At 43.6% G+C, this 63,811-nt stretch overlaps 1 protein-coding gene and 1 pseudogene across 2 annotated transcripts in view; one reads left to right on the top strand and one right to left on the bottom strand.

Annotated features, from left to right (window-relative positions):
- The window catches only part of LOC311118999 (prefoldin subunit 3-like), a 27,006-nt gene extending 19,455 nt beyond the window's left edge, over positions 1-7,551 (bottom strand). The window contains exons 1-2 of the mRNA XM_084193751.1: positions 7,311-7,551; positions 6,796-6,920 (exon numbers count right to left, since the gene is read on the bottom strand). Of these exons, the coding sequence (XP_084049877.1) occupies positions 6,796-6,920; positions 7,311-7,391 (206 nt within the window). The 5' untranslated portion in view covers positions 7,392-7,551. The remainder of the gene's footprint in view (positions 1-6,795; positions 6,921-7,310) is intronic.
- A 40,814-nt stretch (positions 7,552-48,365) lies between these two features.
- LOC311119003 (histone deacetylase 8-like) lies at positions 48,366-53,201 on the top strand (annotated as a pseudogene). Its single transcript has 7 exons — positions 48,366-48,470; positions 49,287-49,354; positions 50,841-50,953; positions 51,140-51,217; positions 51,485-51,578; positions 51,887-52,059; positions 53,108-53,201. The product of its transcript is annotated as a histone deacetylase 8-like (transcript).
- Positions 53,202-63,811: the final 10,610 nt, after the last annotated feature.

Consider the following 63,811-nt stretch of genomic DNA (forward strand, 5'->3'; position numbering starts at 1 on the left):
ACTAGATCAGGATATTTAAGCCTCCATATATCTACTAGTTCTAATGTATCCATGACATTCACGATTTCCTTCAGAGCATGTGGGCGATTGTTTGTGGTGTGATTTCCTTTACGGTCCATTGAGCTATTTAAAACAGTATTATAATCACCCACCATAATAATATTGTCTTGAATTGCTTGCAGGGTTGATAATTTATTATATATATTGTCAAAGAATTGAGGATCATCATTATTTGGTCCGTAAAGGTTAATGAGCCATATCTGTTTATGGTCCAATAACATATTTAAAATAATCCATCTACCTTGCTTATCTATTTGGACAATTTGCACATTCGGATCGAAATTACTATTAATTAATATCATCACCCCTTTTGAATTTCTTTGCCCATGGGAGAAGTATATCTCCCCCCCCCCCCATTCTTTTTTCCACGCAACTTCATCTCGAATTGTTGAATGAGTTTCCTGTATACAATAGATATTATATTCCTTCTCTTTGAGCCATGTAAATATTGTTCTTCTTTTGTTATTATCTGCTAAGCCATTACAACTGGCTATACTTATTTCACCATACACCATAATGAGATACAAGTTTCAAGTCTATTTATCATTATATATGTTTGTAAATTTACCAATAAAAAATACCGTAATGATTGAGTGTCCATATAGCTGTACCGTGATATTTGCATTGCTACGGAGTAACCCTTCAATTGTTCTCCACTAATTCCCCCGCTAAAGCCCCTCCCCATCCCAAGTTGAGCCATCATCCCAGTGATCAGCATCCCACCCACGTCCCTCCGGATCCCTAAGGCCCCGAGAGGCCAGGACCCCTAAGGCCCCGAGAGGCCAGGACCCATCCATCGAAAACAGCACACAGTGCCACCCACAAAACAGAAGCAGATTAACCGCCAAAAGCATTTCCAATGCTGTCACCTCATATATATATATATATATATCTATTTAAAATAAATGATGCATATCCTATTTTCCATCATTATCAATTAATATGCGTAATAATGTCGGCAGTTCACGCGTAGGATTTTAACATATAACCCGGATTGCCATTGTATTACATTTAATTCATTGACAAGCAATTATTATCCTAGCAAATAATTCCCGTGGTCCATCCCATACCCCCCCTCCATCCCCACCCCCCCACAACAGATGCCAGACAAGCACACACATACTCCAACACACTCAACCCCCCTCCTCCACAATCCACCATAAAATCTGATACTCAACGGCTGTTACATCCCAGAGCCCAACTCGAGAAATAACCTGCTTTACGAGTGCACATACAGTTAAAGCTGATTGAGAAAGCATTAAATAAATAATGTTGGTGTCGTGGCATGCAGCCAGCATATCTCTCTCTCTCTCTCTCTCTCTCTCTCTCTGGGGCTAGGCCTAAGCTTCTCTTCCTTTATTTAATATTAATATCATACAACGGACACCTAAGCCTGTACGCCTATGCATGCAATACCCTGAAGCATTTAGAGCTCAAATCTTCGACAGCTGAACCGCGTGGTGGACAATTGTTGTTTTAGGAAAGTAAAAACCAATACAATATGCTATTTTGTTTTAGGCCGTTTTTAAGGACCCGTAAATGTGGCTAATTTGGCCAATATCCCTTGTTTATTGATGCCGCTGGCTGAGTGGGTGGAGGCCCTTATTGGTTACGCACCCAATGCATATACAGTGGGGAGAACAAGTATTTGATACACTGCCGATTTTGCAGGTTTTCCTACTTACAAAGCATGTAGAGGTCTTTAATTTTTATCATAGGTACACTTCAACTGTGAGAGACGGAATCTAAAACAAAAAAACAGAAAATCACATGTATGATTTTTAAGTAATTAATTTGCATTTTATTGCATGACATAAGTATTTGATCACCTACCAACCAGTAATAATTCCGGCTCTCACAGACCTGTTCGTTTTTCTTTAAGAAGCCCTCCTGTTCTCCACTCATTACCTGTATTAACTGCACCTGTTTGAACTCGTTACCTGTATAAAAGACACCTGTCCACACACTCAATCAAACAGACTCCAACCTCTCCACAATGGCCAAGAACAGAGAGCTGTGTAAGGACATCAGGGATAAAATTGTAGACCTGCACAAGGCTGGGATGGGCTACAGGACAATAGGCAAGCAGCTTGGTGAGAAGGCAACAACTGTTGGCGCAATTATTAGAAAATGGAAGAAGTTCAAGATGACGGTCAATCACCCTCGATCTGGGGCTCCATGCAAGATCTCACCTTGTGGGGCATCAATGATCACGAGGAAGGTGAGGGATCAGCCCAGAACTACACGGCAGGACCTGGTCAATGACCTGAAGAGAGCTGGGACCACAGTCTCAAAGAAAACCATTAGTAACACACTACGCCATCATGGATTAAAATCATGCAGCGCACGCAAGGTCACCCTGCTCAAGCCAGCCCATGTCCAGGCCCGTCTGAAGTTTGCCAATGACCATCTGGATGATCCAGAGGAGGAATGGGAGAAGGTCATGTGGTCTGATGAGACAAAAACAGAGCTTTTTGGTCTAAACTCCACTCGCCGTGTTTGGAGGAAGAAGAAGGATGAGTACAACCCCAAGAACACCATCCCAACCGTGAAGCATGGAGGTGGAAACGTCATTCTTTGGGGATGCTTTTCTGCAAAGGGGACAGGACGACTGCACCGTATTGAGAGGAGGCTGGATGGGGCCATGTATCGCGAGATCTTGGCCAACAACCTCCTTCCCTCAGTAAGAGCATTGAAGATGGGTCGTGGCTGGGTCTTCTAGCATGACAATGACCCGAAACACACAGCCAGGGCAACTAAGGAGTGGCTCCGTAAGAAGCATCTCAAGTCCTGGAGTGGCCTAGCCAGTCTCCAGACCTGAGCCCAATAGAAAATCTTTGGAGGGAGCTGAAAGCCGTATTGCCCAGCGACAGCCCTGAAACCTGAAGGATCTGGAGAAGGTCTGTATGGAGGAGTGGGCCAAAATCCCTGCTGCAGTGTGTGCAAACCTGGTCAAGAGCTACAGGAAACATATGATCTCTGTAATTGCAAACAAAGGTTTCTGTACCAAATATTAAGTTCTGCTTTTCTGATGTATCAAATACTTAGGTCATGCAATAAAATGCAAATTAATTACTTAAAAATCTTAACAATGTGATTTTGTGGATTTTTGTTTTAGATTCTGTCTCTCACAGTTGAAGTGTACCTATGATGCTTTGTAAGTAGGAAAACCTGCGAAATCGGCAGTGTATCAAATACTTGTTCTCCCCACTGTAGGTGAGCGGTACATTTCTCAAAATGTCAGATAAATGTAATTTTGCGTTATATAGCGAATGTGCCCACTCAGGTCTTGACACATGCGCTCAAGCTCACAGATACAATGCTGGTAGGCTACCTACATAATGAGATTATTATGGATAAGAGCCATATTATTTGTATATATATATATATATATATATATATATAAAACAGTAGCCAAGCATCGATCATCGTGTCACCTGAATAAGACCCTTGATATGTATTGGAAAGGCGCATCAAGCTCATCACCTTGCACATTCACCACCCGGTGAAGTTCATCCTAATTTATTTAATCTGTAGCCTAATAAACTGCATGCTTTTCCCCGAGTCGTAGTGGGAGGACCACACAACTAATAATTGCGTGACTCCAACTTTCTTAATAATAATCATAATTAATTTCACCAACACAAAAAGATCCCACCGTGTCGAACAAACAAATTGTCTTGCGGCATTTATAAAATTGTAGCGGCATTTCCTGTTTCCGTCAGCCAGGTCGTGACCTTTTTCCCATGCGTCAGGTAATGGTTGGATGGAAACGTGGTTTATGAGAAACACAGGGTCAATTCATATCACCGTAGAAGAGAATCTAGTGGTGTGAACGTTTAAACGTTAAATTTTTTTAAACGAAATTGGGATCCTTAACATTAATACAAATACCTAACCGAAAAAAAAAAGTTTTTTAGTTCCCCGCCCCACAACATTTAAATCACAGTGCAGTCATCACAAAAAAGTATTTTCCATATTATAGCCTAACTAGACGATGGGTTATAATGGCCTGGGGAAAGTTGTGTAATTTAAATAAAACCCAGAGGAAGAGGTTAACTTTACGCTACTGTGGTGAATTTGCGAGGCATGCAAGACAAGACATTGCAATATACAGATTACCGAGACGTATGCGTACGGTTCGTTCTGCCTGCTCCCTCCTTTCTCTCCCCCTCGTGCTAGCTCGCCTGCTCTTTCTCTTCACTAATGATGCCAGTGTGTGTTCAGTCTTCGGTCTGTTGCCTGTAGAATATCCTAAGCTATTCATTGATGATAGGCCCTGCTTTACTGAAGTTGCGAAACATTGCAAACCAAGAAATTGTGAGATACAGCATTCCATTGCGAGATACAGCTTTTGATCACCGATAGATAGGCCTATTGCAAGGTTCTGTCTGTCTGTCAGGTGGCTGACCTGCCTACAGTGCATTCAGAAAGTATTCAGACCCCTTGAATTTTTCTACATTTTGTTACGTTACAGCCTTATTCTAAAATTGATTAAAAAAAAATTAAAAATCCCTGTCAATCTACACAATATCCCATAATGACAAAGCGAAAACAGGTTTAGACATTTTTGCAAATGTATTAAAAACAAAAAACAGATACCTTATTTATGCAAGTACTCAGACCCTTTGCTATGAGACTCGAAATTGAGCTCATGTGTATCTTGTTTCCATTGATCATACCTGAGATGTTTCTACAACTTGATTTGAGTCCACCTGTGGTAAATTAAATTGATTAGACATGATTTGGAAAGGCACACACCTGTCTATATAAGGTCCCACAGTTGACAGTGCATGTCAGAGCAAATTACATTTAATCCAGTTTGAAGGAATTGTCCGTAGAGCTCAGAGACAGGATTGTGTCGAGGCACATACCTGGGGAATGGTACTAGAACAATTCTGCATCATTGAAGGTACCCAAGAACACAGTGGCCTCCATCATTCTTAAATGGAAGAAGTTTGGAACCACCAAGACTCTTCCTAGAGCTGGCCACCCGGCCAAACTGAGCAATAGGGGGAGAAGGGCCTTGGTCAGGGAGGTGACCAAGAACCCGATGGTCACCCTGACAGAGCTCCAGAGTTCCTCTGTGGAGATGGGAGAACCTTCCAGAAGGAGAACCATCTCTGCAGCACTCCACCAATCAGGCCTTTATGGTAGAGTGGCCAGACGGAAGACACTCCTTAGTAAATGTGAGTGATTTCACCGGTAAAATGTGAAAATGTATTATAGAACGATGACAGTGAAGGCCTATTTTGACATTTGGTATGGCTAACTTGGTGTTTGAGGGTATTAAAAATATAACATTTTCTTTAGACAATTGGTGTGGGCATAGACAGACGTCGCAAATGGAGGATGCTTTTTATGCATAGGCCTACAATTATATTGAATAGGCTACATCTGTCTGTAAAAACTTCGAGAAATTATGACGTCATAAAAAAAAAAAAGCGATCCCTCACCTATAAAAATTGCACTAGACCACTGCCTGTATGGCAATACTTTGAGAAGTTAAATAAGAAGGAAACGCTAACCTTACGAGGTGGAATTGAGGTCCACTAATGGTAGTACAGGTGCAATGCTTAACCAACTGAAAAGGGACGTACCGTGAGACCCAAACTGTTGCTGGCAGCAACGCAGCTGCATTGTGAATTCATTTGGAACGTTACGAGTTTTTCTAATCGCTTTAACGTTAAACCGATTTGTTTTTTAATGCCAGTTTAAACATTAAGAAAATGTTTCCATTTGTCACATTCCTAATGTAGGCACACTTTACTAGCTAAAGGCCCTGCTACACTATGGCCATCAGCCATTGAGGAATCGCTTCCTTTGAAAATCAACGAAATGTGTTATACTGCCCGTATTGTGCTCGCGTTTAAAACCATTTCACCTGCGTTTTATATTGAAAGTGCTTCAATAGAGTAATCAGGGATGTGCAACTATAGTTTTTCATCACAGAAAATACATTAGTGCAATACATTCGGCAGCGTTATTTGACCCACAGCCACACAAGTAAATGAGTTTACAATGAAAAAGCAAGGTATTTTTGCAAAACCGATGCATGGCCATCATATTTCTAATGTTTATCATGTTAAGAATGTAGCCAGCTACATTTCCTAATGTTTTGCTTGAGGCTAATCTTGCATTTTACCAGAGAAAAGTAGGCTTCACCGAGAAACGTACCGGAGAAAAGTAGCTACACATCTGTCAGAGAGCTGTCCGCTGATGCCCATTTGTGTTTTCTCATCCGAGTGGAGAAGTGCAACTGAAGCACAACATTAGTCTGATGCGGAGGAGAACTTACAATAAGAAGCATTTTAGATCGCCATTTACAAAACGCTGAAAGATATTTCTTGCATTTTATTATAATTTTTCTGCATGAAGAATACTGAATTCTGCATTAAGGCGACCCCTTGTGACTGTTCACAATGTAAACAAAAGCAACTTATGTAATTAGAGGATAATTTAGTACAACCACTAGCAACAATTTAACGATGACTTGCGAAAAACTGGACCAAAGCTATTGTACTGACACATAATGGATGAATATGGTACAGTGCAGATGGGGGAAAATAGAATAGACACTCTTCCCCTCTCCACACTCAAAACAATGCGCTCTGTGTAGCAGGTACAACTTCACTTTTTCTACATTTTAGTCATTTAGCAGACACTAGTCTTATCCAGAGCGACTTACAGTAGTGAGTGCATACATTTTCGTACTGGTCCCCCTGTGGGGCCTACCTTTGTTTTTTCTGCGCCAAGTTGAGCTCCATGTATTTGTATTTCTGGTACTGTTCATCCAGTTTCCTCAGTACGGCGTCTGCGGTGTCGTTGCCCGGCTGCTTCATAAACGACTCGACATCCTCCTACAACGGTTGACAAAATAACGTTAGCTATCTTAGCTAATATTAACGTTAGATCAGACGAGTCATTCTCACACTATATTTGTGACACACAAGGGAGTTAACGTTAGATAACTGACGATAACTGTTTAATTGTATTTGGATGACAAGAGAAATTGGATAGGTAGCCAGGCCGGCTAATGGGCTTTCTCGGCGTTATTTCCCTAAAAGGATGTGAATGAACATAGCACCACTTTGCTAGATAACGTGAACGTAGCTACCTAGCATTAGCTTAGTTAGCATTGGTGACAGGCTAACATAGAGGCCGGACAACGGCGAATACATTTTCGAGAGCCTTATTTCACAAAGTAACGTTATAAGCGACACACTGTATATAATTCATATTTTACTCACCACAAATATTGCTTCGGGGATTCCGAGATGTTTTTTGTTTGTCGCCTGTACGGCATTGCTGCTTGCTATGGTCGTTGCCATCTTGGAAAAGACTGTATACTCCCTCTCTCGTCACTAAGAAGTTGGGCGTGGGGTCCCCACTGAAGAGCTTGGCTGTCAGAGACGGACGAGTAAGCGAGACACCCCAATCCCTGTTATTTTCTGGTTCAATGAAAGTCAATGAACTAAGTAGACTAGACCCAGCAGCTGTTGCATAGGTGTCTATGGGAGACCCACCCCGGGCGTTAAGTAGACCGGAACTGACCATTTATTTCAATAATAAACGGCCTGAGTGAACCATCTTTTTTTATCCACCATCTTGAACCCCTGGCTGCTTGTGAAGTGGCTTATTTTCTTTCCTTGTGTCCTCTCCTCGATCACTAGGCTGACATGGTTGAATAAATATATTGAAAGGCCATATACATTTACTATGTAGTAGGTGTTACGAACCCCGTGGCTCTAAACGTCTAGGGTGGATGGACATGAGACCCGTAACATAATTCATGCAAATTAGGAGTGTGACATGGAACAGTGAGAACAAAAACTACATGACAACCATAAACTACCGTCAAACATAAATGGTTTACTGTATTGCTGAACACACGGTAAAGGTTTGGGAAAAAGGGCTGAGCAGGACCCAAGAAATGAAACAATCGTGTAAAACACCCCTAAACTGATCTTGCCTGCCTCAAGAACCGCTAAGCTACTGCTACTCATACAAAAATACAGTGGGTGGTCCGCTCAGGTCTAACTAGTGTTTTTAGACAGCTTTCTTCCTACGGGTAATGTACGCCCAAGGGCAACTAGCTTAAACTCCCCTTTTCCCAGAAACACACAAAGTTACCAAACAGAGTAATCAGCAAATAAGTAAGTACACAATACACAGGACACAACAGTATCCATACTCACATAAATAAATAGTCTCTAACAAAGTTACCAAACAGGGTAACCAGCAACTTAGTGAGTACACAGGACACAACAGTATCCATACTCACATACGGGAAAAAGTCTCTCTCTCTCAACAAACATAACTGACTGGTTTTTATATAATGGGATGTGTGATTGAAAAACCAGCAACAGGTGGTGCAATGCAGAGGAATGTTCACTGATTGGTCCACCTTAGCAATCAGCAGACATCTCAACGACCACCAATCAGGAACATACAGAACACCTGTGATTAGGGCAGAAGGAGAGGAAAACACAGGACACCTGTATCCGTAACACTCCCACCCTTAAAATAGCAAACCACAATGGTTTGCGACACACGTACCATCACAACACCCAAATTCACAAATCATCCTGCCGGGATAACAAAAAAAACCTAGATCATTAAACACGAGACAAAGCATCTGCCAACACATTATCCAACCCCTTTTTGTGGCGGATCTCTAACTCGATCATGAGTCTTGGTGACTCCCAGATGTCCGGACCACCTGGTGATCATGAGCGAGGGATAAAACATTTTGTTGAAAGGCTGTAGGAATCACTATTTGGTAAACAGCATTCCAATCTCCGCCAGCGTCAACATGAGGAGATTACCATCAATGAAGTATGCCATGTTTTTCTTCTTTAGCTCGTCCTCTGAGACAACACTAGAAAAACATTTAGCCAGCCTAATGTCAACCTGTTGGTTAGCGATCAGCTGCTCACGAGTGACTGGTAACTGTATTGCCTCAGCAACAAGTTCCACATCCTTCTTCCTTTCTCTGGACTGTTGGTCAGCCTGCACCAGCTTACCAGAGGTAGCACCCGAACTATCCTCGGGGTCACACTCTCTGAATAGAATCGTGTTCGACAAATCTATCACTTCACCCACTTGTCGTGCTTGAGCACGTGTGACAGCACAAGCGGGGAACACATCTGGATAACCCTGTGCCAGCTCCTCAGAGAGAGACTGGTCACTTTTATCCAATACCTCCAATACGGGTATCACCTTTCCTCAGGCAATATCGTTGCCCATTATAAATGTCACACCTTTTACTGGCAACATAGGACGTACGCCAACTCTGAACACTCCACTGACTAACTCAGAGTGTACGTTCACAAAGTGCAATGGCACTGGGACAAATCCCATTTCAATTCCTTGTACTAACACACTGGAACCTAACACACTGGAACCACAATATGTATTATTAGACAAGGGCAACACATCAGCTAGTATGAACGACTGCGCCACACCAGTATCTCTGAGGATTCTAACTGGACGCTGAGACGCTTCGTCATCTGATATAGAAACAAACCCCTCAAAAATGAACGGTTCATAACTGTGATCTGGGACAGGGACTTTCAAACCACATTCACTATGAGGCCTCTGTCTTGATTCCGGCCTTACAACCGTACGAATCAGCCCAACACCCGTTGGCGGCCTGGCGTGCTGAGGCATCCCCTGTTTGCGTTTAAGCAAAAAGCAATCACTAACCAAATGTCCCACCTTATGACAATAGAAACAGTGACGCACATCTTTTGGGCGTGCTGGATGTACTGCTGGTCGACTAGGACTAAAAGTTAGCAACTCCGCAGCCCTGCTCTCCGTACGAGCCGAAAACACGCTCTTATCCGTCAACACAAACTCGTCTGCTTCCGACAGTGAGGATACCTTTTGTTCGTTCAGATAAACTACAATGCGTTCGGGTAAGCAATTTTTAAACTCTTCTAACAAGATTAACTCCCGTAGAGAGTTAAAATCAGTTACCTTACTAGCACTGTGCCATTTGTCAAACAGATTTCCTTTGTCTCTAGCAAACTCCACATAAGTCTGAGTAGGATACTTTTTATGAGACCTAAATCTCTGTCGATATGCCTCAGGAACAAGCTCATAGGCACGAAGAACAGTAGCTTTGACCACGTCATAATTCAAGCTGTCTTCAAGAGGTAGTGCTGACAGAACCTCTTGGGCTTTACCTGTTAATTTACACTGAAGTAATAGGCACCATACCTCTTCGGGCCATTTCAATGCTACCGCTATACGTTCAAACACACTGAAATAGGAATCAACCTCTGACTCCTGTCGTATATGATGAATGGTGGTAATATTGCTGATGAACAAAAAGTCCGTTATGCTGCATCGTGTCAGAAGTTTTTATTCATACCACGAGGTTACAGCATAAATTCACAGACACGCGTTGCCTGGAGAACGCCTCCCAGATTGTTATGGTCGTTCTGTCGTCTCATCGTTTAACTCCTATTTATAAACAATGCAAAGGGAGGGCCTACTCCCTCTTCTGGCCAATCACCAGTCTCCCCTCGGGCGTCACCCTCCAAGCGGCACATTTCAAATAACATCATAAAACATCCCCCCTTTGGCCTGAACAACCAACATTCCATTTCGTCATGAAAAACATTTAACAAAGGCATAATCTTCAGATACGATATTCCCCCCTTTCGAGACGAAATAAACGTCTCGAAAAAAAAAAGAATAAGATTATGACTAGTAACCATTTATCTCATTGAATATTCTTAACCTTAAACCCAAAAACATTCTCCTCTAGAGTGTAAATACCTTTCTATGAAATACCTGTTTATGAAGTGTGAATACATTACTATGACCCATGAAGAAATCTCTATGGAATGTAAATACATTACTATGACATATGAACAACTGTTTATGAAGTATGAACACATTACTATGAATTATGAATAAATCTCTATGGAGTGTGAGAGCGAAAAACTGTCCAGCAGCCATCCATCCATATCAATCAAGACAGTAAAATTCTCTCACCGTCCCTCTGCCCCAGGCAACCACCGTCGGTACTCCAGATAACCTCATAACTCATGTAAATGCATTTGAAACTATGATGTAATTAAATACCCATGTAAACAAAATCCTATCCATAAATATCCACTCTCAGGCTGGTCAACCCATAGGACCTGAAAGGGAATCTCTCCCTGCTTAAACATTCTGTCCCTAACCCCATCGAAATAAACAAAAGCATCTACGATCCTCATCTGCATTCAATAACATCAAACATAATTCTACTAAAATCAATACCTAAGAATATGACACAATTATGTACTACACATCAAATATGTCTATATTTCATTGCAGACACTGGAATGTAGTCCACTACACTTCCTCTTCCTGTAGTGTCCTCTTCCAATGGACTTGTTGATGATGGAATCAGCCACACCATCCTTGTTTCCTCTCCTCCAGTCATATTGTCTTTGTTTGAGTATTCCAATCTCCACATGCTTCTCCCACATGCTTCTGGAATGACAAGAAAATAAACGACCAAACAGTATCCTTTGCAAAACAACCACTTTCAAATTAAACCTCCATTTCACCTAAGAATTTTAAAAAATGATACATAAATGATGCATGAATCACATTATCCATTCCCCCCTTTGATTCATAAATCACACTAAAAATCATACTAATATTGAAAAACCAATTTGAAAAATCATAAAATAATCCAAAATGATATTTATCCATTCAGTAGTCCATCTAGACCCCCTCGTCCGTCTTCGTCCAGATCCGGAACAGTCAACACCGGCATCTGAGTGTTGTCTCCAGGCACCACTTCTCCAACCTATCTCAATCTCATAACTTTCTCAAAAGTCAGTACAAACATCACACAGTGTTATCAAAGCTTAAACTACTAGAATCTGACCCATCACTGCCCCTACTGGCCTAATTAATCTTGCAACCAAATCCTTTCAAATGCTTCCCTTATATTATCTAAACTATCTGGACTCACAGGAATACACTAATATTTATCAATATTATCTTCCCAAATGTTACACCATACCATGAATGAAGTCCCCCCTTCTCCCCCAAACTTATTCTTCAATGATAGGCTTGAAGACTATGACATGTCGCCATGTGTCTGCTAAATGACTGAAATGTAAATGTAATGTCACCCTTTTAACCCTAGATTTAGCTATGTCCAATGCTATCCCTCTTATAATGGTAAAACCTCATATGGAATCTTCAACGTTGACCTGTAACAACATCCTATCCCCCATAGGGTAAGAATATACTCTATCATAATTTCCCCTTATCCTCTAAAATTCCCATAGTCACATTGTCAGTCAAAAGCTAATCTTTTAACCATCAAAGTCCTGCTCTTCTTACTACCTGATATATAAAAAGTAACCTATTATTTGTCATTACTACCCTTAAGGTCATGCTTATCCAAAGTTATCATCTAACATCCCAATCTGATCTTTCCATAAACATACCCCTTACCTCATATGTTTTATTAGAACAAACACAACTTTTAGCCCTCAATATTTCACCTGAATACTTCAGGGTTTGCAATTACCTGATTTTACTTTCCCTCTAACCAATGCTCATAGGGTAATCTTTTCACCCAAGAACACTTAAACCCTACTGGTCTGACAACTACATTATTTTATCGGTCAATGACTGTTGCCGATACCACAGTCATGACAAAGCATAACATTTACCCACACCCGTCAGAGGCCGCGCGACCGTCTAACACGTCTTGGGCTGGCATCCCCAACAGACATCAACCCTCAAGATTCCTCACTGACCCTACAGAATGAGTTAATCTATCTCTAATTTTCACAACAGAGGAACGAGCAGCACTGATCAGATGCCCCCCCCCTCTGTCATCAAAATCAAAAGACCCCATACTGCAGCTTCCATGATGAATCTCTATTCTCCATTTCAGATTAATCTATATTGTTTCTATCTGCTCTATTTTAACCCCATTCGTACCATAACCTCCTGAGTCCCTCTTGCTACCTCTTTAATTTCAGAACAATTGTTGTCAGTATCATACTCCTATATTTGCTATTGCCATAGTATCATTAATCCCTTCCAAAGTTACCCTTAAAGTAGTTGATTTAGCTGCTGTATCAACCCTAATTACTTCTAGTGCAAAATTTCCCATTATCCTCTGTGTATTATCTACTGTTGGAGTGACTACTGTCCATTCAGTTCTACTCCTCCTGAACTCCCTCAATGACTGTGAAAACTTCTACAGACTTCAAATCTTCCATTATAAGCGTTACTTTATGAATTACATTGCCCTTTAACCAATAATTCCTAACCGAAACAAATTCTAATGCTTGCCCTAAATAAGTACACATATATTCTCCCTAACCTTTCTCTATAATATTACGCAACATAAGTGAACAGTCACTCCTAACCCTATTCCAAACTATACCTCCTTCTACTCCTGGTCCTGATAACAATACTTATTCTCCATATTTATCTCTCCATATGAGAGAAACGTCCCCATCTTAAACCCTAATAAGTATTTTTCCCCCTAAAATTGGTGCTGTATTGGTTCCCTTATAATCAAATGCAATATGTTTATGACTTTAATACCTATCAATGTTGAAAGAGTTAAATTGCTTCTCCCTGTTGTTCTAATAGACTGAAGTGTTAATGTCCTTATTTACTCCTAGTTTTCCCATAAGACTTTGAACTCCTTCCTTGTACTTCCATCTATCACCCCTAGTGTCACTTTTTCCCCCTTTCAGTTCTACCTCTAAACTTTAAACCTCCTGATTATAACAAAATACACCTATAATGACCTTGATCTCCCTACTGGACAGTGTCATTCATTACTGTTCTCTCTCTGTCTTACTACTAACTTTGAAACTTAGCTTACTGTCTCAGAGTCCCTTCAACCTAGCCTACCCCTAACTTATTTTAATCTAATCTTTTCTCTCATAACATTTAAAACCTTTTCCCCTGATCTATTGACAAAATCTCTTACCACCAAATTTTTAGAATATGTGATTGGGAAAGTTCCCCACCTGCTTCTGACTCATTACACACAGACTTGGCAAAACCGACTAAACACCTTTTAGCCTAACCTCAAATCTCTTAGTGTAAGAATGTAACCCAAAATAACAGTCACCCTTATTAAGTTTTTTCCCAGACAGATTGTCTAACAGGCAATCTAATACATTATCATCCTTCCTATGATATTTATCTTTTAAGCAAATGACTCCCCAAAAACCCTACTTCTTAAAATAGTCTCCCAGACAGTCAGTCGTCTATTGGGCCTCTGATTGAATACTTCAATTTACACCATGCATCTCTTCCCAACACTGCCATAACAGCATCTTCTAATATTAGTATGTCTCTTTTACTTCCTCTTTGACTTTTATAGCAGAGCTCAATTGATTCCCTAAGAGTAATTAAACTATTTTACTACTTCCAATCCCTATCCTAACCTAATTAGTTTATTTTACAGAGTGATATGTTTAACCTTTTTAGACTGAACCCCGATAAGTTTTTCCCCTATTCACTATCACTTCTAATGGTCAGTTGTTTCAACTGTTAGCTATTTCCTCTTCTTCTCTAATCGATGCTCTCAGCAATGCACCCCCCTTCATCTCTTCTAGAACAGGTGATCTTCACTTTCTCCTTCATCTTCCTTAAAAATGTTCTCCGTTCTTCCTCCTAACTTGTTGCATGAACAGGTAAAGTACCCAATCTGTCCATAATTATACTAGTCTTCTGAAAGTTGCTGAAAGTGTAGCTGAAATATTCCTCCTTCTTTGTTCTTCTCCCTCTCCAATTCTGTGTCTGTCCAGAAACTGGCGATCGATATGGAACATCTGGTCCCCCCTTGGCTGGTACAATTGCCTTTGATATTGTTCAGTTGAAGCTGTAACAGTGATTGTTGATTTGATTCACTCTGATTCTTCATAACCAACACTTATTTTCTTCTTCTCCACCACCAGTTATAAGTTGTATTTGCTTGAGTTTTCTTCGTCCGGTTCTTCTCATCGTTGACATATCAGTATTCTTCAACCTTAGTTCCAAGTTCTGTCCTCGAAATATCATCTTCCATCATCTTCTTACTAGTGGGCTCTTCTTGACCTCAATGTGTTCTTCTTCAATTCTTGGGATTAAAAATGTTCTCCGCCGGTTTTCTCCTTGTCTCTTCTATATCTTCAGCGTCTCGAGCTGTTCCTCTAGCTCCCTTACCTCTCCCAAAGTCGTCTCTTCCTCCAGGCCTGATACGCCTCGGTCTATATCTCCTATTTCTTCTTTGCCAGTCATTGTAGGATAAAATCCTCTTGAACATACAACACCTTTAATCTCCAAATCTTCATCACTTTCTTCATCAGAACTCGAATCTCTTGTCTCCTTCGTTCAACTTTCATCAGAGATCAAGTCTCCAGTATCCTTCTTTCCTCTCTTGCCACTTCCTTCTGATCAGAGTCATATCCACCCATGACCTCTCTCAATCACTCATCTTCATCCTCCTCATCTCCTTAAGTTCCCAGACATCCCATTTTCTTCAGTCTTCTGAATTCATCTTCATCGTTGTTTCTGCTCGTATTCATCTTCATCTCTGATGCCATAATCACCCTGCTAGATGATCATTGTAAGCTGAGAATAAACATCCCTAAGCTCTACTTTTTAAACCTATCTTATCGCTGACATATTTTATCAATTTTTGTTTGAGAATGAAGGGCAACTTTTGTTTCACTTGCCGGATAACCTAGCAACACTTTAATTAAAGGATTACCCCTATTTCCACCCGTGAAATGACTCTCATAGTCCTGATATCTTTTTCCCCATTGTAACACCCTTTTATATTCCTTTATTGTGAACTATCTTATTCTAGACTGTATAAGTTATATAGGCTTCCCCCCTTAAATTATTAATATAACCCTAACAACCTTCAAAAAAAAAAATAAAAAAAAAAAATTATTTTTTTTTTTTTTTTCCTCCTCCCAAAAAAAATTAAATAAAATAAAATATGAATATTAAAAACATTCAATTAAATGCCTTATTCAAAAACCCTTTAATTAAAAATAAAAACCCATTAAAAACTCAATCAAAAATTATGAATAATTTAAAACCAATTTTTTATTCCTATATCACCAATTTATCAATTAGTGTTGAGTATATTACCACAACCCATCAAATGCAAGTAAATGCAAGTTAGTAATCTTCAGACTAAAATACCCATAAACAAAGCCTTTAACCCCTTGCTCTATAACCCCTAATTATCATAAATTTAAAGAATAATCCTCAATCCATCCTTGATTCTCAACACATCTGTAATCAAACCCCAGTGATGCACATAGCCTCCAAAATGCAATTTTTAATGAAATAGTATTTGCCAAGCCGATGTAAAATTGTCATAACATCACATATCTGGTTAGGATGATTTTGTGTACTAGCCTGATCCGATCCTCTCCTGCATCATGTGATGTCACGTCATGTGACGTCACCCCTCCTCTCTCTCGTCTCGCCATTCCATGTTCCTCTCATATTTCAAAAAACATAGAAACACACAAGATTTCAGCAGTTTATGCAATTAATCAAGTTATCCACATTCAATGCATTATACTTCGTCAACATATATTTAATTTATAAATTTAATAGGTCCCAAAACAAGTTTCATCTTAACCCACCGCCGTTTATAAACTTATAAGATTCGTGTTAAACTCTCCCTGGGCCTATTTGTTCCGTCGTCTGGGTTCCTCTGTCTCCCCCTGCAGTTTAACCAATGTGTTGTTTTGCAGAATCCCACGCATGCGCAAATATCATTTACTAAATAGATCGCTCCAAACCATTTCATTTTAATCGTCTTTTAATTTAATTAATTATACTCCGTCAACATATATTTGATTTATAACTTTACCACATCTCGCCAAATAGTTTCCCGTTCGAACAACAACCGTTTAACACCTAAGAGATTTTTCCCCAAAATCTCTCTTATTCTGTGACTATTATCCCTTGCCGCGTCACATGGGACCTATGACCCTTACCCATAATGCCGTGCTTTGTAGGCTTAGCACATAACCACATGTTGTAGTTTTTAACCCCGTAAAATCACGCATGCGCAAATATCATTTTAACCTCATACTTGAGTCTCAGCATCCCCTCATGGTGCCGTAAAACAAAACGTTCCCTAATCTCGTGCCATAAACTCCAACTCCCACGTTTGGTACTGTAGTGTCGCAAAATTAAACGCATGCGCATAACCATTCAAAAATACTTTTCACCGTGGAAGAAAGATTCTCTCTTCTCTCTCCCCAAACATAATAACAGTCCAGCTGTAATTCCCATTTCCCCCTTATAATCAAACAACATTTACCAGCGCTCACAAAACATATAACCTGACTTACAAACACATAAACAAGTTTAAGAGACTTTCACCCGTCGCAACGGAATCTCTAAGGATATCCGTTAGCATATAGCCCACAACACAATTAACCTGTAGCATTAGCCTTTAGCTTAGCCTAAGGTACACCATAGCATGATTCCCACTTTAGCCTTACAACGATTAACCTGAGCAACGATGTACCACGTGGCCTGAAACAATCAAGCCTTAGCTTCAGCCTCTAGCCAACTGTGGCCTACTAGCTATACCAATGAACACCCTGCACCGTGGCCAAATAAATAATCGTCCAATTCTCTCCCCGTCTAACTTTTTGTTGCCTTGAAAGATGAATCTCATATCAAGCGGTTATCCCCAAACCAATTTCCCGTCGGCCAGAGGAGGAGTATAACATAAATACACCAATTCACTTCATAATTCCCGCTTAAGAAATCAACCTGCCAAAGCCTAACACTTCACACAGGATTTGTAGCCCACTTAATAACAATAATAATTATTATTACAAGTCGCCTCGTTTCGAGGTCTTTTCCGTATTCCCGGTGCCCTAATTATGCAGATATCTCCCAACATATATTCTCTACCAATCCATTGTCACCCGTTACCAATGAATTATACACGTTCAATACTTAAATCCTACCGTTTAATGCTCTAAATTCCAATTAACTGTCGTTTCCGATGAAATAAATTTAGCAGACTTCAGTCGACCAGCAACAAACACCACCTGAGGCCAGGTCATATGGAACATCCCCTCAATGTACACAAGTCATATCCAATCTAACAAACTCCGAAGCGGTAAGAACACACTCACCCTTTTTCGGCCATGCTTCAGAGAGAGCTAGGCCGGCGGTTGACTGAAACAAAGAGGAGACGCAAACCCATGCCCCACGTTGGGCGCCATTATGTCGTATATGATGAATGGTGGTAATATTGCTGATGAACAAAAAGTCTGTTATGCTGCATCGTGTCAGAAGTTTTTATTCATACCACGAGGTTACAGCATAAATTCACAGACACGCGTTGCCTGGAGAACGCCTCCCAGATTGTTATGGTCGTTCTGTCGTCTCATCGTTTAACTCCTATTTATAAACAATGCAAAGGGAGGGCCTACTCCCTCTTCTGGCCAATCACCAGTCTCCCCTCGGGCGTCACCCTCCAAGCGGCACATTTCAAATAACATCATAAAACATCCCCCCTTTGGCCTGAACAACCAACATTCCATTTCGTCATGAAAAACATTTAACAAAGGCATAATCTTCAGATACGATACTCCCTAAACACAGGTACCAAGGTGATCTGCCTACTAATATCAAAAGTAGCAGACGACACAGCTGGTGAGGATGGCTCACTAGCAGGCATAGTATGAGCAGAGACTAACCTCGCTGTTTCTGCCTCTAGTTCCATTTTACGCGTCTCCAGTTCTGCCTCTAGCTTACGCGTCTCCTGTTCTGCCTCTAGCTCCATTTTACGCATCTCCAGCTTGTCTTGCCTGATTTGTGCCCGCTCTTCCGCCTCCATTTGGAGTCGTGTCGAGCGGACATCGATCCTGGCATCACTGTCAGTCAGTGGGGAGAGTGGGTCATAACGGGGCAATGTGGCTGGAGCCTTAGCCTCGTCCTCAGACACTGATGGGCTTACAGGAACAGCAAGCACATCCCCCTACAGGAGCATCAGACTCAGGCGGCGGTAACTCAAGCACTTGCTCGTTCAATAATATCGCTAACACTACTTCCCTAACTTCTGCTTTCACTAAACCCCTCGGTATGGGTACAGAAAAGTAGTCAGCCAAAGCCTGTAGATCCACTCTACGGCAATTCTCAAAAATCTCCCACGTAGGGTTTTCCAAAAATGCATCCAACTCAAAAGTAGCCATCCTAAACTAGCAACACGAGCCGTCGAATACTGAACACAAAAAAAACTGGTAGTTACAGCTGCCAAGCTCAACACTGAACCAGACACTTACTAATTTGCATGAGTAGCATGGGATATATCCCGGACGAACCCCCACTTTATGTTACGAACCCCGTGGCTCTAAACGTCTAGGGTGGATGGACATGAGACCCGTAACATAATTCATGCAAATTAGGAGTGTGACATGGAACAGTGAGAACAAAAACTACACGACAACCATAAACTACCGTCAAACATAAATGGTTTATTGCTGAACACACGGTAAAGGTTTGGGAAAAAGGGCTGAGCAGGACCCAAGAAATGAAACAATAGTGTAAAACACCCCTAAACTGATCTTGCCTGCCTCAAGAACCGCTAAGCTACTGCTACTCATACAAAAATACAGTGGGTGGTCCGCTCAGGTCTAACTAGTGTTTTTAGACAGATTTCTTCCTACGGGTAATGTACGCCCAAGGGCAACTAGCTTAAACTCCCCTTTTCCCAGAAACACACAAAGTTACCAAACAGAGTAACCAGCAACTTAGTGAGTACACAGGACACAACAGTATCCATACTCACATACGGAAAAAGTCTCTCTCTCTCAACAAACATAACTGACTGGTTTTTATATAATGGGATGTGTGATTGAAAAACCAGCAACAGGTGGTGCAATGCAGAGGAATGTTCACTGATTGGTCCACCTTAGCAATCAGCAGACATCTCAACGACCACCAATCAGGAACATACAGGACACCTGTGATTAGGGCAGAAGGAGAGGAAAACACAGGACACAGGATACCTGTATCCGTAACAGTAGGCTAATGTAACAGTCAAATCTACTTTGCAAGGCTTGGGAACTGTCTAACAACCTGTTTGATTTGAATACTGGGGAAAATACAAAAATACTTCAAAGATGATTGGTTTAGAATTAATGTTATACATGATTTATACAGTTTCCATTTCACATCAAATGATGGATACCTCATTGTTATTCTTCAACATAACATACACAAAACAACAGACAGAGAACCAAACATGGTTTTGCTCACAGTGTGTGATGATGATAGGCCTACACATGGGATCTAGGAGTTAAATCATTTAGATGTGTAAGAATGTGCATTTTCACATTTATTAAAGGAATTTGAATAATTTCTGTCTCTTGGAAAATATATATATTTTTATCTCAATGAGACTAACCTGGTAAAATAAAGGTAAAATAAAATCAAGTGAATCATTGAATATTTTTTGGAGAGGTTTAGTGTTTTTTCCCCCATTTCCACTGCTGCCTACAACTAGGGATTTTATAACTATTTGATGACCTAGCAAACAAACAAGTCTGCCGAACTTGGAACCAGGACATCATAAAAGCACTGTGTGAAGACAATAAAACAATCCATCAACCACCCCGCCTTTATTGGGTGCCATGAAACCATATAGCAGCTATAGTTGCTGAGAATACTGTCTGTAAGCCTATCCACCAAGACGCATTTCCACAAAGCTGGAGAAAGGAAATTACCCAAAGTTATTTTTGTACATTTTATTTTATGTAGCAGCCTAAAAAAAACCTATAACTTGATAATTTGACAGAAGACATCATAGGGGATGGGGTCTTTATCTTATCTAGGACATTTTTTCATTATCTTTTTAAACGTACAGAGCATATACAATTACTGTTTTCACAGATGTAGACACTGGTATGGTGCTGGAGATATACTGAAGTTAAAACGTGGTGAAGTGTCCTTTTTAATATCTGTCCTATGAATTATCTTTCAGAAAGCACTCCCAACACCTGACATCCAGACATCACTGTGCCTAGGACCAACACCTGACATCCAGACATCACTGTGCCGAGGACCAACACCTCACATCCAGACATCACTGTGCCGAGGACCAACACCTGACATCCAGACATCACTGTGCCGAGGACCAACACCTGACATCCAGACATCACTGTGCCGAGGACCAACACCTGACATCCAGACATCACTGTGCCGAGGACCAACACCTGACATCCAGACATCACTGTGCCGAGGACCAACACCTGACATCCAGACATCACTGTGCCGAGGACCAACACCTGACACCCAGACATCACTGTGCCTAGGACCAACACCTGACACCCAGACATCACTGTGCCGAGGACCAACACCTGACATCCAGACATCACTGTGCCGAGGACCAACACCTGACACCCAGACATCACTGTGCCGAGGACCAACACCTGACATCCAGACATCACTGTGCCTAGGACTAACACCTGACATCCAGACATCACTGTGCCGAGGACCAACACCTGACACCCAGACATCACTGTGCCGAGGACCAACACCTGACATCCAGACATCACTGTGCCTAGGAATGTGATACTGCCTACCTACTGCAGCTGAATGCTTTTAGCTTTGGACGACTTTGAACTTTTCTTGAATGACAATTGTGACCGTATTGATCAATTTGTTCACGGGAACAGAAGCTAACAACAACATTCAGTTGAAATAGAAGTCTGTCACGTACTGAACAATCCAAAAAAAAAACATTCCTTACCCCAGGACAATTAAATCCAGGAAAATAAAGAAGAACGAGAACTCTGTGTCTGGCTGCATAGATCTGAGTTTATTCACAGGTCAAACAAAGAGGCTTACGTTCTGGATGCCATCATTAGAGCCTTGTATTGAGCACTACAAGAGAGGTAACAACCATGGCCTGGAAGGCAGCTGGAGTCTTTGTTTTCCTACTCCTTATTGCAAGATCATCCTCAACTTCTCTTCCTATCAGTATGACAGTGTATTTGAATGACACTGTTACACTCCCCTTCTATGGATCATGCAATGGTCATGTCATTGAATGGAAGCATCGTCAGAAGATTGCATCAGGAGAAATTAGGCCTACCACATTGGTCGCTAAACTGGATCAACAGTCTTCGGTATTCACACCTGGAGTGGGCTTTGAGAACAGGGTTAAACGCGGGGATATAGCCCTCGATCTCACCATCACCTCTGTTGTATTTAATGACATGGGATGGTTTGAGTGTCACTGTGGTAAGACTCAAGAAGATGTAGAATTAGTCGTTTTAATCCCCATTGTGGTAGGTGAACCTGCTCATGTTGGATCTAATTTTAAACTCAACTGCTACGGCTTAACCGAGAAACAAACTCCTAACAGTGAGGTACTCTTCTATTGGAAAAGACATGAAGAGAATGTTTTGTCTGTCAAGGGACATCATTTGACCTATGGCCTTGGGTTTGAAAACAGGGTATCTGTTTCCAAAGATGCTTACCGACAGGGAGACCTTTCCATCACCCTATCTGACTTAAGCCCTTCAGATCAGGGGACCTACCACTGCTTCTTCGGCTCTAAAAAGAGGGGAACACCAGATGCTGTCACTCTCACTGTTCAAGAAGAGTGCTGGTCAACAACATCGACACGGGTGGTTACAATTGTAGGAGGGGTTGTAGTATTCTTAGCAGGGTTTGCTATTGGTAATTGTGTAGACAGAGTGAGATTTGTGCGTTTTCTGAGATTTCTGAGATTTCCCTTTGGTCGTCGCAACAATTAAGTGGAATCATCACACTCAGTGCCTTCTAGAACATATGAGGCCTTCTAGAGGAGCCCCAAGAGTCTGATTATGTTGGAGTGGCTGTTAGAAAACACCATCAGCGAGGTGAATGAGCCCACATGGAAATGGAGGAACGCATGAAAGGCGGGTGTGGAAGAGCTAGCCGATGCCCCACATTAAGGCTTAAATATATACAAGAGATAAAACGGTTTAGAGTAGTAGAATTTGTGTTGGCCTATCGCCTGTGCACTGAGTGCTAATTAAAGGATACGATTAGACCATGTGCCACCGGAAATGAATGTTGTGACATATACAGTAAGTGAAGAGGAAATATATGCAAAATCCTTTTTATCTTCCTATATTGTACACATTCTACCGGTGTTCACCTGTCAGTCGACCGGCTGTCTACCAATCACTGTAATGCCTTGAATGGGCTGGGAGGGACTTAGGCTGGGGCTCTCCATGTTTGCTTTATAAGCTTTAAACTTATACGCCTTTTCATATATGCACTTACGTTCGTTAAAGGGAACTAGGACATTGTACATGTATTGTTATTTTATCTTCCGGAATTCATAATACTGTTAAACTAATACAGAATAATAATAGTATAATTTCTGTGCTTGTTTGTAACCTGCTAATTACCTGCTATTTACTGTAGGCCTATTGTAGTTGTTGAGATCTGGCTGTTCTCAAGCATCACAACAGACAAAAAGATGATACAGAAGAGGACTGGCCACCCCTCAGAGCCTGACTGGTTCCTGTCTAGGTTTTTTCCTAGGTTCCTGCCTTTCTAGGGAGTTTTCCCTAGACACAGTGCTTCTATATCTGCACTACTAGGGGTGTGACGTCACGAGAAACGTGAATAATCAGACTGACCAGTCTGGCAAACAGTGATGCCAATTTAGCAATTTTGTTGCTAGATTTAGCAACTTTTCAGACTACCCTGGCAACTTTTTTTTCAAACAGCACCTAGCAACAAATGTTGCTACTTTTAAAAATGTATTTGAAACTTTTAGCAGCTTTTGATAAGTGACTCAAAAGCTAAAATGCACACGTTTTCCCTCTAAATGACACAAAAACGATTTTCTCTGTCACACACTCAGTCACAACACACTGGCCTGGCTTCAAAAGGGCATTGTGAGTGACGTCAGCAGCAGGCGCTCAGCTCGTGCACAGGCAGCAGCAGGCCAGCCAAGCAGCACAACAACCTGGAGAGAGATGCCTAGCGCACACATCATTATTTGAGTTAAGTTGCATGTTCAATAAGATAACATATACACCTTGTTATTAGCTTGTACCTATAATTGTTGATCAGTTAGGTAGCATGTTAACTAACTACCAATACACTGCTTAAAACTATAATTGTTCAGAATGTGTAGGTTTACTAGTTAATAAGAAAATAAATAAAATGTAATTGTTCAATAATGTGTAATGTGTAATTGTTCAATAATTCAATGTGTTGTGTTTAAAAAGAAAAATATCTGATCATATAAAATGTGTTGTGTTTATATTACTTTTACAAATAAAAAATATGTAATAATAAACTAACAAATCTAAACTAACAAATGTCAAATCATATTTGTCGCCGAGATGGCCAGTCAATTTGAGTAACGTTATTGTGTTTCGACATAATGACGCAGTTTTACGTTATTACTTAATGACGTCATCACGCAATGACATCACAACGTAATTTAGCAACTTTTAACAACAAATCGACCTGCCTCATTAATGTGGGGATTCAGGCTCTCTGTAGAGAAAACTCAAACAGTGTTCTTTACCAGGAGGAAGGTGGGAGATGAGGTATGTTTGAGGTTATATGGGAGAAACTTGGAGAGGGTGGGGGCCTTCAGGTTCCTTGGGGTATACTTTGATACTAGACTGACCTGGGCAGAACACATTGAGAGAGTGGTGGGAAAGTGTAAGAAGGTGCTAAATGTGATGTGCTGTCTGACGGGGAAGGAGTGGGGGGCTGGGCATTCCTCATTGAGGGCCATGTATGTTGCATTGATCCGATTTGTAATAGACTATGGCAGTATAGCATATGGTTCGGCAGCCCGGACCTCACTGGAAAGGCTAGATGTCATACAGGGGCAAGGACTCAGAATATGTAGTGGGGCGTTTCGGACGTCCCTAGTGGCTGCATTACAGGTGGAGATGGGGGATATGCCGTTGCAGATTAAGATACAGCAGCTGGCAATGAATTATTGGGTCAACCTACAAGGACATGGGGTGTCTCATCCTGCGAAAGGGATTTTACAGGCATGCTGGGAACATGAGCGAAGACAGAACACGAGCTTTGGGTGGGTGGGTAATACCCAGGCGAAGGGGATGGGACTGTATGGAAGGGAGTTTAGTCCAACGGTAGTTATTCCTGTAAATCCATCATGGCTACTCCCACCTCCAGTAGTTGATCTAGAATTGTTGGAGAAACTACAGAAAGATAGGGAGGGTGTTGATCCATCTGATTTCTTTAAGAGACGTCTGGAAACTGTGTATCAGGATTTTGTGGCCATTTACACAGATGGTTCAAAAGATCCAAGGACAGGACGTACTGGGTCAGCATTTGTAGTGCAGGAATGTGGGGTGGAAGTCAGGAAACGTATTACAGATCATCTGGCTGTATATACGGCGGAGCTGATGGCCATACTGTTGGCCTTGCAGTGGGTGGAGGAAGTCAAACAAGACAGAGTAGTTATTTGCTCTGATTCAAGTGCAGTGTTAATGAGTCTCCAGTCCTTTAGCTCACGTAGCAGACAATACCTGCTTTATGAGGTGCTACAAACCCATGGCAGGATTAAACAGATGGGTATACAGAAAATATTTACTTGGGTCCCAGCCCATGTGGTGGTGGAGGGGAACGAGGCAGTAGATGCACAGGCTAAACAAGCACTTAGTAGTGGGGATGTTGATGTTGAAGTTTCAATGAGCAAGGCAGAGGCAAAAAGACTGATATATACAGTGATGGTGCAGAGATGTCAGGAGCAGTGGAATAGAGATAATAAGGGAAGGCATTTCAAGTACAGAGGAAAGTCGGGGAGGGGAGGATGGCAGGAAGGGACAGAAGAGAGGAGGCTATTTTTTACAAGATTAAAAGGTGGGACACGGCCAGTTGAATAAGACATTAAATGTGATAGGAAAGCATCCAACAGGAAAGTGTGATTATTGTCAGGAAACAGAGACCGTATTGCTACAGTGTGAGCAGTATCAGAGGTAAAGAGAGAGGATGAGATCTAGTATGAGGGAGAAGGGGATACAGGAAATGAGTTTAAAGAGTATATTGAGTAGAACGTCATTAGATATAGTCTCCAAATATTTGTTGTATCTTTTTTAAGAGCAACGGGGCTGGCAGGTAGGATTTAGTTTCTCCATGTCTCTGGCCCACACTCCAGTACAGTAGGTGGCGGTAATGCACCATAACGTTGGATGCCAACCGCCAATAAACCCCACTGAGGAAGAAAAATACCGGCAACACTGCTGGCAAAGCAGCATGGTACGCATAGCTACTTTGTTTTGAAACCGATTAAACATATTTAACGCAGGATATCCCAGAAACAGAAACTTGCAGGATTCATTTAAGTTATTTCATAAACCCAACTGGTTTAATTTCTTCGGAGGAGTTTTAAAAAGTCAGACTTAAAGTTGAGTGTGAAGGTAGCTGAGCTAACTAATAGTGAACGGTTAGCTGTCAGCTACAACACAGCAGAGGAATTTGAAGCCTAGCTTGAGCGCCACATACAGCACAACCATGAATACGTTTTTAAAGAAAAGGTTTGTTGCTTGTTTCCTCCATCTATTATATTACATTGCAGAATCCAACTCACCTTCAACAATTGAAGTAGTTGTGAGTGCCTCTGTCACTCTCCGGTTCTCTGGATCATGTGATGGTGCCGTCGAATGGAAGTATCGTCAGATAATGGCGCAACAAGAACTTCTGCCTTCCACATTGGTCGCTCATCTTGATCAAGGTACTGGCCGACTCACACCAGGAGAGGGCTTTAAGGGCCGGGTTGAACTCGGTCACAGAGACCTCGATCTCAAAATCACCTATGTTGTATATAACGACAATGGATGGTATGAGTGTTACTGCAACAGTACCCAACTTCCACGGGATGTTGTTCTAGTGGTTATGGCCTCCATTGAAAAAGCTGCTCATGTTGGCGAAAATGTGACATTTACCTGCCACGCCTCAACCGGTAAACACACTCCTGACAGTGAGGTACACTTCTATTGGGAAAAGGATGGACAGACTGTGCTGAATGTCACGGCAGGGCATTTTGTCGTTGACCAAGAGTTTAAGGACAGGGCATCAGTATCCTTGGATGGTTACCGACACGGAGACCTTTCCCTCACCCTCACTGACGTGCGCCTCTCTGATCAGGGGAAATACCAGTGCTCCTTCATCACCGCTACTGATAGGTGGAGACAGAGAGGACATCCAGACTCTTGGAATCTCACTGTCACCCCCAAAGCTAAAGAAAAGCAATCAGAGGCTGGAACATTTTCCATATATACAGGGGTTGTAGTGGTTTTGGTGATGATAATCCTACTTGGGGTTGTTTTTGCTGGCAAAGAGTGGTTCCAAAGGATTTGTTCAAGATTTCAATCCAGAAGTCCAGAAGTGGGATCACGCCCCCAGCAGGAGACTGAGAGCGCAAACGTTACGATTCCAGAAGAGCACCATGAGAGACCTCCTGATCCTAATGATGACGGGTCGCCCCTGTTAATGGTGATGTCAGAGCGAGGGGTGAATGATCCACCTGTCCATGTGGAACAAGATAGGGAGCATGAGGTAGAAATGGAAGAAGACAAGAGTGGGACCGGGCCACGTGTTTATTTTTCATCAGATTCGACCGCTGTCATCAGAGCTCCGGGAGGACCTCTTTCTGCCCCAGGCCTAGCCCCGAATGCCACAGATTGATGTTCTGTCAACCCAGGCCTTGGCCCCAAACCCCCGAAAGGACCAAGCTATTTCCCAGGGGCGATGAATTCCCAGGATGTGGTGTGTGGTAGTGAAGCAACCCCCTGGAAACTCGTTTATAGCATTACTGTACAATAACTTAATTTGGACAGCCTTTGAGGCTGCTATTTACTGTGATCTGAGTGTAATGCCCTTTACTTAATATGCTATACTGTGATATCTGGAACTTTGTATATTACTCAGGGGCGACGAATTCCCAGGATGTGGTGTGTGGTAGTGAAGCATCCCCCTGGAAACGAGTTGATATCAAATCAAAATATATTAATGTAGCACATTTTTTTACGAAGAATGTAGTTCAAAGTGCATTATACCATGATCTGATTGTGAAGCTATTGTCTTAATATGCTATTCTGATACTGTGCATTTTCCACATGGTTACACCTGCCAGTCAACCTGCTTTGTCTACCAACCTAAGGAACGCCACCTTGAATGTATGGCGACAGATGTCCTTGTGGTTGCTAGAGCAGCGTACACTGTGATTCACCAATGTACCTTTTAACATCACCAGATGTTTGGCAATACTTCAGCCTTATTTCATCATATGCATTAAAGGACCAAAGTGGAACTTATTTCATCATATGCATTAAAGGACCAAAGTGGAACTTATTTCATCATATGCATTAAAGGACCAAAGTGGAACTTATTTCATCATATGCATTAAAGGACCAAAGTGGAACTTATTTCATCATATGCATTAAAGGACCAAAGTGGAACTTATTTCATCATATGCATTAAAGGACCAAAGTGGAACTTATTTCATCAGGTGCATTAAAGGACCAAAGTGGAACTTATTTCATCATTTGCATTAAAGGACCAAAGTGGAACTTATTTCATCAGGTGCATTAAAGGACCAAAGGGACTAGTTGATTATAATGTATTATAAACTGTGTGGTTCGAGCCCTGAATGCTGATTGGATGACAGCTGTGGTATATCAGACCGTATACCACGAGTATGACAAAACATTTATTTGTACTGTTCTAATTACGTTGGTAACCAGTTTATAATAGCAATAAGGCACCTCGGGGGTTTGTGATATATGGCCAATATACCACGTCTAATGGCTGTATCCAGGCACTCCGCGTTGCGTCGTGCTTAAGAACAGCCCTTAACCGTGGAATATTGGCCATATACCACACCCCCTCGTGCCTTATTACTTAAATATATTCTGTGATAACAGATTGTTAGATAGCCAAATGTCTGTTTGACTTTAGATCATGGAGATTTTGCACAGTAAATATCATGGACATTTGACCGTTAGTTCTGCTTTTATTAATTGTTGCTCCTTTTATATCATACAGTGCATTTGGAAAGTATTCATACCCCTTGACTTTTTCCACATTTTGTTACGTTAACAGCCTTATTCTAAAATTGATTACATTTATTTCTAAAAACCTGTTTTCGCTTTGTCATTATGGGGTATTGATGAGGATTTTTTTTATTTTATTTAATCAATTAAAAAATATATATATAAAAAAAATAGTCTGGGGCTCTCCATGCTAGCTTTATAAGTTTTATACCTAAATGCCTTTTCAGATATGCACTACGTTAGGTAAAGGGAACTCGGACATCACACATTTATTGTTACTTTATCTTCTGGAATTTATAATATTTTAATAATGTTTACATACTGCTTTACTCATCTCATATGTCTATACTGTATTCTATTCTACTGTATTTAGTCAATGTTGTGATACAGCCCGGGATCGAACCTGGGTCTGTAGTGACGCCTCAATGCCATGCAGTGCCTTAGACCGCTGCGCCACTCGGAGAGGCCCTAAATGATACCCTCTCTAGCTCACTTGCTGTAATATTGTCACTTTTACCCCAATTTTCAACATCCGGAGGTTTAAGGTGAGAATAAAAAAAGCCTATTCTAAAAGTATCTCCAAAACTAGGTGAAGTGGCTCCACCTTGTAGCTGGGATAGTGTCCTGGTATACCAAAAATAGATGGCACGGACGCAACAGTGTCGCACTCGGCGCACTGCCCATCGTTGCTCTCACAGCAGGAAGCGCAAACAGCCTACGAATATAATAGGCATTGGAAAAAGAGAAAACAAAATCTATATTTTGAGGACAATATCTTCTAAATTCAGAGGTAAATGAAAACATTTCACGATGTATTTTATAATGTAGGCTGCGTGTAGCCTTGATACATATTCATCGTAATCAGATGTTACTTCTTTGACTTAACCTGTTTTGCTTGTTAACTTTGTACCAAAATATAAGTTTTTAATTTGGTGAAGGAAAATGCTACTTACTCATAAGTGGTGTAACTTTATGCTGTGTTTTAAATGCATTTGAAATGATTTAGCTACATTGTTGTTGTCTTGTGGCACGACAACTCTAATTTTAACATGTGATGGCAGCAATGATGTGTGTATATATATAAATCATTGTAGGTCAGTGGCAAAATCAAAGTGAGGATTGCAGTGTTTCCAAGTTCACTATGAAATCTAAGTTAACAACTTTTCCCCACCAACTCTTGTGATATGAAAAGAAATGATGAATTACAAATGAAGAGTTAAGTAGTCTAGCATCTGTAGTGACTTGGTGGATATATGTAACATTATACTCGTTAGAGATAGGCCATTGAGTGTCACCAGATATATTTATAACGGAGTGCCTGTGTGCCCTGCTCTTGAGGCCTCGTCCCAATAGCTGAACAACCGTACCTTCTGTGCATGTGCTACTTGACGGTGAAAAGGCATGTTGTACAAAACTTATTTGTCTGCTACTATAAACGACATGATTGACAGTTGTCCAACTTCATCAGATATGAATGATTTGACTTAACCTGTGTCCTTGTTAACTTGACCAATTGAAAGTTCTAATTTAATGAAAGAATAAGCTAGGCCTTCTCATAGTGATTAAAACTCTAGTCTGTGTTTTAAATGCATTTCAATTTGAATCGCTTGTTGGGACATTTTGAGATGATTTGGGCATGGAATAATATCCTTCATGCAGGGACCTGCATTTACAACGTATTTTTATTTGTTTGTCGTCCATGTACTAAGGACAAATACCTAAATATACATTTAGATAGAAGTACCATCTGTAGTGGTAGTGACCTCATTAGATTCAGGGATAGTAAGTATATAGATCATCTTTGTGATGGTTCATTGAGAAGTGTCACCAGCAGGGCGGCGCTCAATTCAGAATTGAATTGAGAATGCCTCATAAATTCAAATTAAATTCTTGAATTTGGATTTGAATTGCAGTAGTAAACAGGACACATAATTGCAATTCGATTTTGAATTGAATGAAATAGAATTGAATTCAGTCAAATTCAATGAAATCAAATGCCTCTTCTATTCTATATTAGGTGTAGCCTGTAGAAATATACATATTGTAGATAAAACATCAAACATGTTGTATACATGCTTATAAAATAATGTTGAAACAATGGATTTTCAGGAGAAACTCTTAAAATGAATGATCAAGGAAAACAAAAAACCTGTATGATAATATTATAATTTATAATATTTAATTAATCACTTACATTTTGTTCAATATGGGGGAAATATTATATTTCCTAGAATGCATTAGTTTAACCCTCCTTTTCAGTACCAATTGGTAGATTTAAAAATACTCTGATCTTGTATATTATTTAGGGTTAGGAAAGTATTTATGAATAAGAAAAAAACTGGTTTGGAGAGCCTTTATGCAAAAAAATATATTGGTGAATCAAAAATAGTGGTTTGATTCCTCCTGAAAGTTGCCATATTCAATTGTTCAATCCATTAGATATTGGAAGGTAATGTACCCTAATAATCCTTACTAATCATGGAACAGTGATGATGCTCTGCTTTTTTGACACCCACTCCAAAAAGCAAGTTCTGCAGGCTCTAGTTTAGTCTTATCTTAATTATTGTCCAGTCATGTGGTCGAGTGATGCTAAGAAAGACCTAGTTAATCTGCAGCTGGCCCAGAACAGAGCGGCACGTCTTGCTCTTCATTGTAATCAGAGGGCTAATATAAATACTATGCATGCCAGTCTCTCTTGGCTAAAAGTTGAGGAGAGACTGACTGCATCACTTCTTATTTTTGTAAGAAACAATGTGTTGAAAATCCCAAATTGTTTGCATAGTCAACTTACACACACACTTACCCCACCAGACATCCCACCAGGGGTCTTTTCACAGTCCCCAAATCCAGAACAAATTCTAGAAAGCATACAGTATTATATAGAGCCTTTATTGAATGGAACTCCGTTCCATCTCATATTGCTCAAATAAACAGCAAACCTGGTTTCAAACAACAGATAAAGCAACACCTCACGCCACAACGCCTCTCCCCTATTTCACCTAGATGTTGTGTGTATGTACTGATATGTAGGCTACGTGCGCCTTTAAATTTGTTTTATGTAGTTCTGTCCTTGAGCTGTTCTTGTCTATTAATGTTCTGTATTATGTAATGTTTAATGTTTTGTGTGGACCCCAGGAAGAGTAGCTGCTGCTTTTGCAACAGCGAATGGGGATCCTAATAAAATACCAAATACCAAGTGACAACAGTCCAGTCGTGGTGAACCGTGCACCAGGCTCCTGGTTTAAACTGCTAGCCATGGGTCTGCGTTCCATAAGGATTCAAATAGGCTACATGTCCCAAACTTGTAATACGTTAGCCTAATATGATCCACTATTTCTATCGATCCTCAGGAACAACCACACGAACATGACAGAGGAAAGAAAGGTAAACGGACGATGTAATGGAATGATGCAAAATGTAAGGAAACTAACACTAAAGTGACAGTTATATATGTATGTGGGTATAACTGATGATGGCTACAGATAGTGGCTAATATTTAAAACGATACAAATTGTTTTTAAAAATACAGTGAAAAGTCCAGGCATATAATTAAAACATTCTACAAATCATAAATCAACTAGGTAGGTTTGGTGAAATTCTATCATTTGCGCATGGCTACAGAAGCCTATAGCTTGGGTTTCCAAATGTAATCCCTGCAAGTTACAAGGCCAGCATTTCATTAACTTCACTGTGGAAAAGTTGATATGTTGATTTACATCAGTTTGCTGCCATATAACTGGTTTCACGTTTGCCTCCAGCGATCATATGGTAAAATAGATCTAAAACAATTGTCATTTATATTTACAATCCCCTTATCCAAACGGCTTACTCATTTACCTCTCATCAATAGCTCTTATCAAAATTAAGTACATGTTGTTCCACTTGAAACCGACGTGTTGCGCAACCTTATTCATCGTTTCATCACGGGAATTAAGTCAAGGTCAGAATACGGCATAACTGTAGACACACCTCCGCCACACCTTTGATTCTGTGATCGCTACCCCAAACGAATAGCTAGCTGGTGAATAGCATGCGATTCTCATACTTAAATTCAGGGTCAGAATACGCATAGAGATAAAAGTGCATTAAAGGGAATTACGTTCCATTTACGCACCCTTAACTCGGGTCGGAATTCCTCCCTTCAAGAACAGGAAGAGGGCGTTTTCCCGCTTTCTGGACTTGCGCCATCTGCTGGTGGATACTTAACACTCCTACAGGCACCTTCACTGCAACATAGCCGATAGTTAGTAACTCGTTAGCCTGATATGTGCAAGTGTCCATCCATCAATGTCAGTTCAGTGGAGGGATCACCACAGTTAAATGCAAAACAATGCATCTGATTTAGATCTTGTTTCATATGACTGCAAGAAAGCTTTATATTTCACCTATTATGTATATTTCAGATCCAGGACTTGAGACAGCCGCCAACACATCCTGGACATACTGGAGACTGCAGATGAATGCTTCTTACTTTGGACGACTTTAAGCTTTTTGAGCACAGGCGGCTCCAGGGAGGCGCAAGACGCTGCAGAAAACCCCCTTCAAGATTAGCCTAGCACCCCCAAGCAAAATTACCCCTTAGCTACCTCAGTGAAAAATGTCTGTTGCCCCAACTGTTTTTTGAGAATGAGCGTCTTCAGAAAGTGAAACCACCACCCAGATCAATTTGTTGAAGAGAAATTAATCTGTCTGTTAGGCGTTGTGCCAGAAAGATAACAACCATGGCTTGGAAGGCAACTGGAGTCTTAACTGTTTTCCTACTTGCACTTGTTGCAAAGTCCACCTTGTCTCTTCATATGACAGTGATTTTGAATGACCCTATCGCACTCCCCTTCTCTGGACTATGCCATGATGGTGTCATCGAGTGGAAGCGTTATCAGGATGCTCCATCAGGGGGCATCATCAAGAAGATGATTGCTAAACTTGACCAAGGGGTTTTATCTACAGGAGAGGGCTATGAGAACAGGGTTGAACTCCAGATTAGAAACCTCTCTCTCACCATCACCTCAGCTGAGTACAATGACAAGGGGTGGTATGAGTGTGTCTGCAACAACAACAAAGTTGTACAGGATGTAAAACTAGACGTTTTGGTCCCCACTAAAATATCTGCCCATGTTGGAGAAAATGTCACTCTTCACTGCTATGGCATAACTGACAGTGAAATAAACTTCCATTGGCAAAAAGATGTCCAAACTGTGCTGAAGGTGGAAGCAGGGCATATTACCTTTGACCCTGGGTTTGAGGACAGAGCATCTGTGTCCAAAGATGGCTACAGTAAGAGTGATCTTTCCCTCACCCTCACTAACATAACCCCCTCTGATCAGGGGACCTACCAGTGCTTCGTCGGCCCTGACAAACAGACCAGGGGAAACCCTGAAGCTGTCACTCTCACAATCACTGTTAAAGAAAAGCCCTCTGAGGACACAGGGACATGGTCCCCGTGGATAGAGGTAGTAGTGTTCATGGTGGCGCTAATAGTAACAGGTCTTGTTTTCTGTGTAGGCCTCTGGTGCGGAGTGAATTCCCCGAGGTGTTTATCACCTGTCATCCATCTTCTCCATAGACGGAAATCACATTCACGTGCTGATCCTACATACATGTCAAGTCAGTACAGACTAGGACAGATCAGAACTCAAGGGGATGTAGGAAGAGAGGGTGAGGGTCCTATTGATGTAAAGGAGAGGGGGTCCCAGGTCAGAGCAAGGCAGAGGTCCTGGGTCCTACAGTACAGTACAGTGCCTTCAGAAAGTATTCACACCACTTGACCTTTTCCACATTTTGTTGTGTTACAAGGTGGGATTAAAATGGATTTGTCCTTTTTTTGTCAACAATCTACACAAAATACTAACATAAAAAAAATATATATATATATAATAATAACATGAACAAAAAAAACACTAATATATCTTGAAAAGATAAGTATTCAACCCCTTGAGTCAATACATGTTAGAATAACCTTTGGCAGCGATTACAGCTGTGAGTCTTTCTGGGTAAGTCTCTAAGAGCTTTCCACGCCTGGATTGGGAGGGGTACTGTCACGCCCTGGCCTACAGAACTCTAGCTAGTTTGGTCAGGGTGTGAATATTCTAGATTTGTATTTCTATGTTGGCCGGTGTGGTTCCCAGTCAGAGGCAGCTGTCGCTCGTTGTCTCTGATTGGGAATCATACTTAGGCAGCCTTTTGGCACTGTCTAGTTGTGTGTTCTTGTTCCGTGTAAGGTTTGTTGTGTTGTACCTTTGGACTTCACGTTTCGTTTCCTTTGTTGTTTTGTCGTGTGTTTATCGTATAATAAACATGTACGCATATCACGCTGCGCCTTGGTCCGACCCGTCTTTAAACGAACGTGACAAGTGCCTTGTTGCAAACAGGATGCATGTTTTGGAATATTTTTATTCTGTACAGGCTTCCTTCTTTTCAGTCTTGTCAATAAGGTTAGTATTGTGGCGTAACTACAATGTTGTTGATCCATACTCAGTTTTCTCCTATCACAGCCATTAAACTCTATAACTGTTTTAAAGTCACCATTGGCCTCATGGTCAAATCCCCGAGCTGTTTCCTTCCTCTCCGGCAACTAAGTTAGGAAGGACGCCTGTATGTTTTTTTTTTTTTTCGGGGGGATGGATCAGCTTAATATTGCAGATAGATTGTATCTTCTATCAATGTAATTGTCTGCATCACTTCCAATCCCCCATGTTTATTTTTATTTTTTATATATATATTCCCCTTTATTACTTTTCAACCCCACCATCCTTTCCCTACTTGGAGTAAATTAGTGAACAACAACGCCCAGGCCTCTACTTCCGGTCTATACTTACTATCTACACCTTATGGACAGAGTTAATTTTACAATAATTCTATATATATATATATATATATATATATATATATATATATATATATATATATATACATACATATCTATTTATTTTTTTGCTCCTGAACCTCTTCTACTCTCAACCTCTCCGATCATTTTCATGATGTCCATCCGGTTTGCTTCTAAATGCCATATCTTTCTAACTGTGCTCTTTCCCAAAAGCTCCCAACATACAACCTATATACTTATTATGGACACAGTATGCTTACATTATTAGCTATCTTTGTTATTATTTGTTGTTATTTGTTATTAGTCCCATCCTTCAACTCTATTCAATACCTCCCATCTATCTCTTAACACCATCCATATAGGATTTCTATTTGCCATATATATTTCAACCGTACTGTGATGTTTTACAAAAGTTCTGAACCTTTCTATTCTCATTGCTTCTACAGATTGTGAATTAAAAATAAACATTTTTGCTAAAAGTATTATTATATTATTGATTGATTGACTATGACTTTTCAGATCACCCAGTAATGCTATCTGCAAGGTTAGTTCCAGGTAAATATTGCAATCCTTTAGCCATTCCTGGACCTGTGTCCAAAAACAAGCTACAAATGGACAGAACCAAAACAAATGATCTAATGATTCTGTCTCTTCACAGCAAAATCTGCAGAGCTGGGAAGATTGTATCCCCCATATAAATAACATTCTATTGGTAGCAAGAATTTTATATAATAATTTAAATTGAAAGATTCTAATTTTTGAATCCGGTGTCGTTTTGCGTGTCAGTTCATAAACACTATGCCATGGGATCGGTACGTCAAAGATCTCTTCCCAACTATTTTGCAATCTATATGGGACGGCTGTCAATCCTATGGTCCTTAAGTGAAACTGATATACTTTTTTATTTATCACAGTTTTCCTTAACCAATTATGTTCTTTAATGCAAGGCCGACAGACAAGTTCCTTACTTTCTCCCCCTTCAACTTTCCTCTTCCACTTTTGCGGTAAGGCTGCAATTATTTGGTTGTAATTTTGGATAGAGCAGACATTTCCATATGTTTTTGTTAGCTGCGTGTGCGACATAACTCCACCAGTCCTACCGATGATATCATTTACGAAGATTATACCTTTTTTAAACATTCTGTCAGAAAATAAAGGTTTTTTGTCAATTAGTATATTTGAATTTAACCACAATATTTGTTGCATTATTTGTTCTGTCGTTTCTGGAGGATTAAATTGAAATTGCAACCAACTTTCTATGGCTTGTTTTAGAAATAGTGACATTTGGGAGATTATTTCCTTTTCAAATAACTGAAAGTGAGAGGTTGTAATCTGAATAAAGGGAAAAAGGCCTTTCTTGAACAGTGGGTGAGACAATCTTACTAATTTGCTTGAGAACCAGTTCGGATTTAAGTATAACTTTTGGATGACTGAAGATTTTAGTGATAGGTCTAATGCTTTAATATTTAATAATTTCTGTCCTCCGAATTCATATTCATTATATAAATATGCTCTTTTAATTTTGTCTGGCTTGCCGTTCCAAATAAAATTGAATATTTTTTTCTCATATAATTTAAAAAACTGTTTGCTAGGCGTAGGCAAGACCATAAGCAAATAGGTAAACTGGGATAATACTAAAGAGTTAATCAGGGTGATTTTTCCACAAATTGACAGGTATTTTCCTTTCCATGGTAGTAAGATCTTATCTATTTTTGCTAACTTTCTATTAAAATTTATTGAAGTGAGATCATTTATTTCCTTTGGGATATGTATTCCGAGTATATCCACATCACCATCAGACCATTTTATTGGTAAACTACATGGTAATGTAAAAATTGTATTTTTTAGTGATCCAATACGTAATATAGTACATTTGTCATAATTTGGTTTTAATCCAGAGAGGCTAGAAAATGTATCTAGATCCTCTATGAGGCTGTGGAGGGATTCTAGTTGTGGATCTAAAAGAAAACATGAATCATCTGCGTACAATGACACCTTTGTTTTTAAGCCCTGTATTTCTAATCCTCTGATATTATTATTGGATCTGATTTTAATAGCTAACATCTCGATGGCCACAATAAATAGATATGCCGATAGTGGACAACCTTGTTTCACTCCTCTTGACAGTTTAAAACTTTCTGAGAAATAGCCATTATTTACTATTTTACACCTAGGGTTACTATACATGATTTTGACCCATTTTATAAGAGATTCTCCAAAATTGAAATGCTCCAGGCATTTATATATAAATTCCAGTCGAACTTTATCAAATGCCTTTTCGAAGTCTGCTATGAATAGCAGGCTGTCACGATCGTCTTCCAAAGGAGTAGACCAATACGCAGCGTGTTGAGCGAACATGATAGACTTTATTAATTAAAGTACCAAAACAATAGACGAATCGTAAAGTCCACAGTAACAAAGACTGACAAGGAACAAAAACCCACAAACACAAGGTGAAAACACACAGTTTAAATATGGCTCCCAATCAGAGACAACGAGCCAACAGCTGACACTCGTTACCTCTGATTGGGAGTCACTCCTTCAAACAAAGAAATACAACCCAACATAGAAAATGAACACATAGAATGCACACACCCTGGCTCAACATAATGAGTCCCAGAGCCAGGGTGTGACAGAACCCCCCCCTAAAGGCGCGGACTGCGACCGCGCCTCAACTAACCAAAACAGGGGAGGGCTGGGCGGGCATACCTCCTCGGTGGCGGTTCTGGCTCCGGCCTTGATCCCCACCTCCTCTCCAACCCCCCAAAGTACCCCTGGTCCTGTCTAGCCCCGCCGGCCGGAGCCAGACTGACGACACGCGCCCCTGGCTTGGTGCGTGGAGGACGAACGGGCCTTACCAGGCTGACGACGCGCACCACTGCCTTGGCGCGGGGAGCAGGAATGGGCCGGACCGGGCTGATGAAGCGCACCCCTGACTTGGTGCGGAGAGCGGGACCGGACCGGACAGGGCTGACGAAACGCACCACAGACTTGGTGCGGGGAGCAGGAACGGGCCGGACAGGGCTGACGACACGCACCACAGACTTGGTGCGGGGAGCAGGAACGGGCCGGACAGGGCTGACGAAACGCACCACAGACTTGGTGCGGGGAGCAGGATTGGGCCGGACAGGGCTGACGAAACGCACCACCAACTTGGTGCGGGGAGCAGGAACGGGCCGGACTGGGCTGTCGACGCACACCGTAGACTTGGTGCGTGGAGCAGGAACAGGTCGGGCAGGGCTGTCGACGCACACCGTAGACTTGGTGCGGGGAGCAGGACTGGGCCGGACAGGGCTGTCGACGCACACCGTAGACTTGGTGCGTGGAGCAGGAACAGGTCGGGCAGGGCTGTCGACGCACACCGTAGACTTGGTGCGGGGAGCAGGAACGGGCCGGACTGGGCTGTCGACGCACACCGTAGACTTGGTGCGTGGAGCAGGAACAGGTCGGGCAGGGCTGTCGACGCACACCGTAGACTTGGTGCGGGGAGCAGGACTGGGCCGGACAGGGCTGTCGACGCACACCGTAGACCTGGTGCGTGGAGCAGGAACAGGTCGGGCAGGGCTGTCGACGCACACCGTAGACTTGGTGCGGGGAGCAGGACTGGGCCGGACAGGGCTGTCGACGCACACCGTAGGTTTGGTGCGAGTGGCAGGAACAGGCCGGGTCGGGCTGGCGACGCGCACCGTAGACTTAGTGCGGGTGGCAGGAACAGGCCGGGCTGGGCTGGAGACGCGCACCGTCCATTTGGTGCGAGGGGCCGTAACAGGCCGGACCGTACTGGGGACACACACCACTGGCTCTACTCCGGGAACTGGAACGGGCCGGACCGGACTGGTAACACACCCCAGTACCTCTCGCCGTGCCTCTACACCTCCTTTCCCTACTTTGACCAGTGGCCCCCGTAACCTGGTGGGTTCTTGGGGGTGCCTCTCGTCCCTCCGACGCTGCTCCCACGTCCAGGCTGCCTGTTCCTGGACACGCTGCTTGGTCGTAGTATGGTGGGTTTTTCTGTCACGATCGTCTTCCAAAGGAGTAGACCAATACGCAGCGTGTTGAGCGAACATGATAGACTTTATTAATTAAAGTACCAAAACAATAGACGAATCGTAAAGTCCACAGTAACAAAGACTGACAAGGAACAAAAACCCACAAACACAAGGTGAAAACACACAGTTTAAATATGGCTCCCAATCAGAGACAACGAGCCAACAGCTGACACTCGTTACCTCTGATTGGGAGTCACTCCTTCAAACAAAGAAATACAACCCAACATAGAAAATGAACACATAGAATGCACACACCCTGGCTCAACATAATGAGTCCCAGAGCCAGGGTGTGACACAGGCCTGGTTTCCCATATTTTCCATAGTGTTCTATTGTTTCCAATACTTGCCTTATATTATCTCCAATGTATCTTCCATGTAAAAAACCTGTCTGATTAGAATGAATAATATCCGACAATACCTTTTTAATTCTATGCGCTATACATTTTGCTAGGATTTTTGCATCACAACACTGAAGTGTAAGGGGCCTCCAATTTTGTAAATGGACTGGATCTTTATATTTTCCACTTGTATCCTGTTTCAGTAATAATGAGATCAGACCTTCTTCTTGAGTGTCAGATAATCTACCATTTACATAGGAGTGGTTAAAACATACTAATAACGGTCCTCTTAGTATATCAAAAAAGGTTTGGTATACCTCGATTGGTATGCCATCCAACCCTGGAGTTTTCCCAGACTTAAAGTCTTTAATTGCATCCAGAAGTTCCTCCTCTGTAATTTCACCTTCACATGAGTCTTTCTGTGTGGCTGTTAATTTGACATTATCAATAGAAAAAAAATCTCTACAATTAGCTTCAGTTACAGGAGATGGAGGCGACTGAAAAGAAAACATATGCTTAAAATACTTTGTTTCTTCATTCAAAATATCGTTAGGTGAATTATGGGTGACTCCGTCAATTGTAACCAGTTTCATTAAGTTCTTTTTGGTAGCATTCCTATGTTGAAGATTAAAAAAGAATTTTGTGCATTTTTCCCCATATTCCATCCAGTTTGCTTTATTTTTATAATATATTACACTTGATCTTTCTTGAATAAGTTTTTCCATTTCTTTTTGTTTTTCCTCTAATTTATTCTGAGCCTCTATGTTACAGTTTTTATTGCCATCTATCTGTTCTGTTAGACTTTCTATTTCCTTTCTTAGTATAAACTCTTTTGACCTAAATTGCTTTTGTTTTCGAGATGAGTACTGAATTGCATGGCCTCTAAAGGCACATTTAAAGGTGTCCCATACAATAAGGGGATTCGCTGTACCTATGTTATGTTGGAAAAAGTCAGTTATAAATTCCTTTGTTCTAATTATAAATAAATTATCATCTAATAGGCTTTGATTAAATTTCCAATATCCTCGCCCACGTGGAAATTCAGTCAGAGTAATGTATATGCCTATTATATGATGGTCCGACCGCATTCTGTCCCCTATCAACACGCCTGTATGTTTGTAGTGACTGGATTTATTGATACACCATCCAAAGTGTAATTAATAACTTCATCATGCGCAAAGGGATATTCAATGTCTGCTTTATTTTTACCCAACTACCAATAGGTGCCCTTCTTTGCGAGGCATTGGAAAAACCACCAATAGGTGCCCTATCCCATCTGGACAAGAGGATTACCTATGTAAGAATGCTGTTCATCGACTATAGCTCAGCATTCAACACCATAGTACCCTCCAAGCTCATCATTAAGCTTGAGGCCCTGGGTCTGATCCCCGCCCTGTGCAACTGGGTGCTGGAATTCCTGACGGGCCGCCCCCAGGTGGTGAAGGTAGGAAACAACATCTCCACTTCAATGATCCTCAACAATTGGGCCCCACATGGGTGCGTGCTCAGCCCCCTCCTGTACTCCCTGTTTACCCATGACTGCATGGCCAAGCACGCCTCCAGCTCAATCATCAAGTTTGCAGACGACACAACAGGAGTAGGCTTGATTACCAACAATGACGAGACTGCCTACAGGGAGGAGGTGAGGGCTCTGGGAGTGTGGTGCCAGGACAATAACCTCTCACTCAACATCCACAAAACAAAGGAGATGATCGTGGACTTCAGGAAACAGCAAAGGGTGCACCCCCCTATCCACATCGACGGGACCGCAGTGGAGAAGGTGGAAAGCTTCAAGTTCCTTGGCGTACACATCACTGACAAACTGAAATGGACCACCCACGCAGACAGTGTGGTGAAGAAGGTGCAACAGAGCCTCTTCAACCTCAGGAGGCTGAAGAAATTTGGCATGACACCTAAAACCCTCACAAACTTTTACAGATGCACAATTGAGAGCATCCTGTCGGGCTGTATCACCACCTGGTACGGCAACTGCACCGCCCACAACTGCAGGGCTCTCCAGAGGGTGGTGCGGTCTGCCGAACGCATTACCGGGCAAACTACCCGCCCTCCAAGACACCTACAGCACCCGATGTCACAGGAAGGCCAAAAAGATCAACAAGGATATCAACCACCCGAGCCACTGCCTGTTCACCCCGCTATCATCCAGAAGGCGAGGTCAGTACAGGTGCATCAAAGCTGGGACCGAGAGAATGAAAAACAGCTTCTATCTCAACGCCATCAGACTGTTATATAGCCATCACTAGCACATTAGAGGCTGCTGCTGCCTATTGAAATCACTGGCCACTTTAAGAAATGGAACACTAGTCACTTTAATAATGTTTACATATCTTGCACTACTCATCTCATATGTATATACTGAATTATATTCTATAATATTCTACTGTATCTTAGTCCATGCTGCTCTGTCATTGCTTGTCCATAAATGTATATATTCTTAAATCCCATTCCTTACTAGTTTTGTGTGTATTGGGTATATGTGTCACGAATACCGCCGAGGCTGCTCCTCCTCCTTGTTCGGGCAGGCTTCGGCGTTCGTCGTCCCCGGAGTACTAGCTGCCACCGTTTGATGTTTTCGATGTTTGTTTTGTCATGTCTAGTTTAGTGCACCTGTTTCGTATTCTGTCATGATTATGTCACCTATAAGTTTCCCTGTGTTATGTTTTGTAGTTGTGTGTTACTGTTCCACATGTCGTGTGTTGATAGGTTCGGTGCCTTGGCTTTGTATAGTATTTTACGCACTACGCGTATTTCGACTCTCGTTGTTGTTTTACGCACTGCGCGTATTTTGTTCGCCTCCAGTGTTTGAGGCCGTTTATTTTGTGTCTATTTACAAGTATTAGTAAAGTCGTCTTGACTTATCCTCTGTGTCCTGCGATTGACTCAACCACCGCATCCATATCAACACATATCTGACAATATGTTGTGAAACTGTTAGATATTACTTGTTATATATTACTGTACTGTCGGAGCTAGAAGCACAAGCATTTCGCTACCCCCGCAATAACATCTGCTAAACACGTGTATGTGACAAATAAAATTTGATTTGATTTGGTGTTTGTGGTTGAATCTGTGTTTGAAAATCACTGCTTGACTGAGGGACCTTACAGATAATTGTGTGTGGGGTACAGAGATGAGGCAGTCATTCAAAAATCATGTTAAACACTATTATTGCACACAGAGTGAGTCCATGTCAATTGTTAAGCAAATCTTTACACCTGAACTTATTTAGGCTTGGCATAACAAAGGGGTTGAATACTCATTGATTCAAGTCATTTCAGCTTTTCATTTTTGATTAATTTATAAAAATATCTAAAAATATAATTCCACTTTGACATTATGGGGTGTGAATACTTTCTGAAGACACTGTAGGCTATGATTGAAGCTCAATGTTACATTGAAATCTCCATCATACAGTAGCTAAACCAATATGATACCAATATCGATGAAAATCACCCTCTCGTCATGAGCCGTCCGGCTGTTACCGAGAACCACAAACTGGATTTTTAACAGGGTCGTTAAAAATAAATACAATTTCTAGTTCCGACCTAGCTCAAAATCTAGGCGTCGGATAACAACGAGACTACAGTATCCATTAAGTGACCATTAGACTTCCCAACTTTTCTGACTGAATATGTTTGTAGGGGCAACAGTTTTGATTACATTTACAATTTATCGCTCTCACATGCTCATTTCTGTCAATTAAGAACCAACAATGTGGCATCTTTTTGTAGCCGAAGTTCAGAGTTCTAACACCGGGTAGAGCAACTCTGTTGAAAACTTCACAAGATACTTTCTGCAATACTGTAATTCATGCTGTCTTTCAGTACTGTAGTGTTATGGTGTGTGTGTGTGTGTGTGTGTGTGTGTGTGTGTGTGTGTGTGTGTGTGTGTGTGTGTGTGTGTGTGTGCGTGTGTGTGCTGAGCCAAGCCATTAAGATGTAGGGCTAGTTTTAAGATGATTATGCAATTAAAATATCAGTGTTTAAGCGTTAGATGGAAACTACAATACTTTTTTCACATTTGCCAATTAGCCTACTCCCGCTTTTATCTTCTGGAATTCATACAGTGGGGAAAAAAAGTATTTAGTCAGCCACCAATTGTGCAAGTTCTCCCACTTAAAAAGATGAGAGAGGCCTGTAATTTTCATCATAGGTACACGTCAACTATGACAGACAAAATGAGATTTTTTTTTACAGAAAATCACATTGTAGGATTTTTTATGAATTTATTTGCAAATTATGGTGGAAAATAAGTATTTGGTCACCTACAAACAAGCAAGATTTCTGGCTCTCACAGACCTGTAACTTCTTCTTTAAGAGGCTCCTCTGTCCTCAACTCGTTACCTGTATTAATGGCACCTGTTTGAACTTGTTATCAGTATAAAAGACACCTGTCCACAACCTCAAACAGTCACACTCCAAACTCCACTATGGCCAAGACCAAAGAGCTGTCAAAGGACACCAGAAACAAAATTGTAGACCTGCACCAGGCTGGGAAGACTGAATCTGCAATAGGTAAGCAGCTTGGTTTGAAGAAATCAACTGTGGGAGCAATTATTAGGAAATGGAAGACATACAAGACCACTGATAATCTCCCTCGATCTGGGGCTCCACGCAAGATCTCACCCGGTGGGGTCAAAATGATCACAAGAACGGTGAGCAAAAATCCCAGAACCACACGGGGGGACCTAGTGAATGACCTGCAGAGAGCTGGGACCAAAGTAACAAAGCCTACCATCAGTAACACACTACGCCGCCAGGGACTCAAATCCTGCAGTGCAAGACGTGTCCCCCTGCTTAAGCCAGTACATGTCCAGGCCCGTCTGAAGTTTGCTAGAGTGCATTTGGATGATCCAGAAGAGGATTGGGAGAATGTCATATGGTCAGATGAAACCAAAATAGAACTTTTTTGGTAAAAACTCAACTCGTCGTGTTTGGAGGACAAAGAATGCTGAGTTGCATCCAAAGAACACCATACCTATTGTGAAGCATGGGTGTGGAAACATCATGCTTTGGGGCTGTTTTTCTGCAAAGGGACCAGGACGACTGATCCGTGTAAAGGAAAGAATGAATGGGGCCATGTATCGTGAGATTTTGAGTGAAAACCTCCTTCCATCAGCAAGGGCATTGAAGATGAAACGTGGCTGGGTCTTTCAGCATGACAATGATCCCAAACACACTGCCCAGGCAACGAAGGAGTGGCTTCGTAAGAAGCATTTCAAGGTCCTGGAGTGGCCTAGCCAGTCTCCAGATCTCAACCCCATAGAAAATCTTTGGAAGGAGTTGAAAGTCTGTGTTGCCCAGCGACAGCCCCAAAACATCACTGCTCTAGAGGAGATCTGCATGGATGAATGGGCAAAAATACCAGCAACAGTGTGTGAAAACCTTGTGAAGACTTACAGAAAACGTTTGACCTGTGTCATTGCCAACAAAGGGTATATAACAAAGTATTGAGAAACTTTTGTTATTGACCAAATACTTATTTTCCAGCATAATTTGCAAATAAATTCATTAAAAATCCTACAATGTGATTTTCTGGATTTCTTTTTCTCATTTTGTCTGTCATCGTTGACATGTACCTATGATGAAAATTACAGGCCTCTCTCATCTTTTTAAGTGGGAGAACTTGCACAATTGGTGGCTGACTAAATACTTTTTTCCCCTACTGTACAGGGGTACCGGTACAGAGTCAATGTGGGGGGAACCGGTTAGTCGAGGTAATTGAGGTAATATGTACATGTGGGTAGAGTTAAAGTGACTATGCATAGATAATACACAGAGTAGCAGCAGCGTAAAAGAGGGGGTGGGGGAGACAATGCAAATAGTCCGGGTAGCCAGTATGAGGTGGACCAGAGCCAGTTGGCTACAGCAAATATTATGGATATACTGACAAGATACATGTCTCTCCGCCCTAACAATGGGAGTCGCTGTCTAGCTCCCGCCTATGCTTTTTTTTTTGTATTGGTGGATACATTTAATATTGTAATCCAATTTTGAATATTTGATGAGTTTGTTGACGTCAACTGCATGTATTCAATTGAGAGATATGCTACGCTACTAACCTCATGTCATGAACATACATAGTCATATCTAGACAACTCCAATATAAAGTGTTTTTTTCTCTCAAAGTTGCCGGGATGTCACGTGTCCTACTTATATCAGTACACTCATAACTTAAGCATTACGAAACTTCTATTCGATCAAATAAAAGTAATGTAGCAAATATGGCATTCATTTTTTGGTTGAACAAATTCGACAATCATTGACCTCCATACAAAACTCCTTGTTTGGTCGGGCGAAACAACGAAACAACGCCACCTGCTGGATGGAGACAGATTTTCCGCGGAGTGCCTCTCTCTTCCTCTCTGGCTACAGTGCCTTCAGAAAGTATTTGCACCCCCTCGCCTTTTTCCACATTTCGTTGTGTTACAGCCTGAATTGAACATTTTATTAAATTGAGATTTTTTTTTGTCACTGGCCTACACCCAATTCCCCATAATGTCAAAGTGGAATTATGTTTTTCGAAATGTTTTACGAATTAATAAAAAATGAAAAGCTGAAATGTCTTGAGTCAATAAATAAGCCTAAATAAGTTCAGGAGTAAAAATGTGCTTAACAAGTCACATAAGAAGTGTATAATAAGAAATAAATAGTCATTCAAAAATCATGTTAAACACTATCTCATCTCTGTACCTCAGACACGTATTCTCTGTAAGGTCCCTGAGTCGAGCAGTGAATTTCAAAAACAGATTTAACCACAAAGACCAGGGAGGTTTTCCAATGTCTCGCAAAGAAGGGCACCTATTGGTAGATGGGTAAAAAAAAAAAAAAAAGTAGACCTTGAAAATCCCTTTGGTGAAGTTATTAATTACGCTTTGGATGGTGTCTCAATACAATTCTCAATGGTGTTCTTCACTGGTTGCTGTGATGGCACACTAATTCACCTTTCAGCAGGACAGTAGCCGAAAACACAAGCCCAAACACACGAGTTGCTTACCAAGAAGACATTAAATGTTCCTGAGAGGCCTAGTTACAGTTTTGACTTCAATCGGCTTGAAAATCTATGGCAAGACTTGAAAATGGCTGTCTAGCAATGATCAACAACCAATTTGACAGAGGATGAAGAATAAAAATTAAAGAAAATCTGCAAATATTGTACAATTCAGGGATGCAAAGCTCTTAGAGACTTACCGAGAAAGAGTCACAGTTGTAATCGCTGCCAAAGGTGATTCTAACATGTATTGACTAAGGGGTTTAATACTTATCTAATCCAGATTATTACAAAACATTTTTACAACAAAAGTATTTTGCGTAGATCGTTGCCCAAAAAATGACAAATAAATCCATTTTAATCCCACAACAAAATGTGGAAAAATTCAAGGGGTGGGAATACTTTCTGAAGGCGCAGTAGCTAAATGAACCATGACCTTTGCCAGAAGATACTGACCCTACCGTTACGCTTGTTTACACTGAGCTGCACTGGGGTCGAAACGCAACCGTGGTTACATTAAGACACCATGGAGCCAGGTCGAGATATGGGTCGGAAAACGTACCTCAATGCAGGGATGGGATATGCCATTATCCACAATGCTCCATCGAGAAGATTGAAATACTACCCTTTTCGTCCTCATGCTAGCTAACAGTAAACACAGCAGCCATTATGGAATGGCACAAAGGAGCTGATTGGCTGACACTGCAATTTCAAAATAGCTGCGGTGGCTATTGCTAGCTAGCGTGAAGATGTGAAGGGTAGTTTTCCAGGAAAACAAGCAGCGTTTCCAGTATTCCTCAGTGAAACAGTGTGGATAAAGGTCAAATTTGGAGTACAGTGTCACATCCCATCCCTGCATTGAGGTACGTTTTCCGACCCATATCTTGCGCCGGCTCTATAGTGTCTTAAAGTAATCATGGTTGAACAGAATGCTTTGGAACAGTCTATCAGTGTCTGTGTTCCATCTATCTCTCTCAGTGTTGTGAAGCCCCGTGTTGCGACCATTATGGAGATGGCCAAGTTCCACACAGACGCCTACCTGGAGCACCTCCACAAAATCAGCCAGGACGGAGACAATGATGACCCCCCCAGTCTGGAGACTTTGGCCTGGGTAAGAGGAGAGGGAAGGACAGGGTCCCTGGAGCTTAGTTTGACAGACATCAATAAATGAGAGATGGGAGAGAGTACCGTTGTCACTTCATGTAATGTTTATTTGCTGACAGTAGAGGGTGCTCTAACACCAGATAAAAATGACCCACCTCCCATTGCCTCCACTTGGCAAAAGGTTGATTGACAACACACTAAATATGGTTACTTTATGAATCTACATTAAAAACCCTCCAGTTATATATTTGAAGGTATAAATAACAGATTGATGCTGACGGTTAGACGCTACTTTCCTTTGCCCCCGTAGGTTACTTATGTTATCCAGGTCTGTGGGTGGGAGCCTGTGGGAAGGATGCAACCTCAGTCCGGTATCATTGGATGGGGAACACTCATCTTCTGCCAACCTTTCTATTAGAAAAAAACATCTCAATCTCACCATATGTGTTTTCTCTGTCTTCCCCATCTCTCCATATCCCCCCTCCAACACCCTTCCTTTTCATTGTCTCTCTTTCTCTTCCGCCTCTCTCTTCCTCCCTTTGTTTCTCCTCCACACCTCTGTCTGGTCCTTCCTCTCTCTCTCTCTCTCTCTCTCTCTCTCTCTCTCTCTCTCTCTCTCTCTCTCTCTCTCTCTCTCTCTCTCTCTCTCTCTCTCTCTCTCTCTCTCTCTCTCCCCCTCTCCTTTTCCATCTCTTCCTCTGTCCTTTACCTTATCTCTCTCTCACTCCCTCCATCTCCCTTTCCTCCCTCTCCATCCCACCTCCATCCCTTTCTTTCTCCCTCACCCCTATACCCCCCCATTCCTCCATCCCCCTCTTCCCAGGTTATGACTGTCCGGTGGTGCAGTGGTGGGTGGTGCCACCCTGACGGAGGCTGGCACCACACCAAGAATAAGAGGACAGGGGAAGGACCAGGAGAAATGCTGATGAGTGATTTCTATAAGAAAAACAGTTAAATGTTGTTGAATAAATCATGTAAGTTAGAGGTCCTTCTTGGTACTTTCTGTCCTCACACTATCTCACTTCTCTTCCTATCCTTGTCTTTCTCTCTGTCTCTTACCCTCTCATCTGTCTGGGCCTGTTTCTCTCTCTGTCTGGGCCTGTTTCTCTCTCTGTCTGGGACTGTTTCTCTCTCTCTGTCTGGGCCTGTTTCTCTCTCTGTCTGGGACTGTTTCTCTCTCTCTGTCTGGGCCTGTTTCTCTCTCTGTCTGGGACTGTTTCTCTCTCTCTGTCTGGGACTGTTTCTCTCTCTGTCTGGGACTGTTTCTCTGTCTGGGACTGTTTCTCTCTCTCTGTCTGGGACTGTTTCTCTGTCTGGGACTGTTTCTCTCTCTGTCTGGGACTGTTTCTCTCTCTGTCTGGGACTGTTTCTCTCTCTGTCTGGGACTGTTTCTCTCTCTGTCTGGGACTGTTTCTCTCTCTGTCTGGGACTGTTTCTCTGTCTGGGACTGTTTCTCTCTCTGTCTGGGACTGTTTCTCTCTCTGTCTGGGACTGTTTCTCTCTCTCTGTCTGGGACTGTTTCTCTCTCTCTGTCTGGGACTGTTTCTCTCTCTGTCTGGGACTGTTTCTCTCTCTCTGTCTGGGACTGTTTCTCTCTCTGTCTGGGACTGTTTCTCTCTCTGTCTGGGACTGTTTCTCTCTCTCTGTCTGGGACTGTTTCTCTCTCTGTCTGGGACTGTTTCTCTCTCTGTCTGGGACTGTTTCTCTGTCTGGGACTGTTTCTCTCTCTCTCTGTCTGGGCCTGTTTCTCTCTCTCTGTCTGGGACTTTCTCTCTCTCTGTCTGGGACTGTTTCTCTCTCTCTGTCTGGGACTGTTTCTCTCTCTCTCTGTCTGGGACTGTTTCTCTCTCTGTCTGGGACTGTTTCTCTCTCTGTCTGGGACTGTTTCTCTCTCTGTCTGGGACTGTTTCTCTCTCTGTCTGGGACTGTTTCTCTCTCTGTCTGGGACTGTTTCTCTCTCTCTGTCTGGGACTGTTTCTCTCTCTCTGTCTGGGACTGTTTCTCTCTCTGTCTGGGACTGTTTCTCTCTCTCTGTCTGGGACTGTTTCTCTCTTTGTCTGGGACTGTTTCTCTCTCTGTCTGGGACTGTTTCTCTCTCTGTCTGGGACTGTTTCTCTCTCTGTCTGGGACTGTTTCTCTCTCTGTCTGGGACTGTTTCTCTCTCTGTCTGGGACTGTTTCTCTCTCTGTCTGGGACTGTTTCTCTGTCTGGGACTGTTTCTCTGTCTGGGACTGTTTCTCTGTCTGGGACTGTTAACCTGCTCTCTCTCTCGCTCTTGCTCTCTTTCTCTCTCTCTCTCTCTCTCTTTCTCTCTCTCTCTCTCTCTGTCTCTCTTTCTGTCTCTCTTTCTCTCTCTTTTTTTCTCTCTCTCTCTCAGGGATGAGGCGTCAGGGTTCTGTTATGTGAATGATGCGGTGCTAGGGATTCTCAAGCTGAGGGAGAAATACGAGAGAGTTCTGTACGTCGACGTGGACCTTCACCATGGAGACGGTACACACACCTTTCCCTGTCTCTCACATACACCAATGGACAAACACGCACATCTGAATGTGCATTGATATTGTGTCAATATTGTGTAGTACTGTAAGTGGATACAAAAGGTTCATCAAGGTTGATTTATAATTTTTAGTCTGTCAATAAGATAAGTTATTGTGTATTTTTAGATACTTCTCTCAGGTGTGGAAGATGCCTTCAGTTTTACCTCTAAAGTGATGACCGTGTCGCTGCACAAGTTCTCTCCTGGATTCTTCCCGGGTCAGTGGCTACTGCTAATTCTGATGACCTCAACCTTTATTGTGCCAGTGAAACTATGGCCCTTTGTTTGCTGGTAGCTACCAACAAGCTATGGTCCTTCCTCCTTGGGGGACAGCTAAACATTAGAAGTAGCATTTGAAAAATGACTACATGGCTACATCCTTGTCTGTTAACCATCTGAGGGATTGGTATTTGAGAAACATTGATACCCAATGCACTTGAAACACCCACCCACACACCCGTAGTAACCCTGCTGCCCTGTTGTAGGTACAGGAGACCTGGGTAAAGGACGCTGGTACGCCGTCAACGTCCATCTGGATGACGGCATCAATGACGACAGATACTTCCAGGTCTTCACAAGGTACAAAACCATTTCCATAATGCTTCACATTGTCAGTAACAGACATTTAAAAAGCTAGGGTTGCATGTTCATTGTTTTGTTGAGGCTTTGCAACTGTAGAGAAAATACAAACGTTTTTGTTTAGTAAAATTATAACGTTGTCCATTCTATGGTTTATATGTTAGATTACATATTGCATTGGATTAAGTTGTCAGTCTGTAATGATTGTAATTGTTATAGTCAGATTATGATATGTATTTTACAGTATGTTAGATGAAGTTAATTAATGTTAGATTAACTATTAAAGTTGTGATTATTGTCATCATCAGTGTGATGAAGGAGGTGCAGACATTGTTTAACCCGGAAGCAGTAGTGATGCAGCTGGGAGCTGACACCATGGCTGGTGACCCCATGTGTTCCTTCAACATGACCCCTGTCGGGGTGGCACAGAGTCTACGACACATACTAGACTGGCACCTACCCACAATGCTATTGGGAGGAGGTCGGTCCAGGACAGTCCAGATCCACACTGCTACTGGGAGGAGGTCGGTCCAGGACAGTCCAGATCCACACTGCTACTGGGAGGAGGTCGGTCCAGGACAGTCCAGATCCACACTGCTACTGGGAGGAGGTCGGTCCAGGACAGTCCAGATCCAGGCTGCTACTGGGAGGAGGTCGGTCCAGGACAGTCCAGATCCACACTGCTACTGGGAGGAGGTCGGTCCAGGACAGTCCAGATCCACACTGCTACTGAGAGGAGGTCGGTCCAGGACAGTCCAGCTTCAGACTGCTATTGGGAGGAGGTCGGTCCAGGACAGCCCAGATCCACACTGCTACTGGGAGGAGGTCGGTCCAGGACAGGCCAGATCCACACTGCTACTGGGAGGAGGTCGGTCCAGGACAGCCCAGATCCACACTGCTACTGGGAGGAGGTCGGTCCAGGACAGTCCAGATCCAGGCTGCTACTGGGAGGAGGTCGGTCCAGGACAGTCCAGATCCAGGCTGCTACTGGGAGGAGGTCGGTCCAGGACAGTCCAGATCCAGGCTGCTACTGGGAGGAGGTCGGTCCAGGACAGTCCAGATCCAGGCTGCTACTGGGAGGAGGTCGGTCCAGGACAGTCCAGATCCAGGCTGCTGTACCAGATGATAACTGTTCAGTAAAATGAAGCCGTTTTACTCACTACAATCCTTCTATTTTTTTCTCTCTCTCTCTCTCTCTCTCTCTCTCTCTCTCTCTCTCTCTCTCTCTCTCTCTCTCTCTCTCTCTCTCTCTCTCTCTCTCTCTCTCTCTCTCTCTCTCTCTCTCTCTCTCTCTCTCTCTCTCTCTCTCTCTCTCTCTCTCTCTCTCTCTCTCTCCCATCTCGCTCTCTCGCTCTCTTACGCTCTTTCTCCCCCTCTCTTGTTCTCTTTCGGTCTCTCTCTCTCCCCCCTCTCTCGCTCTTTCGCTTTCCTTCCCTCTCTCTCGTTCTCTCTCTTTCTCTCTCTCTTCCGCCTCCCTCTCTCGCTCTCTCCCCTCTCTTTTGCTCCCCCCCCCCTCTCTCTCGCTCTAGGAGGGTATAACCTTGCCAAAACGGCTCGTTGTTGGACCTACCTGACTGCGTCCATTCTGGACAAACACTGGCCTCTGAAATACCTGACCATGAGGTAAGACTACATAGCACAGCCCCTAACACACACACACACACCATACATAGTGTGCCCACACACACACTTTGCGGTCCGTCTTCGCTGAGTCATTCCCTCTAATCAAAGATGGCCGCCGGCCCTCAATAAAAGGGTTTGTTTCCAGGTGAATCAGGAGGGATGAAGGGAGGAGAGGAGAGAAGGGGAACAATACCACTCTGTCCCCTTTAGACCTGACAGAGGGCCTCTGTTTCTCTCCCTCTCTCTCTCCTTATCTTTTTTTGTCTTCTTACAAGAACCTTGTGTATTTTATTCTGAGGGGGGAGGGGCAGTTTCTTTTTGGTGAATTCCCAAATAATTAGAGAGGGAGAGAGTGAGTGAGATGGAGGGAGAGAGACGGAGAGAGATTTTCCATGTACAGTGAGGGGTAGGTATCTATCTCGTCTGAGACAGAGGGTCTTTCTGTAGTGTGTTGGCCATGATAAGGGCTCCTCTTGTTTCCTCTCTGACAGGTCACGCTGTGACCTCATACGACCTTTAACGTCATTAAGAAGGCCCCACCTCAAACAACACAAACCAGCTGCTACAACACACACGCACACACACCATTACACACACACTTAAACAAGGACAGGGATGGAGAGAGTGAGAGGAAGACAAGGATGGAGAGAGGGAGAGTAGGAGAGAGGAAGACAAGGAGGGAGAGAGAGGGAGGAAGACAAGGAGGGAGAGAGAGGGAGAGTAGGAGAGAGGAAGACAAGGAGGGAGAGAGAGGGAGAGTAGGAGAGAGGAAGACGACAGGGAGAGTAGGAGAGAGGAAGGGAGAGGGAGAGTAGGAGAGAGGAAGATGAGGGAGAGAGGGAGAGTAGTAGAGAGGAAGATAGTCAGTGAGAGAGACTTGTAGCATCTGTGTGTTCTTATCAGTGTGTGTTTGTATCAGTGTGTGTTTGTATCAGTGTGTGTTTGTATCAGTGTGTGTTTGTATCAGTGTGTGTTTGTATTTATGTGTGTGTGTGTTTGTATTTATGTGTGTGTGTGTTCATATCTATGTGTGTGTGTGTGTGTGTGTTCGTATCTGTAATAGTGTGTGCACAAGAGAGGAGTATTTACCCACGATGACTGAGCAACGTGAGGACCAAGGAGAAGGGAAAACACAAAGTACTTTGTTGTACCTGAGACCCAGAGAGAAGCCAAAGCTCCCTCTCTCCTTCCCCAGCTGGCTGCAGCCTCTCTGGGCCCCGTCAGCCAGGACAGCCCCCTAACCACCCTGGAACAATGGAGCTAGAGCCAGACACAGGGCTAGGGGCTATCGACCGGGCACACAAGGGCCTCCATTCAGACCATCACACACACAGACGGAGGACTACTGACATTGTAAAAAGAGCTGCCCCTTGACCCTAACAGTCACCCCGACAGTTCAGATCTGACAGAGTAGATGTACAGTGTAGAGAATGTCTTGGTTTGGTGTGTGGAGACAAGGAAGGGTGGTTGTTGAAGACTGTACATAGAATACCCTAGATGCAGACTGACTGAAGCCACAGGTGCCTCAGGTATCATATGTTACAGAGGTCAACCTGTAAAGGAACCATGGAAGATCATAAGGATAAAGAAATAGGCCAGAGTTGTCTTAGCGCTATAGGACTTGGCAAGGCAGCACCAGCTACTTGACCTGTATTGTCTGTTAACCATTTCCTGATCTCACCAGGGGTCAAAGGTCACCTAGTCTTGATTAGCTGAGTCAGAAGGTTTTGAAGGTTTGTGGGATTCTCCCAAATGGCACCCTATTCCTTACGTAGTGCACTACCTTTGATTAGGGCTGGGCGATATGGCTCGATTTTTCAAATGTTTTCTCAGCAATAATAATGAATTCAGGGCTTGTGAAATTATACCTAGGCTAAATACATGCCCTCCACAACCATAAGACCAATTCATTATTTAATTAAAATAGTTTAACCTGCTTTTTTGCAATAATCCCTGATCTGGCTTTCAAGTCTGCCTATAAAAATGCCCATTTTGTTACAAATTTAACCAGAACCATGCATGATGCACAATCACTAATAATCACTAACTTCTTGTAGCAGGCATTATAGAAAATTAACACTGGTCTCATCAACAATCTCTCAAGAACAAGCCCATGTGCTAGTGAGTAGCTAATCTTTCTATTTCAAGTTTAGCCAACTTTTTGCTAGCTAACAAGGCAGAACAGTTGAATTGTTATGAACACACCCTTCTGTCCGTCCCCAACTGTTTGAACAGCATGCTAGTCTGTCCACATTGTTCATGTTGAAATCAAGTGGCCTAGAATGAGCGCGAGTTGCCAATTCCTTATATAATTGTTTTATGCTTATTGCACATTTATAAAACACAGACTAGACAGCTAGTATAACGTCTGATGCGTTTTGTTTAGCCGGATATCTTGCCATGTTTTTCTCCTTCGCGTTTCAGCTAACTAAAAGCTAGCTAGATGAAGTATGTGTGTCTACTTCCGTTTGTACTACCGCACGGTAAGGCTGAGGGATTTGAGAAGTTGATACATTAAAAGGGTATCGCTAGAAAGGTTAACTTCTCTATTACCGTAAAATAATGTGTCCATGTGTTTCGTTGTGTCCATATGACCTGTTTTGTTGGACCAAACCTCAAATGCAAATAGCGAGTTGAAACCGCGTGTCAGAAAGGAAGAAGTGATCTCTCATCTTTGTTGTTGTGAGTAGAAAGGGGAGGGGCTTGGTGTGAAGCAGGAAGGAAAAAAATATATATAAAAAAAAATGGAATAATCTTTTTCCACAAAAGTAGTGCACTGGGCCTTTACTAGTATTAGCGGACCGACGTAGACGTATCTGCTTTGGTAAAAAAAGGTAGTTTTATAATTAAGAACAGTATTTTGCAGGATTCAATAGTTGGAATTGTAAGAGTTGTTGCCCTGTCCCGTTCTCTGAGAATGTCATTCTAATGCAGGGTTCCCCAACTGGCGTAAATTGTCATTGTTGGACTTTTATTTTTTTTAACACCAGGAAATCCGCTCCAAGTGATTTTAATTAGGATAATCTGTCCCAAGTACAGTGAGGGAAAAAAGTATTTGATCCCCTGCTGATTTTGTACGTTTGCCCACTGACAAAGACATGATCAGTCTATAATTTTAATGGTAGGTTTATTTGAACAGTGAGAGACAGAATAACCCCCAAAAAATCCAGAAAAACGCATGTCAAAAATGTTATGAATTGATTTGCATTTTAATGAGGGAAATAAGTATTTGACCCCTCTGCAAAACATGACTTAGTACTTGGTGGCAAAACGCTTGTTGGTAATCACAGAGGTCAGATGTTTCTTGTAGTTGGCCACCAGGTTTGCACACATTTTAGGAGGGATTTTGTTCCACTCCTCTTTGCAGATCTTCTCCAAGTCATTAAGGTTTCGAGGCTGACGTTTGGCAACTCTAACCTTCAGCTCCCTCCACAGATTTTCTATGGGATTAAGGTCTGGAGACTGGCTAGGCCACTCCAGGACCTTAATGTGCTTCTTCTTGAGCCTTTCCTTTGTTGCCTTGGCCGTGTGTTTTGGGTCATTGTCATGCTGGAATACCCATCCACGACCCATTTTCAATGCCCTGGCTGAGGGAAGGAGGTTCTCACCCAAGATTTGACGGTACATGGCCCCGTCCATCGTCCCTTTGATGCGGTGAAGTTGTCCTGTCCCCTTAGCAGAAAAACACCCCCAAAGCATAATGTTTCCACCTCCATGTTTGATGGTGGGGATGGTGTTATTGGGGTCATAGGCAGCATTCCTCCTCCTCCAAACACGGCGAGTTGAGTTGATAGCAAAGAGCTCGATTTTGGTCTCATCTGACCACAACACTTTCATCCAGTTCTCCTCTGAATCATTCAGATGTTCATTGGCAAACTTCAGATAGGCCTGTATATGTGCTTTCTTGAGCAGGGGGACCTTGCGGGCGCTGCAGGATTAAAGTCCTTCACGGCGTAGTGTGTTACCAATTGTTTTCTTGGTGACTATGGTCCCAGCTGCCTTGATATCATTGACAAGATCCTCCCGTGTAATTCTGGGCTGATTCCTCACCGTTCTCATGATCATTGCAACTCCACGAGGTGAGATTTTGCATGGAGCCCCAGGCCGAGGGAGATTGACAGTTATTTTGTGTTTCTTCCATTTGCGAATAATCGCACCAACTGTTGTCACCTTCTCACCAAGCTGCTTGGCGATGGTCTTGTAGCCCATTCCAGCCTTGTGTAGGTCTACAATCTTGTCCCTGACACCCTTGGAGAGCTCTTTGGTCTTGGCCATGGTGGAGAGTTTGGAATCTGATTGATTAATTTATTCTGTGGACAGGTGTCTTTTATACAGGTAACAAGCTGAGATTAGGAGCACTCCCTTTAAGAGTGTGCTCCTAATCTCAGCTCGTTACCTGTATAAAAGACACCTGGGAGCCAGAAATCTTTCTGATTGAGAGGGGGTCAAATACTTATTTCCCTCATTAAAATGCAAATCAATTTATAACATTTTTGACATGAGTTTTTCTGGATTTTTTTCCAGAATTATCCCTCCCTCCTCCCGTCCCTCCCTCCCTCCCTCCCTCCCTCCCTGCCTGCCTGCCTCCCTCCCTCCTCCCGTCCCACTCTCCCTCCTCCCGTCCCTCCCTCCCTCCTCCCGTCCCTCCCTCCCTCCCTCCCTCCCTCCCTCCCTGCCTGCCTGCCTCCCTCCCTCCTCCCGTCCCACTCTCCCTCCTCCCGTCCCTCCCTCCCTCCTCCCGTCCCTCCTCCCGTCCCTCCCTCCTCCCGTCCCTCCCTCCCTCCCTCCCTCCCTCCCTCCTCCCTCCCGTCCCTCCCTCCCTCCTCCCGTCCCTCCCTCCCTCCCTCCTCCCGTCCCACTCTCCCCTCCTCCCTCCTCCCTCCTCCTCCCGTCCCTCCCTCCCTCCCTCCCTCCCTCCCTCCTCCTCTCCCTCCCTCCCTGCCTCCCTCCCTCCTCCCGTCCCACTCTCCCTCCTCCCGTCCCTCCCTCCCTCCTCCGTCCCTCCTCCCTCCCTCCTCCCGTCCCTCCCTCCCTCCTCCCATCCCTCCTCCCGTCCCTCCCTTCCCTCCGTCCCTCCCGTCCCTCCTCCTCTCCTCCCGTCCCTCCCTCCCACCCTCCTCCCGTCCCTCCCTCCCTCCCTCCTCTCCCGTCCCTCCCTCCCTTCCTCCTCCCGTCCCACTCTCCCTCCTCCTGTCCCTCCCTCCCTCCCTCCCTCCCTCCTCCTGTCCCTCCCTCCCTCCCTCCCCTCCTCCCGTCCCACTCTCCCTCCTCCCGTCCCTCCTCCCTCCTCCCGTCCCCCTCCCTCCCTCCCTCCTCTCTCTCTCCCTCCTCTGCCTCCCTCCCTCCTCCCGTCCCTCCCTCCCTCCTCCCTCCTCCCGTCCCTCCTCCCGTCCCTCCCTCCTCCCGTCCCTCCCTCCCGTCCCTCCCGTCCCTCCCTCCTCCGTCCCTCCCTCCCTCCCTCCCTCCTCCCCGTCCCTCCCTCCCTCCCTCCTCCCGTCCCTCCCCCTCCCGTACCTCCCTCCCTCCCTCCTCCCGTCCCACTCTCCCTCCTCCCGTCCCTCCCTCCCTCCCTCCCTCCTCCCGTCCTTCCCTCCCTCCCTCCTCCCGTCCCTCCCTCCCTCCTCCCATCCCTCCCACTCTCCCTCCTCCCGTCCTCCCTCCTCCCGTCCCACTCTCCCTCCTCCCATCCCTCCCGTCCCTCCCTCCCTCCTCCCGTCCTTCCCTCCCTCCCTCCCTCCTCCCATCCCTCCCACTCTCCCTCCTCCCGTCCCTCCCTCCTCCCGTCCCACTCTCCCTCCTCCCATCCCTCCCGTCCCTCCCTCCCTCCTCCCGTCCTTCCCTCCCTCCCTCCCTCCTCCCGTCCCTCTCTCCCTCCTCCCGTCCCTCTCTCTCTCCTCCCGTCCCTCCCTCCCTCCCTCCCTCCCTCCCTCCCTCCCTCCTCCCGTCCTTCCCTCCCTCCCTCCTCCCGTCCCTCCTCCCTCCTCCCATCCCTCCCACTCTCCCTCCTCCCGTCCCTCCCTCCTCCCGTCCCACTCTCCCTCCTCCCATCCCTCCCGTCCCTCCCTCCCTCCTCCCGTCCTTCCCTCCTCCCTCCCTCCTCCCGTCCCTCTCTCCCTCCTCCCGTCCCTCTCTCTCTCCTCCCGTCCCTCCCTCCCTCCCTCCCTCCTCCCGTCCTTCCTCCCTCCCTCCTCCGTCCCTCCCTCCCTCCTCCTCCCATCCCTCCCACTCTCCCTCCTCCCGTCCCTCCCTCCTCCCGTCCCACTCTCCCTCCTCCCATCCCTCCCGTCCCTCCCTCCCTCCTCCCGTCCCTCCCTCCTCCCGTCCCACTCTCCCTCCTCCCATCCCTCCCGTCCCTCCCTCCCTCCTCCCGTCCCTCCCTCTCTCCCGTCCCTCCCTCCCTCCCTCCCTCCTCCCGTCCTTCCCTCCCTCCCTCCCTCCTCCCGTCCCTCTCTCCCTCCTCCCGTCCCTCTCTCTCTCCTCCCGTCCCACTCTCCCTCCTCCCGTCCCTCTCTCCCTCTTCCCGTCCCTCCCTCCTCTTCCCGTCCTCCCTCCCTTCCTCATTAAACCCAAAAGAGTTCTGTAGAAAATGAAAATGTTCCAGTGTTTTCTCTCTCTCTAGTAAATCCTCTGTGTTCCAATATCCACACCAACATACCATTGAGTATGAAGCGATGTATCGGGCATGCATTTGTAAGGGGTATGCTAGTATGTGCATTCAAACAGAGGGTAGGTAGAATAGGCTTAGCTTTGAGGAGAGAGATTTTACAGGACTATCAGCACACACATACACATCCATACCTAGTTCACAAACACACACAGTACCGTGGCCCTCTACACTTCTCTCCGGTGCCCTCAGTCCCCTCCCAGATTGGCAGTTGAGTCACTTCTTGTCCCGCCCCTGTACTTCCTGTTTCCTGCTTGGTACTTCCTCTCTGGGGTGTGTTCTCCGTCTGCCCGTCAGGAAATACTGGGCTCAATCACCGGAAAACTGAACTGTGATGGGGAAGTGTGTGTGTGTGTAAGTGTGTGTGTGTGTTTGTGTTTGTGTGTGTAAGGTGGGGTCGATGTCAGAGCGGCCCTGTGGAGATGAGCAGTCAGTCAGTTCTAAATGGGACAGACGTAGTGAGTCCTAAATGGCACCCTATTCCCTATATAGTGCGCAAATGTTGACCAGAGCCGTATGGGCCCTGGTCGAAGGTAGTGCACTATATAGGGAATAGGGTGCCATTTAGGACGAGCAGCGAAGGACAATGAGAGGATCAGTGGGCCTTGACCTGATTACTGACTGTATTGTGTTGTTGTAGTACCTTCTGTAGAGGGTCGGGCCACGGGAGGGAGGGAGGGAGGGAGAGAGGGAGAGAGGGAGGGAGGGAGGGAGGGAGGGAGAGAGAGAGGGAGAGAGGGAGAGAGGGAGAGAGATAAATATTAGGGGAGAGAGAGAGACGCCTATGTGCACTCTGGGTTGAAATTGATTAGGAACTCTACATTTGTTTTGCCAGCACTTTTTCCACAACTCAAAACATTGACTCTTCATATCTGGAGCTGGAGTCATTTCTGAGATGTAGAGGAGAACAATGAACAAGGGTCGGATTCCTTTTCTATTCTGGCTCGGGCTAGTCTCTCAAAACACACACACAGACAGACAGAGACAGAGAGAGAGATTTAGTTGCAGTATGGTATATTATCTGGATTATGATGTAACATTTGGGTATTTCTGTCAATTTCTCTGACTCTCTTCCCTCTATCTTTCTGTCCTGTCTCCCAGTCCATTCACCCTCGTCTCACCTCATCTCCCCCTCTCCCCAATCCCCTTCACCCTCGTCTCACCTCATCTCTCCCTCTCCCCAATCCCTTCACCCTCGTTTCTCCTCATCTCCCCCTCTCCCCAATCCCCTTCACCCTCATCTTCCCTCCTCTCTCCCCCTTCACCCTCGTCTCACCCTCATCTTATCTCATCTCTCCCTCTCCACAATCCCCTTCACCCTCATCTCTCCCCAATCCCCTTCACCCTCGTTTCACCTCATCTCTCCCTCTCCCCACCTCCTTCACCCTCATCTTCCCTCCTCTCTCCCCCTTCACCCTCATCTCACCCTCATCTCACCTCATCTCTCCCTCTCCACAATCCCCTTCACCCTCTTCTCACCTCATCTCTCCCCAATCCCCTTCACCCTCGTTTCACCTCATCTCTCCCTCTCCCCACCCCCTTCACCCTCATCTTCCCTCCTCTCTCCCCCTTCACCCTCATCTAACCCTCATCTCACCTCATCTCTCCCTCTCCACAATCCCCTTCACCCTCGTCTCACCTCATCTCTCCCCAATCCCCTTCACCCTCGTCTCATCTCATCTCTCCCCAATCCCCTTCACCCTCGTCTCACCTCATCTCTCCCCAATACCCTTCACCCTTGTCTTCCCTCCTCTCTCCCCAATCCCCTTCACCCTCGTCTCACCTCATCTCTCCCCAATACCTTTCACCCTTGTCTTCCCTCCTCTCTCCCCCTTCACCCTCATCTCACCCTCATCTCACCTCATCTCTCCCTCTCCACAATCCCTTCACCCTCGTCTCACCTCCTCTCTCCCCAATCCCCTTCACCCTCGTCTCACCTCATCTCTCCCCAATACCTTTCACCCTTGTCTTCCCTCCTCTCTCCCCAATCCCCTTCACCCTCGTCTCACCTCATCTCTCCCCAATACCTTTCACCCTTGTCTTCCCTCCTCTCTCCCCAATCCCCTTCACCCTCGTATCACCTCATCTCTCCCCAATACCCTTCACCCTTGTCTTCCTTCCTCTCTCCCCAATCCCCTTCACCCTCGTCTCACCTCATCTCTCCCCAATCCCCTTCACCCTCGTCTCACCTCATCTCTCCCCAATACCCTTCACTCTCGTCTCACCTCATCTCTCCCCAATACACTTCACCCTTGTCTTCCCTCCTCTCTCCCCAATCCCCTTCACCCTCGTCTCACCTCATCTCTCCCCAATCCCCTTCACCCTCGTCTCACCTCATCTCTCCCCAATCCCCTTCACCCTCGTATCACCTCATCTCTCCCCAATACCCTTCACCCTTGTCTTCCTCTTCTCTCCCCAATCCCCTTCACCCTCGTCTCACCTCCTCTCTCCCCCGCCATCTTCTCTAATCTCAGTACTGTAGTTCCATTCCAACCCAAACATCCAGTCAGCAGCACACACACACACACACTCTGCCTGAACCACTAGTAAACCACACACTCTGCCTGAACCACTAGTAAACCACACACTCTGCCTGAACCACTAGTAAACCTCAAAAGAGCTATTTCACAAAGACAAAACAGGCTGTGTTTTTCAAATGAGCACAGCTCTCTCTGTGTCAAATCAAATCAAATTGTGCCGAATACAACAGGTGTAGACCTTACAGTGAAATGCTTACTTACAAGCCCTTAACCAACAATGCAGTTTTAAGTAAAATAAGTGTTAAGTAAAAAATTAGATAAGTAAAAAATAAAATAAAAAAATAATTAAAGACCAGCAGTAAAATAAAATAACAGTAGGGAGGCTATATACAGGGGTACCGGTACAGTCAATGTGCTGGGGCACCGGTTAGTCGAGGTAATATGTACATGTGGGTAGAGTTAAAGTGACTATTGTCACGATCGTTATACGGAGTAGACCAATGCGCAGCGTTAGTTGCAAACATATTTATTTATTTAATGAATGCACGAACAAAACAACAAAACGAAAACGTGACGTCCTCGGTATAACACAACCGATACGGCAACAAACCAAAACGGAACAAGATCCCACAAACACTATGGGAAAACAGACAGTTTAAATATGGTTCCCAATCAGAGACAACCAGCCACAGCTGACACTCGTTGCCTCTGATTGAGAACCACACTGGCCAACATAGAAATACAACAACTAGAACTTGAACATAGAACAAAACACATAGAAACTACACACCCTGGCTCAACATATAGAGTCCCCAGAGCCAGGGTGTGACAACTATGCATAGATAATACACAGAGAGTAGCAGCAGCGTAAAAGAGGGGGTGAGAGGGGGCAGTGCAAATAGTCTGGGTAGCCATGATTAATTGTTCAGCAGTCTTATGGCTTTGGGGTAGAAGCTGTTAAGAAGCCTTTTGGACCTAGACTTGGTGCTCCGGTACCGCTTGCTGTGCGGTAGCAGAGAGAACAGTCTATGACTAGGGTGGCTGGAGTCTTTGACCATTTTTAGGGCCTTCCTCTGACACCGGCTGGTATAGAGGTCCTGGATGGCAGGAAGCTTGGCCCCAGTGATGTACTGGGCCGTACGCACTACCCTCTGAAGTGCCTTGCGGTCGGAGGCTGAGCAGTTGCCATACCAGGCAGTGATGCAACCAGTCAGGATGCTCTCGATGGTGCAGCTGTAGAACTTTTTGAGGATCTGAGGATCCATGCCAAATCTTTTCAGTCTCCTGTGGGGGAATAGGCTTTGTTGTGCCCTCTTCACGAATGTCTTGGTGTGTTTGGACAATGATAGTTTGTTGGTGATGTGGACACCAAGGAACTTGAAGCTCTCAACCTGCTCCACTACAGCCCCGTCGATGAGAATGGGGGCGTGCTCGGTCCTCTTCTTTTTCCTGTAGTCCACAATCAT

Source organism: Coregonus lavaretus, assembly GCF_964263955.1.
Source record: "Coregonus lavaretus genome assembly, contig: HAP1_SCAFFOLD_1054, whole genome shotgun sequence".
Lineage (NCBI taxonomy): Eukaryota > Metazoa > Chordata > Actinopteri > Salmoniformes > Salmonidae > Coregonus > Coregonus lavaretus.